Source organism: Tyto alba, unplaced genomic scaffold, assembly GCF_018691265.1.
Source record: "Tyto alba isolate M040663 unplaced genomic scaffold, T.alba_DEE_v4.0 Super-Scaffold_39, whole genome shotgun sequence".
NCBI classification, from domain to species: domain Eukaryota; kingdom Metazoa; phylum Chordata; class Aves; order Strigiformes; family Tytonidae; genus Tyto; species Tyto alba.
In genome coordinates this window covers 5,387,573-5,459,323 of record NW_024881314.1, presented here as the reverse complement: position 1 = coordinate 5,459,323, position 71,751 = coordinate 5,387,573, and the positions used below count along the sequence as shown (strand labels likewise).

At 41.7% G+C, this 71,751-nt stretch overlaps 2 protein-coding genes across 8 annotated transcripts; one reads left to right on the top strand and one right to left on the bottom strand.

Moving 5' to 3' along the window:
- Positions 1 to 37,339: 37,339 nt before the first annotated feature.
- On the bottom strand, positions 37,340 to 45,004 carry TMEM100 (transmembrane protein 100). Of its 6 annotated transcripts, XM_033002462.2 has the most exons (5): positions 44,848 to 45,004; positions 44,677 to 44,757; positions 44,058 to 44,222; positions 41,749 to 41,934; positions 37,340 to 38,485 (listed from the first exon to the last, which is right to left on the bottom strand). In XM_033002462.2, the coding sequence occupies exon 5, from the start codon at positions 38,421 to 38,423 to the stop codon at positions 38,019 to 38,021; it is 405 nt and encodes a 134-aa protein (XP_032858353.1). In that variant the 5' UTR covers positions 38,424 to 38,485; positions 41,749 to 41,934; positions 44,058 to 44,222; positions 44,677 to 44,757; positions 44,848 to 45,004; the 3' UTR covers positions 37,340 to 38,018. The 6 variants fall into 6 exon arrangements, with proteins under 6 accessions (XP_032858353.1, XP_032858352.1, XP_032858357.1 ...); XM_033002461.2 differs by lacking the exon at positions 44,848 to 45,004 and having other exon boundaries at positions 44,677 to 44,824; XM_033002466.2 differs by lacking the exons at positions 44,058 to 44,222; positions 44,677 to 44,757.
- An 8,421-nt stretch (positions 45,005 to 53,425) lies between these two features.
- LOC104360120 (phosphatidylcholine transfer protein) lies at positions 53,426 to 63,548 on the top strand. Of its 2 annotated transcripts, none has more exons than XM_042802695.1 (6): positions 53,426 to 53,648; positions 56,444 to 56,561; positions 60,456 to 60,535; positions 60,857 to 61,028; positions 61,730 to 61,797; positions 62,287 to 63,548. In XM_042802695.1, the coding sequence occupies exons 1-6, from the start codon at positions 53,502 to 53,504 to the stop codon at positions 62,350 to 62,352; spliced, it is 651 nt and encodes a 216-aa protein (XP_042658629.1). In that variant the 5' UTR covers positions 53,426 to 53,501; the 3' UTR covers positions 62,353 to 63,548. The 2 variants fall into 2 exon arrangements, with proteins under 2 accessions (XP_042658629.1, XP_032858464.1); XM_033002573.2 differs by lacking the exon at positions 53,426 to 53,648 and adding an exon at positions 54,575 to 54,596.
- The last annotated feature ends 8,203 nt before the right edge of the window (positions 63,549 to 71,751 follow it).

Sequence of the window (71,751 nt, the reverse complement as noted above, 5' to 3'; positions counted from 1 at the left end):
AAAGCTGAGCTTGGCTGCTTGTTTCTGGTCATCTCCAAGCTAGATTGATGCAATTTCTGTAATCAGCTTCATTGTGTCCTTTGCAACACTCCGTGCCATTTGAAAACCGCTGGCTACATGAAGCAGAGCTCAGTGTGCCCTGCCAGAAATGGGTTTAAATGCTTATGTTTGGAGTTTGCTTTTCCTGCTAATTGAGGCTCTGAACTCTAGTGATGCTTTTCCTTTGATTTAACTAAGGGAAGCCTTTTCCAAGGAATCATACATACAGCTCACATCAAAGACTTCAAGAGCAGTGATGCACCCCGAGATGCAGTGGATGTGATTCATGGTGACTCACGGTTTGTGTCCAGCTGCCAAATGATTCAGCATTTGTAACAACCTCATCATAATCTACCCGCGAAAATTAAGGGCCTGTGGTACCGTGTCCATGCTGGGTGGAAGGAGATGAGCCCCAAACGTCCCATCGCTCCTCAGACCACAGCAATCAGCAGTGGCCCATCCCTGGGATGGTGTCCCATGGGACCTGCAGCTCTGCACCATCATGGACAAACTCCCCAATGGGTAATTTAAAATCTTGCCTTGCTCATGTCTCTAGTTTGCTCTTGGAAGTATATTGCAAAAAAGAGAATTTCTGGTGAATATCAAGACTGGGTGCAGAAGACCTCAAGTCTTCTCAGCACATTAAAAGCCAGACTCAATCCAATTCCAAAGGAACTTGTAGCCAAATGAAGTGATGAAACAAGTTATTTCTTTTAAAACTTCTGTGGAAGCAATATCCTTGCTGGTGCAGCCCAAGGGGAGGATCACAGCGCTGGCTCACATGCCCCTTCCCCTCTCACATTTGCCAAATAGCAGCAAATAACGGATTTACAATTACTCAGGAATTACAATTCCACAGGAAGTGTAATCCGAATTCTTGCCGATTCTTGTAAAATCTGAAAGCTGAGCAAGCCTGACTTTTTCACACACACACCCGAACACACACCCCATGTAATTTGTGATGCATTTCTGCAGATGCAGGGGAGGACGGTGACCATCTGTTTTTCTGGATGAGAGAGTGAAAGAGCCGCAAGGAAAGTTCTGGTGACGCAGTTCAGCTTGGGAATGTGATTTATAACTGTTAATACAACAAATCCTCTCCAATTGCCCTGGTGTTGCTCAGGAACCATCATCCAGCTAACAGAGCAAGCTAAGGTCAAGCAAGTTTAATGATGACCGACTTGACTGGGAAAGCAAGGGGAAGGCCAGATAAATTGCTGCCCTCAGGGCCAAGCGAAATCTTTGTGTGTTGTGGCTCTGTGGCTGCCAGCCAGCATGGGGTGATGGTGCTGCCATGTCTCAGTGGCCTCACTCGCAAAATGGGGCTTAAACTGCAAATGCAAGGTCTTATCCCTCACCTCTGCCCTCCTGGAGGCATTGCTGAACACCAGTGGTAAGTCAGCTCTGTCCTGGCACATGTCAGTGCAGACCGTGGTGCCTGCACTTGCAAGGAGGCAGCAAGAATGAAATTTTATTTTGGATTGACTGAAAAAATAGCTCAACAAATCCGAGCTTTTTATTTCAAATTTTTGGGGTCTAAATTTTTTTCTTTTTTTCCTTTTTTTTTTTTTTTTTTTTTTAATTACTCAATTGGAGGAAATGCTGAAGCTATTTCCATCACCCTGTCCCAAAATGGGGCACCACCTTAGTTTTGAGAATCTTAGAAGAGGACATTGAAGGTATTTTTAGACAAAAACTTAAAAATCTAAACAAAAGCTTCAGCAAACACAACATAGGCTCAGAAAACATCCTGATGTCACCAAATCTGTACTTTTCACTGGAAAAAGATGCATGAGAACTGTTTGCCTGTGTTTACAGAGAGTTGATGGGAACAGAGCGGCTGCTGCCACCCTGCTGGGGCCTGTTCCCATCCCAACCTCCCAACCATGTCCTCAGCTGGGAACACCCCGCAACCCCGCATGCACAGCTCTGCTGGTGCAACTGGCAGCACTGGCATGAAAGGGGCAAGTTACAGGATGGGCAAGAAGCCCAAACTGCCTGGAGCCTCACCAGCCACTCTCTCTGAAGGCAGATTTTCATGGATCTGTTCCTCTGCAGACCATACTGGCTCATGGCAGAGCACATCCTTTAAACCACTGCTGGAAGAACTCAGCAGGAGCAAAACCGTCCTGTCTTTGGTGAGTTCCACATACAAAATAACTTGATGTGTTATTTAATTTAAATGATACATTTTCTTTCTCATATCCAGCAGGGCAGACTAAATAAATCAGAGCTGGGATATTACATGAGTCCCCAAGCAGGGCAGTTTTGTTGGAATAAATGCCTTTTCCTAGAGCATTTGCCAAATGGCACCAAAACACACAAAGATCTGCAGCTGGGGCTTGCTGACGCTGCTGCAGTTGGGTGCTTCCCTTTGTGGCTGTGTTCCCCCCAGGAGACAGTGCAAATAAACACTGATATTGAAACATCCTTGCACACATACATGGGCACCCTGAGTGCCCAGCAGCATGTAGGGATGTCCTGAGAAGCAGGACTGAAGGCACACTGCTAAAAACCCAACAAGAAGGACAAAAATCTCAGGCTTTCATTGCCTGGTTCGCCCCTGCAGATAAACCACTGCTTTTACAAGGCATTATTTAATTCTTTCCACACTGACCATGCAGCCCCTCCACAGCCATGGAGCAGACTGGCACAGGGGTCGTCTCAGACAGGATATCCTCCAGGGAACTGCCTCTGCACAACATACAAACAATAGAGCCCTGCCTTTCAAACCATAGGCATTTTAAAAGATATACAACATGCCCAACCTCTCCTCCCCACAAACCTCGGATATCTGCTATCTGCACGTCAGCACCATGATATCAGATCTGCAGTGTAATTTATTTCCTGCTGGTTTTGAGCGATTCCCACCAACACTAAAGGGAATGAAGCAGGCTCGCCCTGCACCTCTGCCCACACCTTCAGAAGCTGCAGGTTTTGAGAGCTCAGGTGTTCGTACATTTGCACGCTGAGCTGAGACAGGTCACTCTGCTCCCAGCCCATCAGCCAGTTTTACCTGTAGCAATGGCTACAGAGGCCTTGCCACAACTCCACTTCCATAGGTACCCATCAGTGTTTTGGGATCAAGCCATTTGCAGATGTACATAACATCATACTGAAGCCTTTCACAAGGGCTTTAAAGAATCTGCTGGAGTGAAGCAGCTTCTAATCACCTTATGTACCAAGTGGAGAAGCAATATTTACAGCAGTCCAGGTTGGACATAAGACCACAAAGAGCTGGTTGTTCACAGTCTCTCTGATTCAGTCACATTAAGTTTCACTGACTCAACTGCTGTCAGCCGACCTGCTGGGCCCTATTCTGCTCTCAATTATGTCAATGAAAATTTGGAACAACTCCACTGACTTTCACAGCATAACCTAATTTAATGGAGAGCAGGATCTGTTGTGCTTTCTAGATTCATATTGTTTAATTGGGAACAGACTTGAACCTCTGACTCATTAGCAAGGCAACTTACATTGAAATTAAGTTCCCTGTAGATAAACATCTCTCGAGCCCTTTTCTTTTTTTCCTTGGTTGGGGAAACAGTGTGACTTGGTACTGAACTGTAGCTTGATACCCACCGCCTACAATGGGCAACTTCTGCAGCATTGAAAATGTTTCCATCTGCTTGACAGAGTGAAACAGAGAAAGTCTCTTTAAAAAAGTCCTTTCAGACTTAAAGCCCGGAAATCTTGCTTATGGGAGTACGTGCATCCTGAGCGGCCTTGAGTGAGCAGATGAGTTGGAGACGATGGCACAGCACTAGCAGCACGCAGTGATGGATCTCAAGAGTTCCAGGGATATTTCTTGTATGTGTGTCATGTCTAGTTCCTCCCTAGTGAGTCCACTGAAGCTGGGTTTGATTTATTAATGTATTCATCAGAGTGGAGACTGTTTATACTGGGCTTTGGGAAAAAAACCCTTAATGGAGGAGTGTGCTACTGTGGGTTGGCTATACATGGGGCCAGGTGGCTCCTTTCTGGCTGGTGGTGGCCTCCAGCGTGCCCTTCCCAGTGACATTCACATCTTTCACAAGCACGTGAAGACAAATGGCACAGAAATTTGCTCCTTTTCTCCCACAGGCAAAGCTGCCAGCAGGAGCAGGAGGTGCTGCCGGGCCCAGTGGTGCAGGCAGAGCCCTGGGGACAGGCTGCCTGGCTGCTGCTCCCAGCACCACACTGTGGGCAGGCTGATGGTGCAGGCAATGCCCTGGGAAGAGGGTTTAACAGTAGAGCCCTAACTGGTTGAATATCACTTATACCCAAAGGTCTGGCCATTGCTGAGGATTCTGATCATTTGAGATCTTTGTTATCTTTGAGGAGGGCTCAATGATGAGCTGTGCCTCAGTTTACCAGACTCTGTGAGCAGACAATGTACTGCATTACATCAGTGTGCTTGTTATTAGAGCTCCTCATGGGGGCACAGATCAGGAGTGAAAGCCCCATGACCTAGGGCCATCTCTCTCAAAAGACTTAAAAGAGGTTCAAGCGATTTTTGTTAGCACTCGTTCTCATTTGAACCCCAGCAGTTACTGTGCCTCAGGCATCCGCGGGGTTGAGCTCCCTGCCTGCTCCTTCACTCCCTTGTCACCCCGATGCAGAGCAGCTGGGCCCCCTGTCCCCAACAGCTTTTGCTGTCTGAAACCCAGTTTCTGCCAATATTCATGCAGTCTTTCAGAAAATAGCCAGTTTTTGTAAATGGATCTTCTCCCACAGATAGATTTCTTTGTACTTGCTAAGAACCCAGGACACCACCTACACTGTGAATTACAGATAAGGAGCAGGTCACAAGAGACCTAAAAAAACTCCATCACAAATGGAGTCCTAACCTGCAGCACTGGGCGTATTTCACAGCAAAAGGAGGGTTTTGCTTCATCCCAAGCAGGAAACGGCAGTTCCAACATGAGGTTTCTCTGCTGGGTGCTTGTCTTTCATTTGCATCCCTGAACCAGTGCAGGATTTGCAAACATTTAATAATTCCAAGAACAAGAACATTAAAGCCTCAGAGCAAGGGGAAAGCCCTTTTCCTGCCAACGAGGCACATTATTGTCAATACCCCATTGTTGTACTCTCACCACCCCTTAAAGCAATTAATGGATAAATCAGGGCTTTTTCTGTGGCATTTCTGTGGGTGGAGTTTATTCCCATCCTTATCTGAGCAGCGGATCTTTCCCACCAGTAACCTGGTGCCAGGGTGTCCCACAGCCCATGACGCCGGAGTGCACTGCAGAACAAACAAACTCAATTACTGGAGGATATTTACAATTGCTGACCAAACTCTCGATTTCCTTGGTAGGCTCCTCAAGACAATACACTCCAGGCGCTGGCCTCCAATTGTACTGTCAGAAATTGATACAGGCCCAAGAATGAGAAAATATTGTGTTTAGATTTGCGATAGGCAAGAAAAACAAGTGAGTGATGTTTTTAGAGGGTTTTCCCCCCTCCATGTATTTGTTTATTTTTAGAGTCACAGGATGGAGCAGGGTGAGTGCTCCCCTTGCCCACCCTGCTCCCGCCGGCAGCCAGCCATGCAGTGCTGGAGGGCACCAGTACAGTTTCTCTGGGAGGACAAGGAAGAGGGACAGCGCTGCACCTTGTTGGGTTGTTGTGGCCCAAAACTCATATAGTGCCTTTACTGATGTAACCAACCAAGACAACTGAGCTCATTAAAACAGTCTTTCCCAGGTCTGCCAAGATGCAAGCAGGAAACTGTGGTGCCAACATGTGGGGGTTTCCAAGGGAGGATGAAAGAAGCCTTCATCTCCCATCCAAGGTGTAACCCCTGCTCATCCAAGGGGTGCCCTGCACACCGTAGCTCCCGGCCCCATCCTGCATGGGTGTCTCCAGCACCCCTTCCCCACACAGCACTGATACGCCGAGTTAGGATACCTCCCAAGCAGGGAAGCCGGGCTTTGCTCCCTTTTGGCACTGGTTTCATTGTATTTTCAGCCCAATCCCTTCACAAGTCTGGCTCAGAGCTGGGCACGTGCCCAAACTGCAGGCTGAGACTAAGCATGCTGCAGCATCCAAACCCACCCTCACCAGAAGCTGCTCTTAAGCATCAAACTCCTAAATTGCTTGAAGTGAGAAGTCACTCCTGAATTTGAGCTGTCCCAGAGCACCCTAGGACAAGCACAGTATCCTTTTTGGAGAAGGTCTGACAGCCATCCCCAGGGAGAGTGGTACCATTTCACAGAGCCTGGCCTTAAGCTACTAACAGAAAACAAGTCCTGTGGCCAACGGTTTATTCCTGGGCTGGAGCAACATGGCCAGCACTACGCTTTCCCATGGGGTGCTTAAAGGTGCCATATTATGGAGCAAGATCTTTAGGGCTTTTGACACAGAGCAGATCAGGTTCAGACCTCATTTTTGCCCCAAGCAAAAATCAGGCTTATACATGCACATACGCAGATTAACAGCAGATCTTACCTCTGTGTGGCTTGATGTTTTAACATTTGGATCCGTTCTCTGTTTCTTATTACACTAAGAGCAAATCTTGAGTGACGGCACTGCAAGCAGTGTTTTCCAGATTTGCACCAGTTTAATGAAAACCAGAATTTGGCTCTACATCTTAAGAGATAACACTCTCTGTACTCACGGCCAATATGTTAATGTCTTCCAGAATTGTGTATCTTTCTCCAAAAACTTTGTAAGCCTTCCCTAATAGGTTATCCAGAGATCAAGGTCTGAAAATCTGTAAAATAGACTGGCTGTGCAAGATCTGCATTTAACAAAGTGTGGCTTTTCTTATCACTAGGTGCTCTTGTTTGACTGAAAACCTCCATTTGTTATTTAGGGGATTAAGGACATTCAACGAGAGGAAAAAGGTCAGGTTCCGACAGCAGTGGTACTTTAAATCAGTAAAACATATAAGTAGATTCATTTCTCCAGATTTACACCAGACTAATATCAAACTCTGGTCCAGAGAAGGAATATAAATTAGTCGTCGGCTAATGAGAACTGGTTTCCAACCAGCTGGATCAGGATCCTCTAATACCCATGTATTCTACTTTTCTCCTCTTGCCCTGTTAATTGACTGCAGGCCACCCAGGGTAACAACGACATATGACAGAAATACAATGTATATTTATGTTGGCTCATCTTGCTGTAATCTCCTTCAGGTTATGACCCGACTTTAATAACTCAGACTTACCCTATCACTTTCTGGCTCATTTCCTTGTGGTCTTATAATATATATACAGTGCTTTTCAGTTTATTCCTTCAGTACATTTGGGGAAAAAAAATTAAAAGACGAGAGACGGGGAGGAAAACTGACAAAAATTCATTAAAATCCATCTCAGAGGCTCTGCTTACATGTCCCACTGTTTAGGGGATCCTACAAATATTTATTAGCATGGATCACCTCCTGACAATGCTTCCCCATGGCCAGAAACAGCATCTTCAGAGAACAGCTGGAAGATCTGAGTGCTGGCATCTGTTCCACCCTCAGTGAACTGAGAATTATAAACATCTCCAAGGCTGGGTAATTTATCATTGCAAGAAATTATACAAAGAGGCAGGAGTTGAAGTAAAATCAGGTTATCGTGGGAGGAAATCTGATTGTAAAGGCATACCAAAACATCTTCTAATGTATCAGCATTCCTAATGGCTTGCACATTCAGTTCTCTTTAGCAGAGGCTGTTTAAATTAATTTAAACCTGCTTGTTTACAATTGTTTGCATGCTTCGGGTATTATTTGTATAGAATGTCAGGTGACATCAATATAGTTATGCTGCTACAGTAAGATCAGAGAAACTACCCAATATTAATAGCAATTTCAGATACGTTACTGGGATAAGAAGGAGGAAAAGAATCTTCTGAAACTCAGTTGTTCAGGACAGAGCAGACAAGTTTTTGAGGTGGAAATCTAATCAATGATTTTGCCTTAAGGCCCAGAAGCAGGGAGCAGGGGCAGACCGTTAGTTTCTACAAGCCTCTGTTACACACCATTCGTTTATCCTGTCTTAAAGCAGGTAGTTCCTAAAACTGAGATTAGAAGTAGTGATGAGTATGAAGATAATTTAGGACTAAGGAAAGCTGACCCCAACTAGAAGAATGAGAACTTCCAGCCAAAGAAGAAGAAAAAGTGTCTGTGACCTGTGAGCAGGTTGAAGGGATGATCCACAGGCAAACCGTTGTGTGTTTAGGATGCAAAGGAGCCAAACATCTTGAGGAAAAAAAACAAAAGAATTGGTTTCACATGAACTTTATTTTTGTCCACAAATTCCAGTCCATATCAAAGAACTTCAGTGAAAGTTTAGTTGGAAACCATATTTTCCTGCACAGGAGTTCAGCTTTAAGCAAGAGGTAAAACTTTCGCCCTCCCCATGAAAAGCTAGTTTTATCAAATTCCTGGCCTGTTCTAGAGTAAGTTCAGTCCAAAGCTTTTTTTTTTGAGAAAAATCAAGTGCAATACATGTTGGGACTGTTATCTAGGCTGACAGGGTAAGGCACACAGGGACCATTGGGGGACCCCTTTATCAACTAGTCCACCAAAAGCATGGAAGAAATTTGTGGGGTATAAAAGGCCAGGAAAGAAGGTGGCTGGTTCACAGAGAGATAGAGATCTGCCCTGGGTCTGAACTAGGAGGTTTGTTTGAGACCTGAGCTAGAGACACCGAGTCATGAACTTCAGGGATACTTCTAATGACTTTGGTCCTTTTCCTAGGGAGAAAAGTTGCTCCTAGATGATGCTGAGGGAAGAAACTACTGCAAACACCAAGGATGTAGAGGAGAAGATGGGAAAGAGCGAGCAGACAGCTGTTTCTTATGTGTCCCCCATTGAGTCTTCCCAGTGCAAGAGAGCTGATGGGAGGACACGGACACGCCTGTGAGTTGCATCCCATCACATGATGAAATTCTACATTTCAGAAACGGAAGAGGCATACCAGCTCTGAGTAAAAACCACACTTGCAGCCCTCTGAATAAAGTTGAGGATTTAATAATTTGGTTTATAGAGATGAGACATGATAGGTTTATTACCTTCTCCCTGCAGTTTATTATCTATTGACATAGTTTTCTTTGCAAATTCCAGTTTCCAATGACTTGCTGTATTTAGAACTGGAAAAGTGAAGTGCAGAATGATGCCAGTTAGCTCTGCTAGCTGTTCTTCACTCTTCAGCTGGTGCTCTCAGTTGTTCTGAATAGACTCAAAAAGTCATTGGAAAACTGAAGTCTTCTCCAAAGCTGGAATCACAATTGCTTGTGTTTTCAAGGAACTGCACAGGAAGTTCTTTACAAAAATTAACTAAAGTAGAGTGACAAAAATCTGCCTTTATCCTTTGGAATAGGAGCACAGATCAGAAAGGGATCTGTAGACAGCAGTTGTGACATGTAATTGCTCACATATAATTAGTAATCTTCATTTTAGTGGGGAAAAAATATCAGTTTCTTTTCCCACACTTCTTTAACAGAATGAAATTCCCTCTGATGGCCAGAAACCTTCTTCCAAATTCTACCCCAAGTGTATTTATGGCCAGCCTACACTCATTTGTTCTTGTGCCAGCATTGTCCTGTTTAAGTAGCTCTTCTTCCTCCCTGGTGCTTACTTCTCTGATGTATTTATTACCATCACGATATACTTAAATGAGGATAGGTTGTATTCAGAAAGCTTTTATACCTTTCCCATTAGTTACTTTCTTATTGACAGAAACTTCAAGTGCTTGTCCCAGGGCTCTCAAAAAAATAAATGGGGATGAATGCAACACTCACTGCACCTGGTGTCTCATCCCAAGTCAACAACTTGGTAACAACTGGCTATTCAGGATCAACTCACAGTTTACAGAGTTATTAAACACCTTCTAATAGCATCCTGTTTCTTCACCATTAACTTCTCTGAAAATGGATACAGAAAGAGGAGTCTGACTTTTAATCATTCAGTTAGTGAAACCCCAATGGCTGTTGGAAGTCAAGGCAGTAAGGCATCAGCACTTCCTTAACAACTGTGCCATCCTAGAAAGCAGTCCATGGGGATGTGCACTATCAATGCACATCTTCATCCAAACATCACCACATCACCAGAAGTCAATCTTATACCTTCATATCATCAACCACTACCAGAGGCAGGACCAGGAGATCAGCATCACAGCCCACAATACCCCTTCCTAACGTGCTGTTGGTATTCAGTGCTCACACAGTAGCAGGGCTCCAACACATACATGTAATAGCATTTCAGAAGAGCAGAAAAATGATGTGTCATCCTTGCAAAAATTATGGTATAAACATAAAAAAAGGCCATAAAAAGCCATATTACACATATCTGAATATTGATTCTGTCCACCTCAAGATCTGAGGATGTTCGTTCCTGAATGTTTTTGCTCAAGCTGAAGTTGGAAAGGAATCAGCTTGGCACGTTCGCACTTGGTGTCTTTCTTTTGCAGTGATCCTATTGTTCTGAAACATAATGGGGCAAAGTCTTCTATAGTCCCACTGGGACTGTATCAAAATTGACATGAGTAATGAAAAGCATGCTGTGTAATGCTGTTGCCTGCTCTTAACACCATGATTTCAGCCAAGAAACACTAAGTTATTTGCATTTACTCCCAGTGATCTGGAAGGCCTTTTATTCAGGCTCCACGTTAAATTTCAGCTGCCCAAAATGGTCTCATTCTTATTCCGGTCAGTGCTTTTGACTTCTTAGGCTTGTACAGTTCCCAGGGCAGCTCAGGCCTGCAGCAGCTCTGAGTCGTTCTGTTTGCTGTGGTGTTGTTACTTGATAGCATGTTGATTTAAGGCAGTTTTTCTTCAGACTCCTTCAATCAATATCCAGTAAAGGAAAGTGGAAAACTAGTTAGTCAAAGACATTGTATTTTCCCCCAAATTCTGCATTATTTTAGACATCTTCACCTTTAACATTTTCTGCTTAGATCTGTACTTGAAGCTAGAGCTGATTAAATAGTAGTTCACATCTTTGGCCTTACACCAGTAACACTTACATACAGTTGAGGTAAACATTGCAGGAAGCCAGACTGATAAGTAGATATACTTCAATACCACATGCTGTCAAGTGTAAGTGTTATAATAGTGTTCTAATAGTGTCTAATTGTACAGATTACACTTCTTTAGAAAAGACACTGAATTATTTTTCTTGCCATTTACACTGGTAACATCACCATGCTGAGTTCAGAGACTGAATTCATATTACATGCTGGGAGACAGAGCATCAGGAGCCTAAGGAGGATGCTGGCTCCTGTGGGTGAGATGCCATTCAAGGCTGTTACCCTGATGAGAAAGGGCTAACAAATCTGTGAAGGCTGCAGGTGCTGTGGCTCTACAGGGACTTAAAAAAAAAAAAGTCCCTGAGGATCATGATAAAGGCTATAAAGGCTGATAAATTATCAGACTTCTTGAGAACTTAGTAAACTTTCAAAGATAACTCAGTATGTATGTTGTTATTCTCCATAAACTGGGTGCCAGTTTGCATTCAGGTCTCCAGGACAGTCCCACCACATTGCAGTCCTCCAGGATGCTGCTCTGAGCTGACAGTCAGCTGCTTTTGTTTTGGCTGTGCCTCTCCCTGCAGCAAGAACTCTGTGGGTGCTTGCCGCTGAGGAGATGATGCTTATTCTCACTCAGTGTTTTGAGGTGTAGTTCAGGGATATTCAAGAGGCCTGATTGCCTCTTCCCTCAAGCAGGTTGGGAAAAAAAGCACTGGCCCGGAGGTAGTGAGGAAAAAGAAAACAAGTTTAATTGCAGCCATTCAGTAAATGCTGCCTAATCACTACCAGAATCAACTGCCTCTCTGCACCTTGAGCTGTGTGAGAAGCATTGGACAGCATTGTGGTTTGCGCTAGAGCTCTCTGAAATGGAGTTCTGTTTGTTTTTCATTTTCCCTTTCCATAGAAGTTGTGCCAGCACAAAGCCGGGAAAACTGAGTATTTTCTTTGGAAATGTCTCAGAGATAAACATGCTCTCAGAAACTGCTGCAGATATGGCATATTCCACATGCACCTCAGCAGCAGGCTGCAGGGGAGGCTTGAGCAAGCAGCTGAACATCCCTCAGCAGTGCTCTGCTCCTGCTCCACCTTGGGGCAAAGCCTCAGTACCCCTGAGCAGAGCTGAAGGAGTCCTCATCTGACAGGGCATCCCAACCCTGGATGAGTGCTGGCTGTCTCGCTCCAGGCAACAAACACTTGATGGGGAGCAATGGACTCTTGTGAGTCTGTACTAGAAGATTCCCTACCCCTGGATATGCCTTATCATGATAAAAGCCATTTCACCTCAACTAGCTTCCCGCTGGCTTGATACAGCGATGCACAGGTTGCACTCATGGTCATTTCTCTGTCATTGCAAGCTCTGCTGTGAGATGTGACCAACACAATTCCCTGCTGGGTCAAGCTCCAGGGTATATTGGGCACCTTTGCATAAAGCACCAGGTCAGAACAGAGCAAATCCAACAGTTTACAGCAATGACATGGGCAGAAGATAACAGCTGGGAGGAAGGTGCTTAGTTTCCTTCCAGGCCATCTACCAAGGCAGATTTAAAACCAAGCCTGATGACACGACACATACACCGCAAAGGATAGAACACTAACACACCTGAGCTCACTGCTCTCTGCTCCATGGGTTTGGGTGTTAGAAACCCCAGAGACACACACTGAGGAATTTTGGGACCTGTGGACATGTCAGCACCTGTTTGCAAATGCAGCTAATCCAAAATTAGCCAGGAGAAGTGGAAGAATCATTTGTCAGCTCCTGGTCTCCTCAGCCATCTTTAAAAAAAATGTCACAGATACATTGACACTTCTGCTGTTGATTTAAATAGCAGCCACCATCCAGGATCGGCTGCTGGGCAAGGGGGCAACGTGTAGCTCCTGTCTCAGACTCCTCCTGTATCAGATGACTCACCAACATGCCTGAGAAACTCCCTTATACCACAGACTCCAGTAGCAACCCCACAACAAACAGTTGTCCAGGGCTTGCAGTCATCCTTCAGGGTTTAGGATGTAATCCTGCCAGCGCTTGGGGAGCGGGGCGTGAGATGGCAACGCTTTGCCGCTCCTTTCTCTTGCTGCCTCATGGCCACGTTGCTGACTGGGATGTAGGTGACATGAAAACCCCCACTTTGCTATAATATCTTTTGCCTCCCAAGTAAAATGTTCAGTCTTGTGGTCCTGGTTTTTCACTAGTGACAGAAAAATCTCCTCCCCAACTTTTCCAGCTGACCCCTGAACTCCTTGAACAAGAGGATGTTCACACCCACATTTGCCTGGGTATTGCACACTGTAGCAGCTGGGCCACTGCGTGCTGCTCTGTCTCAGAACTGCTTTTGTGGAGCTCCACTGAAGTGTTTTGATGCACAACTGGAGTCTCAGAACACTCTGAATTTGTAAAGCAGAAAAAGTCATACCCTGAAGAAGCTGGTGCAGCTGTCCGGTACCTCCTGTCTGCAAAACAGGCTAGGAGGAGTTTCTATTCCAGCCCAAACTTTGGCAGCATGATCTGTTAAGCCTGCCTTTTTAACATGAAAATACAGAGCTCCTAGGAGTGACTTGGAAAATCATTTCCCCTCCACCTCTCCTATCATGTTGATGGCTGAAGCCTTGATTGCAACACTCCCACCCTTACCCTGGGAGAATTGTAGCTCTACCTCCAAAATGTAAGTTAAGTGTTATGACTCTGCCGCTACCCAGCTCTGGGGAGGACACTCCTAAACAAACACTTCTCTCATCTGGAGAATGAGAAGCTACAGAGCTTCCTATTACCTCATTGTGATCCTCACCATGACCCTCTGCAGCTGCATCAGACACACCTTTATCCTTCTCTACAAGCAACACTTGTGCATGAGTCTGCACAGCTTTACTCACAGGAGTAATTTCTGTTCATACTGTTTCACCAGGATTGGTGGAGCTGCACATACAGCGTATGATAGTTCTTTGATACTAGTTCACAGGAGCAGCCACTTAATTATTTAAGCTGTCCTAGCATGATCTTAGCACAACAAATATTTTCATCTGTCAGGAGAACTTGACCAGTATCCAGGGATTTCTCATCAACACTGGGAAAAAAACCTGAGCTACAGATGATGTATAATTTTCAATATGACACAAACTATTACATAAATTACTTCAGAGCCAATACAAATCAACATCCTATGAGGTTCTCCTGTATCTTCCAAATGAGATTCTGCTCTGGCTATACCAGTTCCAGTTTTTGGATTTTTGGTGTCTTTTTATTATGTTTGTTTTGATGTTGGTGTTTTGGTTTTTTTTGTTTTTTTTTTTGTGGGTGGTTTTTTGGTCGGTTGTTTGGTGTTTTTTTTGTGTTTTTTTTTGTTTGTTTGGTTGGTTGGTTGGTTTTTTTTGTTTTCCTCTTTTAAGATAACAGTTACAGCAAGAGATTACCTCCATTTTAATGAGAAACATAATTTTGGTAGAAAGCCAATTTCTGGAATAAACATTTGCATGTCCTAGAATATAACCACTAGGCTAAGTACTGTGATCCTTCTTAACAAGACAAAAAAAGGGTAATCCTTTGTAGGTGACATTCATTTTATACTTAATTTTAATATTGAACTTCTCCTGTTATAACTTCACTTGAACCATCTTCTCTCCACTGATTTTTAAGTTTCTAAACACACACTAACTTAAGCTAATAGAGTTTACTTTGTGGGATGTTTTTAATGCTTTGAAGAAAGAGAATGTGTGTTTGTAACTAAAATCATGTCTTTATTTGGAACCCATTTCTTCAAGCACGTAATTATGTAAAGAGTTCTTGGCCAGGCAAAAAAAAGAAAATTGTCTTCAGGATTTGTAAGCTGCAAGCCAAGATTCCCAATCTATTGGAGCTCTGTGAGGAGAGAGCCTGCTACAGGCAACAGAGCAGCAAATGCATGCATAATGCCCAACTCAGACTGGACCTTGATGTTTGTCTGTATTTATTCCCTATTTAAAGCTCACCCCTTTTTTACACTGTTAAGGAGCAATTGTGTCTGTTGGAGAGCCGGACACAGCAATTAGCATCACTAGCTGTATCACCTAACGAGCAGGAACTCATGTCCTTGCTGCCTCAGGTCAGAAGCAGGTCCTGTCAAACCAGTACCCTGTCCCCAACAGCCACCAGTGCCAGTGGCTTTGGGAGATGGTAGCCCACAGCCCAGGAGCCAGCCTTGCAGTACATGATCTATAATTCATTGTTCTTGTGTACCCATGAGAGACCCGGGTCTGTGTATACATTCAGATGGAACCGCAACCCTTTCCTACCGCTATCTACCACACAATGTTTATCAGGGCTTACAGACCACTTCCTTTTTAAAACCCTTATTGAAATTTGCACAATAAACAATTTACCCAATTGGCTTTAGGAAGCCCTCAGGCCTTTTCCTTTTAAGGCAAAAGAAAACAGGACTCTGGAGGGGCCAGGGGAGGCAAGTGAAAAGGCTGAAGGCTCTGGATGTGAGCATGGACACTAGAAGGGGATGTACCTGCCCCATGAGACTGTCAAACCTCAAGAGACAAGGGTATATAGCACCTACCCTCCAATCTAGAGATAATGAGTCATCCAGATCACAGGTTAAAGCCCCTTTGCTGAAGTGTGGCAGCAGCATAGGCTTTCTGCAGGTACCAGGATTAGCAGTCACTCAGGCAGCATAGCCTTGGCTGTTCCCCTCAGACAGCACTGCCTGCCCACCAGTAATCACAGATGGGGCTAGGCTTAGTATCACTGACGTTTCTCCCACTGAATATATAGCCTACATACAGCTCTGGTTTGGATGATGAGAGGACCACAAAACTGTTGCTTCACCATCCACCTACAAAGCCTCCAAGCTCCCGGAGCCCATTGGACTCAGGTTTGCTGCAGCCAGAAACAGCTCTGCCCCCTGTTGTGGTTTTGGTCCCTGGATTTTTGTTTTGTTTCCAGGAATGTTGTGAAATACATCCTCAGGGACACAGGAGCTCCCAACAAATCACCCTGTACTAGATACGAGTGGCACAGCTGGAAGCACACACGCTTTCCCTTTATTGGGTTTGACTTTCAATTATATTCTGACTTTTCCAGGTGCAAAACACTGCATGAATGTTGCATCCCATAGGAATTTGACTGCACAGTGCATTAAGGATTTGAAGACCAGGTGCTGCAAGCCAAGAATGCAGTTGTTCTGAATTCAGGGTATCACATGGAAGGCTGAGAGAGCAAGAAGGAAAATCATCTTTCTGAACAGAGAAGGTACACCATTCCTACAAAAAGAGGAGAAAAAAGAAGCAGGGTAGTACTTGATCCTTGGGAGAAGATGCCCATTCAAACTAAGCTTTCAGAAAGCCATGCAGCTGTAAGGAGGACTGAGAGCTCCAGCTGAGAGCTACTGAAATGAAACCCATACCCTAGGTGATTCGGGCAAGGGTCAGTAATGCAAGTGCAATAGCAAGGGGAAGCTTTGAGCCTGGAGCAATTCACAGGTACAGATGACTCCCAGAGGAGGCCAACAGCTTCTCCTATTCTTTTGATAAACCAAGGACTTCTATCAGCCTGAAGCCTAAACAGTTTATTCTTCTTTTTCTACTATGGAATACCCTCTGCTGGGTTTTTGGTTTTCCCTTCTGAAGCTGCTCGTATTACAGGGTACAGAGGGAAGAAAACACAGTTGTCACCCAGGAGCAGTAGCATTAATGCAAGATATAAATTATTTACTTCGTTTTTCTGTCTGAACTGTTGTCATATGCAAGGGGCAGAAGAGCCAGGATCCCCTTCCCACCCTGAGGAGGGCAGGCAGTTGGTTTGGGCAGTAGCTCCCAGACTGCCTGGAGATTTTGACACTTTGCCCAGCTACTTTCAGACCCCTGAGCCGTGGGAATACATTTGCTAGGGATGTGCTGACCTTTCTTCACAGCAGGAATTCATGTCAATGCTTTGAATATGAGAAGTGCAGCAGCACTTGGTAAGAGATACTACATTAATGATATACCTAACACTGACAGAAGGACTTTCATATGAAAGAGTTCCACATTTTTTTTTTTTAAATTAACTTTACACCACTTGCATATCTTGCACAGAATGTGGCCACATCTGGAGGTGAAGGAGTTAACCAGCCAGTACTGGACATGCTACAGACAGAAGGGGAGAAGTCAGGGGTGGATACAGTGGCAACAGGCATCTATCAAGTGCAAAATCATTAGGGCTTTCATAACATGCCTTCAAAAAGAAAAAAAAAAAAAGGTAGAGCACAGTTTTTTTGCTGGAGTGCTTGGGGTAGGAAGCATCACAGCTGGAGCTGGGATAGTTCAGTCTTGCAAAATTCTGTTTGTATTCTCTCAAGGCAATGAATACTTGCTGGGCAAGCCAAATGCAATTAATTCATGGTAAGAGCTGGCAAGTACAATTCTATCCCCAGATTTCCACCCTTCCCCTCCATCCTGACACACACATTCTGCCTCCAAAAAATATATACTCATCCGGAAAGAAAGCAAGGAGGAGTGCTGTGTCCCAGGCTCCAGCTCTGCCTCCAACACTGAGTTCCAACATTCAGCATTCCCAGGGCCAGTCACTTATTCTCTCTGCTTTGGCTGTGGTTAACTCCTTTTGAGGAGGGGGTGGCAATTAAAATCACAATTAATCACAGTTTTAAAGCACTTCACTACTTTTCAGAACAGAGATGTTACAGATGGGGAAGTGTTAGAAGTGAGCAGTAAAATGCTGCGATTAAGCACCTGAAGGTCATGAACGTCCTCTACATGAAGGAGGGAAAACTTCCTCCTTCCTACCCCCATCCCTTCTTGATAGTACAAATTAAAAACAAAGCCAGCTGTTCAGTTGGGAGTGACTTTAGTTTAAATCTTGCTGTTTCTTGCTCAATAACCCTTTCATTATAAGCTTCCTGCTGGGAAAATTTGTGAGCCAAGGCATGCTACTGAACACGCAGCACACTGTCTGCAGAGGACAAATGCTCAGTGAGCCCACATCCACATCTTTGTTGAATCGTTACAATTTCTAGATCTGGTGAGGCAAATCAGAGGGTGTTGGTTTAAAAATAATTAAAAAAAAAAAAAAAAAGGTACAAGCTGTTCTCCATGAGAAACTAATCACATGGTGGAAAATTCTCTAGCAGTTTGAAGAGGAGGCAAGAAACAGAAGGAAGCAGCTCAGGGATTTGTGTGCCGCAGCACTTTCTTGCCCTGCACAGATTACATTTGTAACAAATCATTTCTAGGTGAATAAACTGTTTCAATTATGAGCTAGTTACAACGTCCTTTGGGGTTTGTAGTAAATTCCCAAGATCCTGGATAGGCCTTTGCTCAAGTTCTCCTTTGCTTGCATGAAGGAGAAAGTCTGAATATTAATATAAGCCCGGCAATTTGGAGGCCTTGCTAGTAAACGCTGGACCTGAACAAGGGAGGATGAAGATAAATAAAACATGATCAGAAAACTAGCATAGTCCACTGAAAGTGTGTTTACAACTACTATCCATGGCTCTGGTCTAAGCCTGGAACATTTAAGTCACTTATATTTGGTACATGAATTGCAAAATTGAAGAGCATTCCACATTGCCTCAGAAATGCCTTCTCTGAAGCACTGTCCTCGGAAGTAATGTTATCAAAGTCACTCATTCAGTGGCTGGATGACATGACTTTGTAAATTTACAGAAAATAACACTATTCAGTGCTCACTGCTTACATGTATAACTCCCAGGGAAGTTATCATGGTGCAGAGCTCAAATGAACCAGTTGTGGGCTGTGATCCGGTGGAAACTGCACGCAGGGAAAGCCTGCTTAGTAACACCCACAAAATCCAAATATTCACCCAGGCTGGGAGCACCAAGCTTTCCACCTTTCAAGTACCTCTAGCTCAATTTTTACTTCTGCTGAACCATAATTAAAGTCAATGACCTCTTGTAAGCTTCAGATCAGTCCATGCAAGCTTTGTTTATACAGACTTGTCAGCAATTTAAGAAATCATGCTTAATTGGGCTGACTACATCCCCAGAACACAGTGATCATTCTTTTCTCTTCAAACACTTCTCAACCCAACACATGACTGAAACCAGAAAGCCCACACCAGTCCTCCTCCCCCAGCTGCTTGAGTTTACATTACATTCAAACAGGTTCACCACCTTCATTCCCAAAGCTGTCACTTTCTCTCACGAGGTTACTCATTTTTGGTATATTTATTTGCCCAGTGCTGGAATATCCTGTGTCTGCTGACATAAGTGATTGCACGGCAGCCGAGGCTCCTCTCCCACACGCAGAGTGTGTTTAGGCTCTTTTGGGGTTTGCACAGCCCAGACCTCACAGGCAGCTGGACTTGGTTCTGTTAGTCATCGATCAATCTTTCCGAGCAGTGGCTGACAAATTTGTTTTAACACAAATGTCTAAACAAAAAAAAAAAAAAAAAAAGAAAAAAGAAAAAATATTCTACTGCTCTTTTACTGAAAGAATGAAAAAAGGTGAGTTTTTTTCCCTCCCTCTTTTCCTACAATGAAACCTGAATACCAGGTCTGTTTCAAATGACAGAACACGTGTTATGATTACAGAATTTAGCATGCGAGTAGAAGAGAATACTGCCTTCTACCTCAGCGAGATTCTACTGTGCAGCTACAAAAACACACTGACGAAGGTAAAGTCAATGCCAAGTCCTAATGACTTTCAGTAGCACCAAAGTACGCTCAGAATTTTGCTCCTACAGACATGGTCTCTTGGGAGAGTATCACACCCCTTCACTTAAGGCCCTCTAAAACTAGCCTGAGCAAAACACCATTCCCAGGATTTCATCCAGTAATCTCTTTAACTTGCTAACAGCCTAAGCTAGGGTATACCTTTTAAGATAAATCAAATCCATACAGGTTTTAGAGCAATAGAACAGTCTGCTTAATCTTGTGTCTTAAAGGGAGAACATTCATTAAACAAGCTTGTCATCTGCTAATTCAGGGGAATACTTTTTTTTCCCAAAAGGATAGCATTACAAAATAGTGTCACTAAATATTACCAGAAAAACAATCTAGTTGCTCTAAAGTTCAGCAGTGTTAATGGTGACATTCCTGTCCTGAGACTGCCACCAAGATGTTCTCATACAACCCAGTCATATGGAAATCATAGCTCTCGCAGAGCAGCTGTGTTTTTTGGAAGTGACTTCATATTTTTGGATGTTGTCTACCACATGGAATCTAACATCTTCAACAGCAAATAAAGCTCTTCCTTTCATCCCATGCCACATTTCCTCCATGTAAAGGTGGTAGATGATTTTTAACTCTACAATGACTTTTTTACTCCTTTCCCTTAAAACACAGGAACTATATCTCTGTAAATGCCTTTGCAAGCTTCTGGTATTTCTAACATAAGTTGAGCTGAGATTTTACACAAGACTGGAAGAATTCTTCCCACTTGTCTCACATCTGTGCTGATGTGGATCTACTGACTCACTCCAAAATAGTCACTCTTGCAAGTGAGTTCCGTTCCCAAAACTACATGTTTCATAATGACAGTTCCACCACATGGCCCTCTGGCAAGCCGCAAGGATTGTTGGCTACCATCTTCGGGAGAGGTCCAGGTCAAAACACACCCCCGGACCCTGCCCCACAGGCCATGTGAACCAGCAGCTCAGAGAGCTCAGGGCTTGCCAGCGGCCAACACCTCCACAGCCTCCTGTTGTTAAAGTGAGGGTTGACCACTCTTGCAAGAGGGTAATGAGGGAGGACATGGCAGGCTGCCGTGACAAGGTGAGATGAAGGGCTGGGGTTCACCTTGTTCCCTGGGGGAAGCTAGAAGGAACTTTGCTTTTCATTAGCACCTTGCCTTCCCCAGCCATTCCCTGTGGGCACAGTCCATGCAGGGGAAGCAACGTTTCTCCCCACACACCCAGGCAGATGAGCTTAGGTACAACGCCAGCCTGTTGAGTCACAGCACAGTTCCCACAAACATCAGCCAAGGCAAAAGCAAACTCTCCAGTCACCCCTCCTTCCCTGCTTTTCACGGTAACCAAGTAATTTCTCAGTCTTCTCTTCCTCAGTAAACAGTGCTGAAGACTCACTATGAACAACGCAGACAGAGAGCTGTCCTTTTATCTGCTCAGGAACATACTCAACTAAAACCCAAACATTTCCATTTCAAATAACAACCATCTGCACATACTGCTATAGTGTATCTGCCATTCTGTCTCACCAGTCAGCTGGAAAGCAGCTGGATCTCCACCAGTGCCAAATGGACATGTATCAAGCATAGCTAATGAAGCACAGGGAACACTGCTCTGAGACTCTTTTTTGATTTGAGATCTTGTGCAAGTGGCTCCCAGATCCATTGGCATACAGCTCTTATAAGTTCAGTTCCTGCAGGTTCCAGGTGACCATATTTACTCCCTGGTGTGCCAGGAATTGATAAAAGAGCATTTGACTTCAGTATTTTGGAGCAAACTCCAGACACATTCAGGTGTTGCAGATTCATCTAATTTTCTACCTCACCCAGATCCCTCAGACTAACAGCAAGTTTCAGATTTCACAGAAGTACCTGAGGGTCCAGATGCTCAAAATGACACCAGGTTCCTAAGGGGATTTAAGAAAAAGCTTTTTTGCTTTTTTAAAATCCCTAAAGGCCTTATATGTATTTTAAGGTACCTTTGAAAGCGGGAGTTATCTAGGTGTAAGTAATTAAGGTACTCAACACCTTCACTTCAAATGAACAGACCTAGAATATCAGAGTTTTCCCCTCAAGATCTCCATTAAGTGCATTTGCTTTCCAGTTTGCTTACACTAAAAACACTGCTCAAGACCAAAGTAAATCTGCTCTTAACCAAGTTATGAAGTTCTGCATATAATGGTGGAAAGATGCAAAACTGATAACATATATGTTTTTATAAAAGTAAATATTACATTAAATCCATTTACTAGCTAGCTAGCTTAAAATTAAAGGCAACAAAAGAGTAAGATTCTTACCAGAAGTTAAGAACTCAGCAACATAAGTAGAAGTATCTAAGCAAGCCTAGGTGATGAGTCTCAGATATATTCTTTTCATATAACTGCTTGAAGGTCAAGTGCCTGACCTCAGAAGCCTTAGCAGGGGTTCCCATTGCAACACCAGGTAGAAACCTGATTTTGGAACAGTGCTGGCCCACACTAACTTCCCAGGCTGCTTCTTACCTGGGAAGGTGCTTGATGCAGTTGGACAGAAGCTCACTAGTGTGGGCTTGCACCTCCCCCATCATTCTCCTCCACCTCATCAACCACTAATTATTTTATATAAAGCAGAACCAGAACATTTTTCTTTAGCCTACACATTAGGAAACTATATTAAATACGATTGGACTATCAAGACAGGTGAGGAAAAGCAGAGCCACTGCCCCTGGGTCAGCTCAAGGCACTTGGACTGCTAATGCTCTTGGGGAGCTGTGACAAGGACACCCACCCGATGGGTGCTGGAACACTCAGCTTTCCAAAGGGAAACAGCATCTGAGCCAGCTGGGATGCTCATATATGGGAAGTCCCAAACATATATAGTCCATCAATCACCCACCTCAGACAGCAGCTCAGGGAACGTTATGGGGTTGGCATAAGATGGTTCAGTCCTTCCACAGACCTAACCCTGCAGCGTTTTTGGAAGAGCTACCCAGAGTGTTTTGTTTTCTTGAGTAAGACATGTCTGGAATTGAAAATTTGCATACATATATAAATATATATGCAAGCTGCTGCTAGTCAGGAGGGAAGCAAGCAAGGAAGTAGTCAGGAATTGGGAATAGTAGGGTGTCTTTTAGTTATTTAAGGTATTAGCTAGGCCAATGGGCATGTTTTTCCTGTTTTAAATAGACACAATAAGATAAAGGTCAGCAGGGGAACTGGTTACATTTCTCTTTCCCACGTATAGGTATATACTGCTGTTGGAGGATGTAATCCTGCCAGAACACTTTTAAGATACAGAATAATTTGAAGATTTTAGAAGTATCGTATTGGGTTCATCAGCTCAGAGCACAGTGTATTACAGGTACCAATTCCCTGTGAAAGCCAGAAGAATATGGGTATTCTGATACTCAGACAGGAAAACTAAACCCTGCTATGCAACTGAGGGATCTCATAGGAAATCTTATTTAGCATCAAAGCTAACTACCCTCTATGCTTATTTTCATTATAATTATATAATGTATAATTATTATGTAGCAAAATTATACTTTTCCAATTAGCTTTCTCATTCTTCAGCAGATAATTGAGCTAGAAACCAAAATGCACAAGAGGCTCAATAAGTACCACCAAAAATTATAATTGCCTAGGCCAGGTAATAAGATATTCAGTGGCACTCTTCCAGACCTATTAACATACAAACTTGATACAGACACTAGGCCATGCATGGAACTCACCTTTATTCTAGTGGATAACCACCTTAATTTTTAATTAAACCCCTATTTTTTCAGTATATTAAACAACAAGAAAAAAAATCATTATCTTACAAACCTGCATATCCTACAGAGATTAGTAAGAGCCTTCAGTTTGCTGGGAGCTCAGGCTTGCAGTTGCAATTACATTTATAATGTTTTCAGGTTCATTAGAAACCAATTAAGATTACTGGCAGCTGTAAATAATTCAGTTAATCAATCGCTAGCTTTAAAGTGCAAAGGAAGTGGTGCTTCTGATTATAAAAGTACTTTTAAAGATTATATAATTTCTCACACACACATGTACGTACGTACGTACGTACATATGTATGTATGTATGTATGTACATACATAAAATGAAGAAATGTAGAAGGACCTTACAATGGGCACAATGGGCATTCTGAGTGTTACTTCCGTAGTCTTAAACATGAAGTCTGAGACTGACCATGCAAAATATACAATAGTCTGAGATCTCAAGCATGTTCTATCTTGTATCCAGATTCCATTTTATAGGTTCCTTATTGTGTCCAGAATCATTACTCTGGAGAACATGCTGTTAACTCAGAAAAAGTCAGAACCATCTTGTCAGGAGCTTAGGGAAAAGCTATTACAGAAGCTAAAGTGTAAGATGTGATGTTATTGGAATATTCCTGAATAAGGAACTTAAAGCAATCAATTTGTTCTACTTTTGTTTTGGAAAGAGAGTAATGAAATCACTCTTAGGATCCAAAATGAATAAGAGATCCATTCCCTTCCTTTATTGTAAAAAAAGCCCATCTTGCAAAATCTGTTTTAATGGCTTATTTCTGGTCCAGGAATTTCAAAATATATATGGCTATCCTCCAAACCTTCCTTGAAAGACATGAAATAAGACTGTGTTTTTTTGTTTTAACTTAGAAAAAATGTTCTCATTGTATACAAAGTCCTTCCCTGGCCTATGAGAAAAATACATCATCATGACCATGAGTTGTGAAACCTTCATTGTACAAACCATGATGTGTGGTTTGAAATACATCTCATTTCACTTTGCTTGACAAGTTGAGCTACCACGGAAGGGCAGAGGTACAAGAAGTCCACCAGTGTTTGGTTCAGGAGTTACATGCTTACAAGCTATATATGTTACAAGCTTTGGCTTACTTCAGCAGAGCATTTCCTAGTTTCACCTTAAACACTTCTGTATTCTTTGCTGAATTTGCAACAATAGCTGAAAGTCATCCCAAAGTGCAGTCCTCACAGTGACTTTTATCTGAACAAATGTATTCAATGGTTTCCAAATAAAATACGTAGACCAGGGAATAAGGGGATTTGATATTGAGTTTAATTGCTATTCTTTGGATGCATTCAAATAATACTCGTTTCTGGAAAGACGGTTTTCCCAGGTCATTGTGATACTACTAAGAACCTCTGGCATCTGAACAAACAAATGAGTATTGAAGAGGAGTGAGCTGGCTTTGTGATATGGTGATTTAAAGAATAATGGACTTCTAGTGACAAAGTCTTCACGTTGTGCTATTATGTTAGCAATTATTGCAGAGGAAGTTTGTTTAGGATTTAGGCCCAAGGTTCCCTAAGCAAGACTTGTAAACAGTGTGGAAGTTGACTTTCCTGTTAGTGATAGAAAGATTGACAGCTAACAGCAACCTTTTGTGTAGCAATGACAACTGTGATTATTTTGCAGTTTCACTGCAATGTGATTTGATTGTAATTAGACTATGGCTCTGCTGGATTTTAATATTGCTTAATTGATGGCCCCAAACCAAATGACTTTCACTATGAGAAAAAAACCCTGAGACTTGAATTCCCTGACACTGAATTGGTTTAACGCATTCTAGAGCAGTTTCATGCTCGTAGCAAATGAACCTTCTTTCTTTATGCACTTTGGATAAAATCCACAGAAAGTCTGGAAAGATTCACAAACAGATTCTGGACTTAGATCCAGGTGACTCTGCCAGAGGCATCTGTAACTAAAAAGTTCCTCGCATTTGATTGAGAGAAATGGTTTTCTATTTTGATTTAGAGAATGGTATAAATTTCTTTTCCCAGTTCCATAAAGCTGTCACGAAGATGAAACTCCTTTTATAATGAAAAGGCAGTTGTCAACTATTGGGTACAGTCTTGGTTTTATGGAAATCTGAAAGTTGTGTTATTATCACCAGTGAGACAAACATATAATCTGGTGGATTCAGAATAAAGGAAGTGCTGTAGTTTCTTTATATCATATATTTTATAGGTGTGTTGCTCAGGGCACATTTCTAAACTGGGAGAATTAATATTTTCAGATCATCTACTTTAGTGAAGAAAAGAGTAAAGCATAACAGGATGACTGTTTATATGCACAGGGATAGTATGTTGTTTAACTGAACAGATGTTAAAACCAAACAAACAACAAAACAAATAATATCTGAAAAAATAACTTTGAGAAAACAAATCAGAATTAATTTCATCAGTTAGGAACAAGTGTCTAATGGGAAATGTAGCTAATGAGCCCATCTTGAAAATTTTAAATATATCCAGAAACTTGCTACAAGCTTATATTTGGCAAACAGTATCAAAATGTTCCAACATCATATGATAACACTGAGTTATATAAACCCAGCCCATGCATGAGAAAGTTGCCTATTTATGCTTCATATATCAAATAAGTTGATAGAAACATGCCAGTATTAAAAAAGATCCTATTAAAAAGTGAAGATTTTTCTTTCTATTCTCCACAAGAAAGAGTCAATTTAGAGAAGACGGAGACAGGAGCTGAGTTCTCTTCTTGGACTCACTATCAATGTCTCCATTCAAAAACCAACATAGCTTTTTATTTTCTCCCTTTCTAGCAACAAGGTATGCTCATTGATCACACAGAAGGCCACTTTGCAGATATACATGTTCATTTATAAACAGACTTAAAAATCTAAAATGAGTTAATGTTTTAGAATACGTTCTTCCTCTGTTAGAAGCCTGTGGCATTTCTTTGCAGTTCAAGGCCATTCATCAGCAGCTGTCAGCTATGCTGCAGGCCCCTCTCTAATTAGTCATTCCATCATCACTTTAGGACACTTGTAATGCTTGACAAGACTTTAATATAAAACTTCCCAAGGCAGTTGTCAGATGGCCATGAGTTCTGACCATGATATAATTCACATGTTCAGGAATGTAATTGCATGCTATGTGTGTTGTTGAACTGCAAGCTTTTAGTTCTTACTTCATGTTACTTAATCTATTCCATGCCAAAAATTGCTTCAATAGCATCTTTTAAGTTTAGCTGAACTGCTGCACTAGCCCAAGGGAAAACTTTGTTTCAAGGTGGATTTAAATTTTGCTGGAAAAAAAAAACAAAAAACAATCAGACCATTTAATACAATTTACACTGTTGGTCCTTCTGCTTTTGATGTGCAGGGGATGCAGAATGGCTCTGCCCACCTCATTCCTATCAACAACCAGCACACAGAATCTCTCTCTGCTGGAAATAAGGATTTCTTCTCCCTAGCTTGCAATATTTGTTCTCCAGAGGCTTTTGAGCAACTGGCCTCCTGAACACCTTGCTGGTCTGCTGGAGCTGCACAGGAGCTGGACCACCAGAGATGGCTGCTCACTGCTGCACTGTGCCCTACGCACCTACGTGGGCAGACACAGCCCCACTCCAGGGAACTTGCAGTCTCACCAGCAAGGCAGATCAGGAAGCACCATCCGTGGTGTGTTCCATAGACACCACAAAGACTGGAAGGGCTTCACTCCAGAGCAGATCTAGAAATGAAATATAAAACCGCAAGCAGTCATACCCACAGAACCACCCTCCTACCACCATTTTTAAGCTGGAAAGAAACTGAAGAGTGACTTTGCAGGGTGTCTGTCACATGGATCCTTCTCAGACTTGTCCCTGTGACTAAAAGATCCCTCTGCATAGCTAGTCCGTCCCACAGCAGCTAAAATGAGTGGCTGAATGAGATGGAAATAGTAGCTGACCCCCACAGATAGTGTGTCAACATCAGGAGCTAACAGCACTTGAGTCTGAACAACAGCCCTCTAACTCCTAGTAAAAACTGGCCATTTTTTGCAACGGTTATTTGGAGAGCAAGCTATGACCACTACTGCTCTCCCAAACATTTGTCTCATTTGTTCTGAACTGTTCTTCAGCCCAATTTGATATCTGCTGTCCTGTGTTCAGACTATAGCTTTCTGCAACTGGGGCTGGCTTCCCAAATACCTGCTGTTCAGGACATGATGCTAGGGAGACCTGAGGAGAAGATTTTACTTCTTTTAAATGCCAGATTGTGCAAATGAGAACTCTCTCGAAGTACTCTGCAGAGCTGATGCCAGTCACATTTGCACAGTTCCAGCGTTTAACAAAGACTTCACTCTGGGGACATGGAGCATTGTCCAGCAAAGGAGGCGACAGAGACGTCAAATCTATATGCCAGATGTCAGTGTTGTAACTAGTACTGAGACTCCTTTCTTTTTGTACGCTTGGCCTTGCTGACTGCGACATGTATTTCCCAGCTGGAAAGACCTCGCACACTTCTAACACTAGGAAAAAGAAAATTGCCCAAAGGGAAAAAGTACAAAAGGTTTGCCTCTGCTACAGGAAACTGAAACTGCCAACAGTCTGCTCTGCTGAACTGAGTACGTCGGCAGAATTAGGGTTTAGCAAGGTATCAGCAGCGTGTGCGTGGACAGAAATGGAGAGAAGGAATGTCACAAGTCACGTTATTTTCTCTCAAACCAACATAGAACAGAGAAATAAAAATTCAGGAATTGGAGCTCTTCACAATCTGGAATTTCAGTCAATAAAAAAATGCAGGATTGTTCTCATTTTGTTACCTTCCCAAATCAGGACGCAAATCTCAGTCTTGAGCTTATTTGTGCACAGATTTAGGTATAGAGCTCTCATACATGTGTGCAATCTTTCATTTCAGCAAGATGAAAATTATTTTTGTTATCTTATTTTTATTTTTTAAAAACAATGCAGCTGAAAATTAAGTGTGTTAATAAAATGATTGCAGTTTCCTGTAAAAATGAATAAGCATCAAAATTGCTACATTTCTATGAAATAGTATGAGTTAATCAGATCATCATTTTCCAAGTGGAAGACTGTTCACTTGGGAGTTTCTGACCAGCTGTAACTCTAGCATTTGGAAACCTTTCACCCTTGGAAATTAAAGAATATCAGAACCATGAAAACATGGGAGCATGGTGAAGTGCTGACACTATAGGGATGCCTATCAGTTGTGGGAGCACCACGGTGTTGAAGTCTTACTTTCTCATTCTTCTTCTCAATTTGGACTCCTTCATACCTCTTAACACAGAGAATTAGGTATGTATGAATATAGAAGCAGTACACTTAGTGTGCAAATCATTAGAAACCAGATAAAACTCCAGTAGATGGCGCTCAAAAATATCCAAAATTTGTGTCCCTGTGTGGCTCTAAGAGGACATTGGTACTGTGTGAAGGGCTTCGCACAGGCAGCTCTGCCAGCAGCTCCCTGCAGCGCTGCGGTTTGGGGGGGATTTGGTACAAGGCGCTGGTCTGGCACAGTGATGTCACCGTGACTCTGTGCTGAGCCCTTAGTGGAGACAGGAGATGATCGGAACTGCAGGACCTGTACACAGAGGTTGGCTCAGCAGTGGCAGGCAGCTGTGGCACACCCATGCAATGCGAAATGGGGCCATGCATGTCCCAGTTCCCCCCAGTTTCCCCTTAGCACCCTGCTCTGTCATGCACAGCCATCGGTTGTACTTCCTGATCACTCTCTAGCTCAGTGTGAGGCTAACAGAAAATACACATAAAGTTAATGTATTAAGACATCTGAGTCCGGCAAAAACAGAGCTAAGTTTTGGAAAAGTGCTGAGATCCAGCACAGTTGTAGAACATGACTTGCTGGGTAGAGAATGTCTGTTGTCAACTCCTGTGCAGTTGTGTTGTTTAGTAATGGCCAGTTCTGGTGCCAGTTTTAAATTTTGTAGCTCTGACTGGAAAGAGCTTGCTGTATTTATTACAAAAACGATTGAGTAGTAATTCTGCAACAGAAGCACAAATGGTTTTACCACCACCAGGGGAATGTTTTTTATTGACCATTTTGACCAAAGACCACAGTGGCTGTTGATCCTATCTGATCAAGTCCCCAGTTGGTGGCCTATAGGAAATGATCTAATGACCTGTCCCCCTGAAATCCCACAGAGCCACCGCCAGAAGTGCATTAGCAACACACTGCGATTCATCAGATGCTCCAGGGTGTCCAACAACACTCTGTGGAGCCCAGATCTCCTGTCATCTGCTTTATACAAAGCAAAACAAAGCCCTTTATCTAGCCAGCGAACAGATACATCATGTGCAGCAATGGTGAAAGCCTCTCCAAGCTGGTTGGCAATGTGCTTCAGTCCTTCTCTGGAGTATGTACCTCTGCTTTAACGTTAGTATGAGCAAAACACACATGTGCACATGGATTCTTCCTGATTTTTTTTTGTCCTATTCTGAGCTTCAGGCTTGATGCTTTCACTTCTGGCCATTCTACAGTCCAAATACACTTTTCTATGGAGATAAGATCCACTGGTCCTGCCTGGCATGATCAAGCAGCCGGGGTTATTGTGAGGAAGAGATGGCTGCTCAGAAAAGCCATCTTAGCCCCACTGATGTCAGCACACAGTGGAGCAGAACTTGAGCAAGTCATTGAATGTGATGTAAATGCTGTGCCCAACATTGATGATTTACATCTTTCACAATATTTGGAGCTGGTGGCAACTGAGGCTACGATGCCTGTAATGTCCCAGCTGCTGTGATGGAGGAACTGAAATATTTTGCCAAGGGAAGATAAGCTTGTTTTCTAGGTTTTTTTTTTTTTTTTTTTTTTTTTTTAACTTTAAAAGGCAAATGAAGGTGTTTGTCCTCTTACTTATCTTGCAAGAACTGAAACTAGCAGTAACTTGGCTGTCTTTATCATCTTTGCACAGGAATGACATTATCCACTTCAGCAGTTTTGCCTTTGGGCCAAAAGAGTAAGGTGTGACAGGATGGTTTGCTTCAAGTCTGGATTTCATTAAACTTAAGCTGTACCAATTTTGTTCCAGATCAGGCAACAATTGATCCAGTCATCGGACTTCCTTATGAAAACTATTTAAAGGGAAATGGCTAAGAGATCAGGATGTTTCTTCATTAATTTATTTTACAAGCCAGAGTGATGGCTGAAAAGCCCTTTGCTTGTGTGATAGCAGAGGTCATTCTTTGTAGCACCATCAGCAAAGAATTAAATTTTCTTTGTCTCTATCTAGCTAAAACAAAACAGAAGTGGCAACACAGATGGTCATACATAACATACCCCATCAATTCCAGGGGACTAAGCCTATTCACACGGACTGTGTATCTGACCCCAGCACTCTTGAGTAGCTCTTGAGTTACATGATGTGAAGTACAGTGGGATTTCAGCTTTTCCATTGCATGGAAGATGAGGAAAAATTATCATGGTTTGATTTAGAGGAGCAGTCATCTCACCACAAGAAGCCAGAGCTAGCTTGTGAGATCAAACATTTCTTAACCATCAGACTGCAAAGGGAGTGGGGAGGTGGTGAGTACTGGCTTACAAACAGTTTCATTTCAGCTTCAGCCCCAACATTCCCGGCCCTTCCAGCAATTATTCTGGCTCTCAGCCATCAGTCCTGGGAAGAAGCTTCCTTTGGGGGAGTGCATTTTTATGCTGCAAGCATTAGAAGTATACATATCTCAGACTATTTATCCCTATGTGTAGTCAAAGAAGCATATGTGTGTGGATGTATACGATCTTTTATATATAAATATATATATATTATTTTTTACACAAATACACAACAGCTCAAGATATTAAAAACTGGACTAGTGACTTTGGGTTTAAAAATGGCATGTCCTTCAGGACAGTACTGCCTACAGCTTTGAGATGAGGAACAAAAGGACTAACATTCCAGATTAACACTTTAAGTACCTCAGAGGAGAATTGCCATATGAGAATTGCCACACAGATTTTATCACATGTGGTCTAGCAGAGGGGAAAGTGGGAATAAGATGTCTTCCTATCCTCCTCTCTGCATTCTTCCCAACGTCTACAAAGGATTTGGGGATGCCAACTACCCAGATTGACAAGGGGCTGCTGGGGTAGTCTTGGAGAACACACACTTCAGTTTGTACCATGTCACAAACTGAACCCAAGTCACATTTAAGGGATTATTTGGGCTCCCCTAGCTCATCATTTAATCTCCCAAGAGTTTGTCCTGCTAAATACTGAGTTGAACTACCTTTTCTAGGGACAATGGTGCAGTATCAGGAGAAAGATAGCTGCAAATCATTTCAAATTGATAGCTTATGTTCCCTCACCAGTGCATTTCCCTTGAGAAGTGGTGAAAGTTATTCAATGAGGCTTTTGTGTTCTTTTGGGGAATCTCAGCTAATTCACATACAGGCATACTTTGTACTTTTTTTTCTTTGTTAAGCAGCCATTGTACTATCCCAAAGAGCACAGGCACAAGAACAAAGAGCAGCAGGCAGCGAGAATGTGACACCATGTCTTCCCATGCAGCTCTGTTGCTGCGGCTCAGCCGGCTGAATGTTATTTTAGTGGCTGTGCATCCCACCCATGCGTTTCTGTGGGCCCAGAAGCTGTGCTGCTGTGACGCCTTGTGAGCTTGAAGCTTATTCATGTTCAGGAATGGGAGGGTCAGGGCCATCGACACACACCAGCATCCTGCTGCCTATTATTTCCTGCCAGTGCTGGCGTCGCACCAAGCCCTAACATGACAGGTGGATGGAGTTCACAAGGAAATAATGTCATGGGCCAGTTTTCCAGGAAAGCTGTTAACTCTATTCACAAACTCGGGCCTTCAGATTGAAAGGGAACGTGGCTGAGAAGAGGTGGTGAAGGGCTGCTCTGGTGTTCTTTACTTTTTTTAAAATAGATTATTCACTGACATGTCTTGCTGCAGTACAGAAATATTTACCTCTATATAGTGCCTACCTCTTCAAGAGTAGACTGTGGCTGAATGCCTTATAACTTACAAAACCACGGGGGCACTGCCTCTGCAAATTCCAAATGGCCATTTTAATTTCAGTGAGATTGCAAAAGATGGTAAGAAATTAAACTTCTGCCTTTTGTGGAGCTAACTGGTTCCTGGGAAACAGAAAAGGAGAAATATGAGGTGAGATCTAAGACTGATGTCAACCTGGAGACTCCAGGTATTTCATAAGCATGAAACTGAGGATACAACCATGGATGTATCAGAAACAAGACTTACATATTTTTAAAAGTCTCTTTCAACAAGGCACTTGTGTCAAGCTCCACTATCCCTCCATGACTTTATGCAGTGTCCAGCATTTGCTGTTGTGTGTTCTTCTCTTTCTTTCACCTTTTCCTCTCTGTTTTTAAATCTTAATGCTTTCTTTCTGTTACTCTAGAAAGCAAAAGTAAGTGGTTTTCAAAAATGCCATGTTTGTCACAAATGCAAATTTTTGGATGCACAAGTTAGGACAATAGGACTCCAACTGGCTGCTTGAAAGAGGAAGGATTAGGTCCTCTGTCATGTTAATAGTGACATCAACAACCTGAATAAAAGCCAAAAATTCAAGTTGATTCTGCAGTTTAAGACCATTGTCCTCCCATATGGTTTAGCCTGTAAGATTTAGTCTATACATAGAGTTTTGCCAGGATTTACGTAATTTTTCACATCATACAGTGCAATTCTTGGTATCTTAATGTACTTTTATGTATAAAAGCCCTTTGTAATTGACAAAGATTTATACTGATATAGCAAAAATATTCTACAATCTAAAGGTATCAGAGCTGTTAGAAATACATATGCAAAATGATGGCTGCTAATATTGTTCTGCTCTTCTTATTTTGGAGCCCATTATAAAAAAAAAAAAAAAGTGAAACCTGCTAATAATATGCTAATAATAATATTAAAGGAGCAGTAGCCCTGGACTTTGTCTCTGGATAAGCAAAACTGAGGCAAGAATATGGGATATTCCAGACGGTTTGTTCCTGGCCTGACCCTTCCTGGTCCTGATGAGACTCCCGGGCCTTTCTTCATTCCATACTCTGAGCCTGGTTCCTATTTCATATAGCTGCAGTAATATGGTACATTTGTTGTTTGGTAACAGGAGTTCTCCCAAGTGTCCAAGGCAGAGAAACTTAATTCTTGACACAGGTCCACAAAACTAACATTTCTCTCTAGCTTTTTATTTTTTTTTTTTTTTAACCTGGCAAATTATGGTATTAGAACCACAGTCACGTACCAAACATGACAGTTAAGTGACTGGGGAATCGTAAATTGGGCGTTTTGACTTGAACAAATACTAAGCATTGTCATACCAAACTGATTATTATTTTAAAATACTGTCCCAGGCTATAACTGGCTTTGTGTACAATAGCAATACAGGGTGTAGTTACAGACACAATTTCCTGTGCTTAGGTTTTGAAATTATTATTTAAGATCCCTGTAACATTTGCCTGGTGCACCAGCGCAATTCCCCTATTAGATAATTTTCTATCCTTGTGAGGGCAATTTTGCTTGCGCAATGCTGCCAGAGCTTTCAGGAAGGGAGAGACAAGCAATTGCGACAATAAAATTTGCATCAGCTCCCACCCAACCTCTCCCAGAACCGAAATACCATTTGTCGCATTCAAAGCCTTTTCACACCAGAAGGGAAGGTGTTTCTGTACTGGAAAGTCATTGTGATCTCCACAGGGTTGCATCCTCCAGGCTTTTGCCTCTCAGGTTCCCATGAGAAACACCAAACAGCAACTGTGGAGTTCCAAATGGCTTTGTATCAAAGCCTTGGTGGATTGCATGACCCAGCATCCAGACGTGAAACCCCAAATCAACACAGATTAGGTCATGGGGTTCAAAAGCTGAAGCAGAAATTTTGCTGTTTGTAGCTGGTGAGTTTGAGGGGGTTGACCCTTGTGAAAGCATTGTAAATGTGCCCTTGTAAAAACCATTTCAGATCTAACAATATCACCAGATTCTAGAAAGTGCTAAGCCTGCCCCAATATACTCATGTAGCAGCACCTCTCCCAGAATGATTGTTTTTCAAGGGCTGAAAAGAATGTATTCTTCCTGTGTTCGAACAGGACAAAGGGTGCAGGGGAAGAGATGATAGTAATGAAAATGTCTGTAATATGTAGATCTGCAGAAAGGAAAAACATAGACTGTGAGACTTGTGTTGGATGTCATCACTGGTGATTCAGAAGAGACGTTACTACTACTTCAGATTGTCTCAAAATCAGTGCACACAAATCAATGTGGAGAAGTCGGTGCCAGTTTCTAAGGCCATGTGGCAATTTGGTGCTGAAACATGTGAAAGCATCTTCAACAGTGTGAGGTCTCTGACTAAACCGCTCACAACCTCTGCCTTGTTCCTGCAGGGCACCAGGACCAGGCGATGGGATTCTTCCCCATAAGGTTATTATTTTGCTTCTCTGAATAAAGGACAAACAAGAGCAAATTCCTATGCAGACTTTCACTCAGTGCTTGATATGAAGATTCTTGTGCATGTATCTTGTCTCACTAGGATACAGCTGATACTACTGAGCTCAGCAGTGTGTGCTATGGCAGCCCCATATTACCTAGAGGCCTCTCAACCTGTCAGTTAGCTGGTATTATGGACACCATGTTGTATCTGAAGCTTTTCTATGCTAGGAGATCATGCCTAGGGTCATTGCAATGCTGTCTGTCACTGCTTACATGCTACTTAAGGCCTAGATGCCCCACAGTTAGCAAGGCAGAGGGTGGTACAGGCACTCTGCTCTGTCCTTGTATGTGCAGTGCAAATATAAAAGAGAGCAAAGATAATGGAAAGGAAATCTCCTCTAGTAGTATCAGAGAGACTCTTACTCCCTCTTATTTACCCTTCCTGAAAAAACTGCTTCCAAAACCCCACTGCCTGTTCCAGAGTTTGGCCTTTTCTTTTGACTTGGAGCAGAGCCTCACCTTGTACCTCTACTTTCCTTCCACGTGCAAGCTCGCCTGTGTCCCAGCAATGGCAAAGGGAGGACCCATGTATGGGAAAGACTTCTGAAGAGGGCAACAGGCTGTTTCTGCTCTGGGTTCAGCCTGGGAATCATGGCGCTGAGCTGCTACACGTGTAGAAGAAATCACTGCATCTCTACAGCCCCTGCAATTCTCTCCTTGGCAGCCTGCAAAATTCCACTGAATAAAAAGAAATGGGGAGGGGGAAGAAGGAGTCAGAAAAACTATTGTGTTCCCAGGGGAAAAAAAATAAACAGCCCTATTTAGCTTATCCAGCTTTGCTAATGTCAATCACTTTTCTCATTTTAAACAGGAAAGACACCACTTTAGTCCACCTGTTCCATTATTTATCATGCTATGCATTTCCCGTGAATTGTCACTCATGCAAAACCTGTACATCGTAAGGGGACACCCTAATATTTTTAATGACCTTAAGCAAAGTGATTGACACTAGACACCAGTGTCAGATGTTCTGGTGACGCAACATGTTCTCCTAGCAGCAGGAAAGCTTCCTGCTGTGATTAAGTTAGGGCTATGGAAGTGCTAAAATGTGTTGTCAGCTTTCCTCTGATGCAAGTGATTTTATTATAGCGTCTGGTAACCACGGAGTGTGGCAACGCAAATACTGACTCCAAACATCCCCTCCTGTACATATAGCTTGCTCTATTTAAAACATGAAGTACACTTTGTAAATCCAGGGATAAGTTATGGATGTAACAAGCTTAAACCATGGAAGGCAGAGGAAAAGGTGGCACCTAAACCAGAATGCCCGGGTGATTTCAGCAGGAGTAGCGCAGGGCTCCGGGATGGCCTGCAGAAGGGAATCCCCTGCGGCCCCTGTTCGGCAGGCGTGCTCTGCAGCTGCATCGCCACAGCCGTCCTGGGTGCCAGACACTCCGGAGGGCAAAGAGGAGACATTCTAGCAAAGGCCTCGCTCACTGCAGCAGTGGAAAGCAAAAATCACATCCAGCTGGTTTGAGTCTGGAGAAAGTAAGGGAAGGGGGCGAAAAAGAAAAAGAAAAAAGAAAAAAGAAAAAAGAAAAAGAAAAAGAAAAAGAAAAAGAAAAAGAAAAAGAAAAAGAAAAAGAAAAAGAAAAAGAAAAAGAAAAAGAAAAAGAAAAAGAAAAAGAAAAAAGAAAAAAAAGAAAAAAGAAAAAAGAAAAGAAAAAGAAAAAGAAAAAGAAAAAGAAAAAGAAAAAGAAAAAGAAAAAGAAAAAGAAAAAGAAAAAGAAAAAGAAAAAGAAAAAGAAAAAGAAAAAGAAAAAGAAAAAGAAAAAGAAAAAGAAAAAGAAAAAGAAAAAGAAAAAGAAAAAGAAAAAGAAAAAGAAAAAGAAAAAGAAAAAGAAAAAGAAAAAGAAAAAGAAAAAGAAAAAGAAAAAGAGGTCTCCATGCAGCCCCTCTGCCTTTTGACACCCTCATACACTCTGGGTTGCAAGTCTGTGACTTGGCTCAGCACCACTTGTCCTTAAAGATATAGATGAAGAAATAATGTTCTGGTTTGCTTCAATTTAGGACCAGCCTCTCAATTATTCATTACCTGAGAAAAGGTAGAAGACATCTAGAACACAAGAGTTACAGAAGTAAACATCTCAGACACACAAGGGACATCTGGTATCTGCTTCTCGTAAAGTTTCGTTATTCCCAAAGCTCATTCAGCAAACTCTTTCTACACAGATGACTTTGCTTCTACAAGCAATTATTAATAGTTGTGTCTTAAATTGACTATGCCAGTGAGTTTCTGCAGAACTGGCCATTATGATTTTTCAATAGCTGAGTTGTTAATCAAGCTGCAAGAAGGATGGGCTATCAAACCAAAATCCATAGTCTACAGAGATTTTTGGAAGAGATCAGCAGTACATATGTTCACAGTTATCACAGGTGGTGTTCTACAAAAATAGAATCGTAAAACAGTCAAAGTTGAAGACACAAGCTATCTTGAGAGCAATAAAAAAAGATTTTTTTTCTAAAGGTCTAGCAGCACGGAATATTATTTTAATGAAATTTACTTTTTAATTTTATAGCAAAATAATCAAAAGTGCTAAACTTGACCACTTTAATTTACAAAAAAATCTCATGTTTTAAGCTATAATCATACCTCATTATTTAGGTTAGACAATATAATTACATATTTCTACCTATTCCTATTCAATAGTAAAACAAAATTAATATTAGTTGGTTTAAAAAAGGGGGAAAGTACCACAGATATTGGGAGGGGAAAGTTACATAAAATATAGTAATCAGCTTATTGAGCAATCTGCAAGGTGTTTGGTTGCTTTTTGGTTTGTTTTTTTTTGAGCTACAATTTAAGTCACAGACCACCTGGCCTTATGCTTGTAGTCACTTCAAATGCTAGGAGATCTCTGGCATTTCAAGTCAGTTCCAATTATTTTCTTAGTTCTCACAAGTTCCCTTTCCAACATGATCAGCATGTTGGAGAATGCAGTTATGATGATTGCAGTTACGATGATTACACTTATGACGACACTGTTTTCCGTGAAGGAAAAGTGGTTTTTCCTCCTTCCTGGGAAGAATCACTATCAAGTCTGTAGTAAGGAAAACATTAAGAGCACTTGTAGAGTTTTTAAGAGTATTTCTTAATCCATTCCATTTTCATTTCAGTTTATTTCCAAAGTTAAATTAAAACTTGCAATCTCTCCTACTGATAAATAGTCAAGTTGACTTACAAAGGTTCTGTCTTCTGTCCAGCCTTCTCTTGGTTGTCTTTAACCAAACAAGGTTCGCTGATTTGCCACTAGCGCTGTCTGGCTCTCCCGCCTCTTTGCTTTCTTGTTTTGCTGCCTGATTTTCCAGCACACTGCACTAGAAGCCAGCAAAAGGAGTCCTGATGACAAGAGGACTAATCCAAACACCGAGATGATCGATCCATGGGAATTGAAGATGTATGCCACAGCAGTAACCACGATGCCAGCAATGAGGATAACCACACCAAAGGGTATGGTACAGCGGTAACAGGAGAGTTCCGCTCCCCCTGTTGCCGCAGTCAGCTGGCATTCACTTACAAGAGGGATGGTGGTTATCACACAGTCATTGTTGTTACTCTTCTCCGTGGTTACAGAATCAGGATGCTTTGGGGCGCCCAGGATCTCTTTAATAGGTTCGTTTGTCATCTTGATTGTCTTGACTTCGTCAATTCTTAGGCTAGAGCAGGCTCTGCTGAACACACATTGCACTGTGGAGAGAAGAGCATGAGTTCAATTAAGAAGCGTTACAGTTATATGACAAGTGGATGACACAGAAGTATCCCATTCGGGATCACAAACATGCAGACACTCTGACTCCCCAGGGATTTATGCACAAGGTTAATTGTAACACTACTGATTGTGGAGGATCTGAATCAATTCTTATGGTAGTCACCAGCATCTGCATAAGTGCTAGAAAGAACAGAGTCACAGACCAACACAGACACCAACCTTAAAGTGTTGGGGGCCAAATCCCACTTTAGGTTACATCCTAAAGTCAGCATTTCTGGATGTAATTTAGATTTCAATGGCATTACATCCTCCGAGAAGAAAGTGCAGTTCACAGGCTGTTTTGGTTAAAAATTCCACTCCTGCTTATACACATTTTCACACTTTTGTCTTAATATATACACCTATATGCACACATTACACAGATTTGCTTCAATGCACATCACAATAACATGGGCAAGAACTGACCCAGCAAAAAACAGGACTAAACAGTGAGCCCTTTCTCAATGCAAGTGCTACCCAGTGAAAAAATTAAAGTGGTCATGACTCGGTACGGATGTGGGGGGAATGAGGATGAAGACAGTTCCCTGCACTCGGCAAACACCAGCTGAAAGCTGGTGAACCTACTGTTACAGCAATATCAGTGCCAGACTGTCGGCTTGTCATTTAAATTGGCTTAATGCAAAAGTAACGGGTGCCTTATAAGTACATGAAACCACATCCATGTTGCTGTGTAGGAGGGAGATTTACAGTCATATTCACTCATCTTAGTTACAGTAGGTTGCTTTTCTCCTGTCTCCATACTGTATATACACCCTCAGTCCTACAGACAGCATGCACAGTTTGATTGCATCTGCATTATGAGGCAAAATAGCTCTTGCCTCCATGAGCCCAATGCATAACTGGAGTCCACCTGAGTGGAGCAAGACAAGCCCATGGCTCTCCACTGCTACAGGCTGCCGTGACAGACCTTGGCCGTCTCACTGCGACTCTGGTGGTGGGGGACCATCCTGGGGTCTGCACTGAGCCTCTGACAATGCTGAGGCTACCACGGCTGTGCTGCCTTGGACCAGGCTGTGTGCTCAGGGCACCCCACCACATACAACAGAGACTGGGACACTGGGGAGCCACTGGGTTTTCCTCCTGTGAGTAGCTCACAGGACTCCACCACTTTCCGGCATGGGCTGTGTAGCTTTTGCTCTTATGAGCAGCATAATATGCAGCTCAGAGAACAAGGAAGAGCGTTGGCAATGCAGTAATGCTTTTATCACTTTTATCACCTTCACATCTGTGACTAGGAAGTTAATTGCCAGATACTTGCATTCTCCTTTTCCTTTCCCACCACTCCCACCCTTGTTGCTAAGATATATTCGTCCATTGTGGAGAGCCCTTGGTTTTGTATCTCAGTACCTCATATAAATGACTGCGCTTTGAGAGAAAGAGGATTTCACTATTTTTAAACACACACACACATAAAGAGGCTATACCCTCTATCTAGTCAGACAGTTTCTATCTGAGTTTCCTTGAACCCTAATGAGAGAAGGAAAGTTCAGATCTGGTTTGACAAAAATTTTGTTAAGAAAGAGTGCTCAGCTCAGTATTGTATCTTGCTGTACAGAGCTATCTTCAGGGCTCAATCCTGCAAGGGGCTCAGCAGCTACCAGACAGAGTAGCCTTTCCCTCCCTAATGACAATGCTGAGCACAACACAACTGGGCGCACACTGAGCACACACACTGACAACGCAAGTGGCAATGGGCACAAACTGAAATACACAATGTTCTCTCTGAACATCAGAAAACAGTTTTTTACTGTGAGGGTGCCTGAGCACTGGAACAGGTTGCCCAAGGAGGTTTTGGAGTCTCCATCCTTGGAGATATTCAAAAGCCATCTGGACATAGTGCTGGGCAGCCTTCTTTAGGGGACCCTGCTTGAGAGGGACAGGGGGTGGCCCAGATGACCCCCAGAGGTCCCTTCCAACCACAACCATTCTGTGATTCTGTGAATTTCTGCAAAGGTACTTGGTATCTCCAAGGGCAGGAAAGGAATCTGACTGGGGCGTATCAGATACAGCAAATATATCTGTGCTGACACCTTAGATATCCTAGTTCTGTCGCTTTGTCCTTTGAATCATAAAACATGATTAAGCACCTTTTATACCAGTTGAAAGAGCCCAAGAAAGTCATCAGGTTTCTCTAGAGTGCCATCAATCTGTCCCCATATGGATCTGAGCCCAAGTTGTGCATTTTCAATAATAACTGAATTGGCAGTGAGACTCACACTGGTGCCGTTATGTTGCTGTATTACTTATCCATAAAGCATTACAAAAGTTCAGCACAATGGGAAAACGTGGCCCCCACCTTTTTTTTGATCATCTTTTTTTGATCCTAACATTAGCCATATACAATTTGTTCAATATTTTATTACTAAATTTGAGGGAGGAAAAAAAATAATTTTCCATATAAAAGATCTCATAGTTCCAAATACATTGTAACAAATATTCAGAAGTCCAAATACTCTCGCTAACAGTCACATAAATAGGGAAACTTCCCAATAACTTGAAAAGGCTTTGGATTGGGCTCATAATAAACATGATTATTCTGAAAAACTTTAACATTCAAAGTATATTTACTCCTGTCTTCAGAGTCCTTGTCCCTCTGCTTCAGATACAACCCCAGTGAGCATTAAATCTCTTAGACATCTTTTACAGAGATTTATGAAGAAAGAAGATACGTTTATACAGTCAAAACTAACATGATTTTAAAAAAATCTCCTAAACTACCAAAATTAAGTCATTGGCAAAATACCTGTTGACTTCTGAGGAGCACAGTTCTTGCTTGTAATAAGATCTAAGCAGACAGGCATTCATATAAAACAAATAAACAAATCTCTATTGAAATACTGTAAGTTAAATAAACAACAGAACCTATTTGAAGTGTGAGTAAAAGTATTCAGCCCTAGAAAATAGGGCTCTAGATCCTCATTGCCAGCAAAGTCACTTCTGACTTACGCCAACAGGTGACTTGGCTCAAGTTTCAGGGTAAGAAATTTAGGCAAAGATACCCAGCAACGCCAGCATCCTCTCACTATTCATACTAGAAGTACTGTCTTAAGGAGCTACTTTGACTCGGAGGAAGAGCGTACCTGTGGCTAACACTGGATAAAGGGGAGAGGAATATTTTAGCCACTAAGTGTAAGTTGAGATTTACTGAAAAAACAAGAAATCCATCAGCATGCACACCTACCAGGTCCATGAGAAATCCATTGTAACAAACCCCTTGGCTCAGGAAGCAGAGAAAGACTCCTTAAGATGTCTCGTATGTCAATTCAAGGCAGAGTTATGCAGCAGTAAGAGACGCTCCAGGCTTTGAAGTGTCAAGATGTTGCTGAATGATGAACTGGAGGTGACAATATTCTAGCATGGAAGTTTCCTACAAGAAAAGTTGTTGGATATTTATCAGCTTCTTAAGAAAAAAACTCCTGCATGGAAAAGCTCCTGCTGTATGCTGACTTCTGCCCCTAACCTAGCCAGAGCAGGAGATGTTCTTCCTCTGGCTCTCCTAGTGGTTTCTGCCTCTTTCCTTGGCAGCAGCCACCCATTTCTGGCCCTATGTAACATTTTCCTTTGATGTGACATCTTGATGATCAGTGTCACAACACAGGCAAGTCCCCCAGAAAGAGCTAGGCAGCAAAAGGTAATGCATATGAATTTCTGTAGTTAAAAACCTCATTTAACTTAATTTCCATTGCTCACTTCACCTACATGAATCACGACTCAGAATACTTGGGTATTTGCCTCTTCTATGTCTCCAGTTTCTTTGAGCAAACCACTTTATCTCCCTGTGCCTTGGTTTTCCTAGCTGTAAACTGACAGTGACAGCATGCTTCCCACTAAAACCCCATTTAAAATCTACTCTACCATAATAAAACCTAAGTAATATAATCCTGAAAACTCCTCTCAGGAAAAAAAAAAAAAAAAAAAGGCAAACAAACCAAGTCCAAGAACTCACTGTAGTAAACATAAATCCATATATTTACTATTGTACATTTCTGTTATCAGATTTTTTTAAAACAAGAATCATAACTCAAATAGGGACAAGGCAGAATCTGCAGCAGAGCAGTGTGACAACTCTGCAGAAAGCAGAGCGATGGAAATTGTTATCAACTGCAGAAACAGCTGTGAAATCACCAAGCAGCTGGGTAAAACTTATGAAGATTTATGTTGCTAAACTTATTCAACATTCCCTTTCTATATGTGTGTGATTACGGAAGATCATTTTGACACTGACGCAGGAGTCCTAAGTAGGGATGAAAATGTTAATAAGTTCATATAACGATAAACTTAAAGGGCCTAAGTTATTTAGACCATGCTAACATTTCACAAACACAAACATTTACAGGCACAAACTGCTGCTGTTCTTCTTTAGATGATCCTTGGAATAAGCCTGTGACATGGCTAAAGTATATTTAGCCAATTATTGAAGTTAGCTAATAATAAAGAAGTCTACTTGCTTATCTCCTCGACTATATTCCTGTGCACACTACCTAGCAATTAGTTTAACTTCACCAAAAGTTTGATGGGAAATACAGAAAAAAAACACACCTTAGATAAATAATCTAGATGATTGCATTAAAACAAAAGCAGACCTCTGAAATTATCTTGCAGTCAACTTCCACTCATATTAAAAGAATGGTTACATTTGTTTGAAAGGCTCTTCCTAGTGCAATTGTGCCCCCTAAACCACTCTGCTAGCATCATTTTTTGAAAAGATTAACTGCTCTGTCAGTAATTTATTTGTATTTGTCCTTGACTACGTACAGTTTAGGTAATTTTTTAAAATTAATGTCTTTATCAAAAAACCTAGATGACAGAGCAACTTCTTATAGACAGGATTTCTTCCCTCCTCCTTCTCTCCCTTACCACAAAGCTGAGAAGAAGAAACACATTGAAATCTATACATTAAGCTTCTTATATTTTAACTCTCAATCATTTCAATGTGGTGTAATCTCAGGAGGCTTCCCACATACTGAATATCTCTGTGCAAGTGCAGAGAGCTGGTATATCTCAGTCACTACAATCCTTTCCCCTTTTTTGCATTTCACTCGTATCCAGTGGGACACATTTAAGTTTTCCGCCTCCGAGCTCTGGACCCAATTGTCTGCATCTTGCACAGTATACACCTTTTTTTTTGCTTATGCAAAATTCAATAAATCATAATGCTCATGCTTCACACTTGGTTTTGCATTAAAGTGACTATGGAAAAGAGCATAAGGAGTCCTTCTGTACTGAGAATAGAGACAGAGTTGATTTGAAATTCAACAGAATATAGTAATCCTGAACACAACCCCACAGCTCTTCCCCATGTGAACATTCCTGGAAATATAGAACTAGAATTTGTACTTACAAGACTCCAGGATCAGGCCCTGAACTACAGGGGTAGGAGAAGACATTTCAGATATTACACCCATGCCAACTGTCTGAGCCTCGGGATGCCGATAAATTTCCACCACCAAGTTTTTAGGTAGTACAATTACCAGATTCAAGCTCTCACACCTTTTTCGGTTTTGTCCAGATGTAGCTGGAGGATAGGACAGGAGCCAACCAAACACCTCCACAAACAAACGTTGTTATCTGCAAACTGCAAAACTTTCAAACTGTCTGTAAAACGCCACGCGCACTTAGGGTAAAGCACTGCGTGTCACGCCTGTCCCCGAACACCTACAGAAGAGAGAAGAGACGCGAACGGCAAGGCGAGCTTTATGCACGCTCGCTGCGATGCAGCTCGGCAGTACCGAGAAGGCACAACTCCGCGGGGGCACCCGCCGTCCCGCAAGGCAGGGAGCAGCTCCGGTTGCGGAGACCCCGCGGCTTTTAATTGTAATTCATCGCCTGGGAAAAGCCAGCCGGGGCGAGCGGTGCTGGGAACCGCCCGAGGACCCGCCGGCCGCAGCGGAGCGGAGCGGCTCCCTGCCCTGCCCGAGCAGCCGCAGCCCGGCCCGGCGGCGCGGGGAGCCGGGCCCCGGGCGCTGCGGCGGCTGCAGCGGCCCCGGAGCCCCGCGGGCACCGAAAGCCGGCGGGCGTGCGGGTCCTGCGGCTGCGAGCCGAACCGTGCCAGAGCATGCGATAGCACGGCGTGCCGTGCCGTGCCGTGCCGTGCCGTGCCGTGCCTTACCTCCCGACCGCCGGGCGGGACTGCGGCGGACACTAGCCCGGAGCAAGACTAAGAGGGGGATGCAGCTCGCTGCACAAGGGACTGTAAACAAAGTTCTTGGTGAGCGCGAAACAATTAAGGGACCGGAGCAAATTCAGCGGCGGGAGCTGCCGCGGGCGGGGCGGCACTCACCGGGGAAGGTCCCGCTGCGGTGGGGAGGGCGGCGGGGAGGAAGGCTGTCCTTCGGGGGCCCGGATGGGCCGGCCAGGGCAGGGCAGCCTCCTTGCTCGCCCAGCCCTCCGCGGTTTCGCTTGGCCGGGCCGGCGGTGCTGGCGCGGCACGGTTCACACGCCCGTTTGAGAGATGCGCACGGTCGAGACTCGTGTGTCTCCCGCTTCGCCAGGTCACGCGTCGTGGCAAGGCTCTGCATCACGCCCTGCCCGTGTCAGGTTAACCACGGGGCCTGGGAGAGTGTTTTCCAGCCCTCTCTGCCCCGCTGCACACCGCCATGCAGGGTGTCTGGCCCCATCGATGTTAACAGATCACGAGTCAGCCAGCGCAGACCGAGGGCTCTGCCTGTCCCGGGCCCTTCTGGGGTGTCAGAAGTGGCTGCGCTGGGGTGTGCTGCGAAAGCACAGTCCGTGCTGAAATCCAGATGAACTCCTAGCTGGTGTTTAACTGCTCAGGAATTAAATGAGGAGGAACACAGTTTTGGATGACGCCCTTAGAGGATAAAGGTTTATGTATCATCTAGAGATACTTTAACTGGCTTTTCTATGCTTTAATCATTTCAGCAGAACATCAAATACTACAGGGGTTTGGAGTGGATGTGTTATTTGTTACCATCATTTCTGTTCTTTTCAGACAAAAAGCAGACAAACTTTGCTTTTAAGGCTTGTAAAAGGACATGTTTGAATTTTGCGGTTAAGCTTACACAAAGTTTATATTTAAAAGGCACTATTTTATCAATGATTGATAAAAGAGCAGCACACCAGATGTACTTAATCAGCCACTCTGTCTCTGAAAGCATGCATGTACTTTTGACTCCCTTTCCAGGGTGAAATCCTGGCCCCACAGAAATTAATAGCAAAACTTCCATCAACTTCACAGGGGCCAGGGTTTCACCCTGTGCATCATTAAGAACTCCCCAGTGATGAAGATCCTGCCAAGGGTTCATCTCCTCCAGCTGAATCAGCCAGGGGGCTCTGGAAAAGCTCCACAGCTTTGTACAAGAAACTGGCATTTTTTTCCCCATTTTCTAGTGTTCTCTCCAAATGCATCAGCATTTTGGCAGAAATGACAAGCAAAGTGGATTTGAGTGGAACTGTGATTAGAGGGGATCTCTCGGGCCATTAAGTCCAGCCCTTCCTAACACAGGCAGCCCTGCCAGGTAATATCTGTATTAAACATGATGAGTTCCACCTCAAACCAACTGGGTTTCCTCCTCCTCCAGTTGGATGGCTATGAGTCTTACTCTGCTGATATCTAAGAACCTCAATCTTGTTTCTAGCTGCATGTATTCACAGGCAATTGTACATGGATAAAGAAGTCTTTGGCTGAATTAGATCTTATTTCTTTTGGCAATTAACCCTCTAATGTCCTAAGAGGTAGAAATCAGATTCTCTGAGTCTTATTTTCGATCATAATTTTTTCAGGTGTGGTTTTACCAGTATTCTGCATGGAAGTGCAAGTATTTTCCTGTCTGCCAGAAATACTAACATTTCATAATCACCCTCTGATTGTTCAGTAATTCTGGATTTTTCTCCAGTATCAGTTCCATTTATTAGTTCATATCAGAAATTCTTGCTGTTAGCACATATGTACATGACCTAAATTTCACCCCATTCCTATTACATCAATTCCTCTCTAGTCCTTCCAGTGTAGTATTTGGTCCTCCTATGTTGATAGAGAACCTCCCTTCCATGCTTACACCATCAACAGTTCCCCTAGTACATTCTTACTTTTCTATGCCAAGTTTATTACTGAAAGTATTACACAAAATACTGAAAATATTACATAAAATAACTCTTAATACTGATTTTTGAGGAACTAATCTGAAGTGCACATAAACAAGCATTGAAGCTGGGCTTAGAATTCACTTGTTTCTGTACAAATAAATGCCCTAACAATAGGCTAGAATGTCACGCTCTTTTCTAGACCCAGTGCAATTGTAACTCCTTTTTGTGAAGCAGAAAAGTTTCGATGAAAAGTGATGGGAATGACGTCTCCCTGGAGTGCTGAGAGATTAGTGGGTTCTCCCATAGAAGGGTGGGTTTGTAGCTCTCAGGCACATCAGAGTCAAATACAATTTGGACACCACCCCCCTGGCATTTTAAAAAAAACGGGATGACTGTCTACCTCTGCCTTTTAAGGTACTACTGTGATCTGAGCACGACTCTCCAAGGATATAAGGAAAGAAGTACCGAACATACCCGAAGCAGTGTGTTTGGCACCTGTAGAAATTCAGTGCAAACAGCTGCAGAAACTTCAGGACTGAGTAACAGCTGCAGTGAGGGGTTACAGGTTCACAATTTTGGACTGCCATGCTGAAATACATAGTTCCCCTTTAGGACCTGTTCTAAATGACAAAATCTCCTCCCTGTGGCCTTAACACAGCTGCTTTGGAGGAGGTGCAGCCCCATCAGCTGGGACAATAAGCAAAAAGCCTGTGTGATATTGGAATTCATGCAGCCTATTGAGAGAGCAGTTTTACTCCTAAATTGAGCAATGCTGTTGCTCTGCCTACTAAGACACACTTGCAATACTTCATGGCTTCCTTTGAGTTTCTAACAGTCTCCTGGGCCTTAGCAGCACAGCAAACAGTGACTCATTAATCTGGCAAAGTACAACCATTGTGGACTCTCTATTCAATTAGTTTTTCTTGCCTTTTCCCTAACCCTCCACTGAATTTTCATTTATTTTATCCCTAAGCCCACACACTGCCACAACATGACAGTTGATGGCATTTAGTGAAACTTTTAGAAAGCACTCATTCAAGATTCTTAATACATTGTAAATTGTCATTATTATGTCATACAGTGTATATGTTTTGTGATAGGGAATGGAGTCCTTAGCAAAGCCAGTTAAACCATAGAATTAAATAATTTCACATCAAATGCTGTAGCTTCCGTCTCATTAGAACAGTTTACAGCACAAGGGAGTTCAGCCCCGTTGGCTGATAGCTATGCAAACCCCCCACTCTGCATGTAATCTGGCTCATGAAATGGATGTGCTTATAACAATACTGAGAAACCTCTTTGGTGACTAGGAATATGAAAAGGAATTTTCTTTGAACTCCATTAGATCCTACCAGTACTTTGGTCAACATCAGTTATCCTGCTGTGCATTTGAACTTTGTTATTGCCCTACTCGACTTTCACTTAATCTTCCTGCAGTGCTGAAGAGGACAGGACATCTGGAACTGAAAACAATTATTCTTATCTCCTACTGTTTTCATAATTACATGAAGTTCAGATATGAAGAGCTGCATTCCTTATGTGTACATGTGCTTGTAATTAACAGAGGGATGCATCACACCACCAGAAGCCAAATCCTAAATCTTGCACAAGTCAGTTACAAAACCTCTGAATCTTTAGCCAAAATGGCAGCTTTCTGGTTGAATTAGGAGGGAGCCTGCTAACAAGGACAAGACAATGTAATTTTACCATAACAGTGCTTTCTGTTAGAGACTATCACAGTAGGATCCAGCAGATTCAGCTGAGATTTAAGTCAGGGTAGGAATGATCTCTTCCCATGGCTCTGCAGAGAGGGCTTTTCTTGTTTTTCTACCCAGACTGAGTGCCCCACAGACTTTATAGGACACAAAGACATGAAGGAAAATGCAAAGAGCTGAAAAAGTGACTTGTCCAAGCTCACCTAGTGGATGGTGTCAAGAGACATTCTTGCTTCCCTGCTCTGCCAGTAGATATGGCATAAAGAGCACACACTGTTCCCTCTTCAGATGGTTAGCCTAATGAGTATGGAGCATTTCAGCCAGTTGTAATTGACTCTTCAGCAGGAAAAAGAGAATTACGAGCTTTCAGCTAACCTACACAGGCTATCCATTGAATTACTTCCTTTAAAACAAGCTTCTTTGTAGACTCTAGACAGCTTGGGAAAATTGGTCAGAAGGGAAAGAAAGTTTTACAGGGAAATCACCACTTGCCCATGGTGTTCAGTGACTGGTGATGCACAGATATATAGGTTTATGGCCAGAAGCAGCCTTCAGATTATTTCAGTTGACATCCTGTGTAACACAAAGCATTCAATTTCACATTCAGTCCAAGACCTGTAGTATGAAACCAAAATTCTCTGCTCATCTAAAGTGCATTTTTCAGAAAATCATCAAATCAAGAGATGGAGAATTTGTCTTGCCAATTGATTCAAATATTACTATCTTCACTGTTAAAAAATATGGTTTATTTCTATTTTTTCTAATTTATTTATGCTAATTTTAAATCTTTTGGCTTTTAACCTGTCTGATGAGTTTTTCTTTGTCCTATTCCACTACAGTCCCTGGGTCTAATATGATCTAAAATACTGCATATAGCTAAAATAGCACATATAGCTAAAATACCCAGATTTTCTCCAACATAATAGAAGACTTCTGTGAAATTAACAGTAAATGAAGTGTCTGACCTAAAGGGTAGTGAAGAATGAAAAGAGATAATTATTGCGGTAAGACCAGTTCTCACTATTTTCACAAAAGAGAGTTTTTCATTTATATCATCTGCTTTAGCATCACATGCTAAAGGAAATGTTTAGAAATATTTCTACATCCATGCAAACAGGTTAGGAAAGTAGAGGGTGTGGTAGTGAGAACCATTTGCCAAATCAAGTCAAAATCTAAGTAGCCTTGCTTATCTTTCAACCGAGTTATTTCAGGTCATGCAGATAATAGTGCAATCCTTTCCTACAGCGAAGTTTTAAAATTGCTTCTCCTTCCTCAAGGCCAGGTAAACAGGTCGTACCTTGCAATTTCCAGTTTATTTGCACTGGGAGTGTATTACTTTCCAGAAAAGCTGTGGCTAAAAGGTGTAAATCAAAATTAAACATGGCCAAATGGAAAGATGAGTCCTGAGACCAGGATCCAGCATATTAAAATGCTTTACCAAAGATAAAAAATATTTAGTATTAGAAGGCAGGAAATCAGAAGAACTCCAGTTATTCTCTGAATCCTCTTCTATTTGGGCGGAGCTCTATTGAAATGAGATACTCAATACAATATAGCAATAGTTTGGGGTTAAATTCAACTCTATGAAGAAGACTGTTACAAGTCAGTGTTTAATGGCCACTTAAGACCTCTTCTGACAGCTCAAACTATGCATGTCTTGTGCTAGTTCTTTGCAAAAGAGATGATTGTCACTCTGGGTCCCCTTTCCTGCCTATAGACAGGAATATAAAAAATATAAAGTATATAAAATACATAAAATATATAAAGATCTCTGTAGCATACAGGCTAGTCTCTGCATATTCTAAAAGTGTTGAAAAAACAGATTTCCCTTTGACTCATAGAGAAGAGACTGCCTTACACATGCATGTCTGGTGGGAGATGCTATTGTTACTTTTCAGCTCTCTGGATGATGAATTTGCTTCTTGCAAGCTGCAAAAATCCTGAAACAATTTGTAAGAAATGCTTCCACATAACACAGTCAATAACATAACAGTAGCAGATTATAATTGGTTTGGCTGGGTATAATAGAAATATGAATGTGCATACGGTATAAGTGGTGTGTCAGGACTATTCAGCACTTTTGCAAAGTTTCTGGAATGCAGTGGGTAAAAGGGAATGACAGTACTATATAAATGTCTGCACAGCAGTTGAATCCATCAAAATCCCACATCTTTAGTTCATCTTCAAGAACTTCTCAAAGTGCACCAGTGCCACACAGAGACCGATGTAGGAAAACACAATATAGCTGGTAGCACTCTCTCACATATGGATACCCATACCCAGAAGAAACACCAAAAATCATCTTGGGCTTGAAAACATCAACGAACTATTCACTGCTGTTTCTATTTCTGGCCACATATGATTTTCTGACAGAGGGTCCAATTTACTGGTGTGATTCCACACCATAGAATTCAACAGGTTACTTGCCTTCGATTTCAGTAGCAGAAAGGTTAGGTGCTAGGGTGGAATTAATACTGATTATTTCCATTCTTAAAAACAGATGGGTAATTTAGGTGCATTAGTCCCATTGATAGCCCAGATCAGCAAGTTTCCTTGAGGTATCATTTCCCACTGAAAGCAGCAGCAGCTAAATACCTAGGAAATATTAAGTATGTGGGTCAAGTCATAGGCACTTTTGAAACTCCCCCTCATTGCCCTAGAATAGTAACCCTCTATTTTCATTCAGTTAATATTTAAGTCCGTGATCCATGTGTGGGACTGGATCGTGCTGTATCTAGGCTGCCTTTGGTAGCTGTTCTCAAGCTTGGGTTCACGTTCCCAGAACCAGCTGCCCCGAAGCAGTTGCTATCCCACTGTCTGTAGGGGCAGAGCTCTAGGAAGTTGGTCCCTGCTGTGTCTGAAATCACCCCAGACTACAGCCACCCCATCTAGCAGTGCAGATATCAATGGGTTTGGGTTCAAAGTTTAGCTTCTATCCCTAAGATAAGGGCAATACATGGATACACAGTGATAAATAGTAACACTTACATAAACATAAATTAAAATAGAAAACAAAGTCTCCTTTCAGAACTGTTTGTGCTTTCTTAGTAATCACCACTCCTTATTTACCAAGAAAAAAGGTCACATAGTAATGCCTTTTTTGAAAGCTTCAGTCCCTTGAGTAGCCTTGTGAGATAAATCTCTTTTTCCATAGGAGTGCTGGGGGGAGGAGGGAGTGTCCAACCAACTGTAGCCAACTTAGAGCTCTGATGCCATGTAGACAACCATATAATGCAAAATATTTACTGTAAAACAATGGGAAACATTGAGCTATGATCACTTTAGTCCTTTGCACAAACAAGGCTCCTCAAGAGGTCATGTAATTTCACAGGCATGTGTCCTTGCTGCATGTTAAACAGCAACTTGTGACGCACAAGTCCTCCTTTTTCAAACTGGGTGAAAGTCATCTCTCTATAAACATGAGCCACGAGCTCTTTCAGTCTCGAGTCCTATTTCAGAGCATGAAAGGGATTTAAAAGTGAGATAGAAATATAATGAAATCACTGCAAAAGTAAAACTACTGTTTAAAGAAGTATTTCTGCAAGATAAACTAAATCAGTCTCACCTCCAGACCATTGCCTCATATTCCATTTTAAAGATTAGATCCTCAGCTGGGTGAACAGCATAGTTCTACAGAAGTCACCTTAGCTCAGACAAGAATTTACTTGTAAGGGTTCAGCCCTAAGAAATGTATTGTTGTGATATTTTGGAGAACCAGCTGGGCTGACTGAAAGCACGAAATTGTAATTCACAAAGAACACCAGCCAAAATATATGTATTATATAAATATTAATAATAAAAGGTCATAATACATGTAAGCGTACTACAAAAATAAAAAACCTGGAATGTTTGCCTAGCAGTTTTACTTGGGAGGTGAGAGCAGGTAATGTATGAGCAGAGACTGATCACCATTAGTGACATTATTTTAAAAAGACGCTAGAGGTCAAATTCTGGCATCAAATTTACACGCTGGTGGGAGGGTCATGAGATACCATCTTGCCTTCTGCCAAAACTCTCTCTCCAGAAATTTTCTGGACTGTGCAAGAATGATGCTCAGCCTCTATGTCCAAACCAGAGTCAGCCAGAAATCCTCACACTCTGCCTGCAAACCAATTGACTGGAACTGGAAGGGACAGCTGACATAAGTGAACTCTTTGACAAAGAACTCAGCTGCTTGGCAGCGAAGCTAGAAAAAGCTGGACTTTGCCAGCCTTGCACAGAGGTTACCACCAAATACACTGGGCTAGTGTTGTCAGACAGGATCTTTGTCAGGCAGCAGGTTTGATGACATCCTATAGCTCAGAGCTACTTGCATTTTATTCTGAAGACACAGCATTCAGCAGGAAAATCTCATAGGAATTAGAAGAGTAAAGGTGTAATGAAAACAGATTTAAAACTCCAGGAAAAAAACCTGCCTTAGCCACTTACATTCTGATGACCTGAATGCTTTGGCTGTCTGTGCCAGCCTCACAGATTTGCATGGTGTTATAGGTGGTGTCATTTAGCAGGGACCTAAGTTAGGTGTGAGGTGGGTCCCCACCAGTGGGTTCCTCCTGCCCGGGAGCTCAACCCAGTGCCAGGTTTCTGTCCCCTTCCATCCTGTTCAGCCAAGCCCACTATGGGCCAGACCCTGCTGCCATCTCCTCTCTGCTTCCCCCTCCGCTGGGCTGGCTGGGCCTCGGTGCTGTGAGCCAGTGCCAGCCACACCTACCACCCAGCTGTACAGCATTCATGGGTTCTTTATGTATTCTCCTATTAAGTCCATAAGGAAAACTGCTTTTTAAAATGTGAAAATATAAAAATACATGTGCCCATAGAGACTCAACCTCCATCCTTGGGCAAAACCCAAAAGGAAAGGTCCTACCCAACCAACGGCACCCGGCCCTGCTCTGGCACTAGACAGACGCCCCGCACCTTTAAAGGCCGCGTCCCCCCCGCACCACCGAGAGACAGAGACCCGTGAACCCGGAGAAAGCTCGGCGAAAACGCGACACACCCCCCGCTGCCCCTCGGCCCGCCGCAACGCTCGGCGGGGCGGTCCCCGGCCCTGGCGTGGCGGCCGCGGAGCGCGGCGGAGGCCGGGAGGGGCGGGGCGGGGCGGGGCGGTGTGGGGACTGCCAGTGCCCCGCGCCCGGCCGCCGCCTCTCGCCGCCGCCTCTCGGCGCCGCGCAGAATGGGGGCACCGGCGCGGCGGGGCTTCTCCGAGGAGGAGTTTCGGGCCGTTTGCCGGGAGCTGGACCAGACGGTGTCGACCGCAGACGGGCCTTGGGAGCTCCTGGTGGAGAGCACGGGCGTGAAGATCTACCAGCTGTATAACGAGGTAGGTGGGCGGGCGGGCTGCCGTGCCTCGGGCCCTGCCCGCCCGGGGCTGCGCCCTGCGTGGGGGAGCGCCCGCGAGGCGGGGAGCCGGGGGTGCGGGGCTGAGGAGCGGGGTGCCTGGCTGCCGGGGGCAGGGCAGCGCCGGCGCGTTCCCGCCCGGGTCAGGCTGGGGCCCGTGGCCCGTCCAGGCGCTACCGGTCGGGGCTCAGTTTCTCCAGGCTCCCGGAAAGCAGCTTTCGGGGTAATGCTGTGAACTGCTGATGGAGAAAGCTGCTCGGCTGCGGTGAGCACCGGTCCTGCAAACTGCTGGGGGAACCCGCAAACTGTGTGGCTCTTAAAGCTTGTTAACAGCCGGTGGCTGGAGAAATTCCCGGTGGAAGGTGCTTTCGGCGACAGGAGCAGTCGTGGGTCTAACAGGGCATTTGCTCTGCCTGCCCCACTTCTCTCCGAGCCCCCTCTCAGGGGTGCGTGTGGCAAAGGAGAGACCGCACATCAGCTCCCGAGTGCTTCCCATGTTGGAGCATCCTCCTGATCTGCAGACTCCTGCTTCCCTTCCTTTTCCCTCTCTCCAAAACTCCCTTCAAAGTGATTTTCCGCATTTCTCCCTCCAAAATCAGGCGGTAGGTAGTTCAGAAAGGGTTGTGTCCTGGTTTTGGATGGGATAGAAGTATTTTTTTTCCTAATAGTTGGTACAGTGCTGTATTTTGGGTTTAGTGTGAGAATAACATTGATAACACACTGATGGTTTACTTGTTGCTCCTTAAGTTTTTTTTTTCCAGTTTCTGTGCTCTGCCAGCGAGCAGGTGGACAAGAAGCTGGGAGGGAGCTCAGCTCGCCAAAGGGCTATTCCTATACCACCGATCATCATGCTCAGTATATAATGTGGGGGGAGTTGGCTGGGAGGGGTAGATCGCTGCTGGGGGACTGGCAGGGCATTGGACAGAGGGTGGTAAGCAATTGTGTTGCATCACTTGTTTGTTTTTTTTTTTTTTTTTTTTTCCCTCCAGTTTTAATTATCTTTTTGTTATATCTCTTTTCCTTACAATTATTATTATTATTGCTATTTAGTTATTAAACTGTCCTTACCCACGGGTTTTATTTTTTTTCCCAATTCTCTTCCCCGTCCCACTGGGCAGGGAGGAGTGAGCGAGCGGCTGTGTGGTGCTTAGTTGCCGGCTGGGCCTAAATCATGACAGGTTGGAATGAAATTCCCCCTTTTGGGGGGGGACTTCCTTCTTAAAAGAAGTTCAAAACTTTAGACTTCCAAAACTGACTAGTAAGTGATTAATTTAGTAGGTATACCATAGTGATTTATGATTTAATAATGACTGTTGAATCCATATAAACGTCCTATTTCTTTATCTCTGATCATATTTACCTCTCAACTCCTTATAAAGCTGGACTTCATGCTGTGCTTTCATGAAAAATTTGTATTCTGAAAAATGGTTTCAGGCATGTTAGGAAAAAAATAGCAAATAAAACAAACATATAGGTCTGTGTGAAAGGCAAGACGGGGTAGGGAAAGTCTTGTTTTTAAAAAAGTCACTTGACACACCTTGGAACTTTTTGGTGGTAAATATTTACGGCCTGGACATGGTAGCTGGCGATAGCAAGATGAACTTATCAAGGGGCACGTGCAGCAAAAGTGAGCCTGTGGTGTCTGCCAGATAGCTGTGCAGGAATTAGATAAGCTGGGAGTGGGTGAAATTGAAACTTCAGATCTGGAGCTCATCACAGACCTGTGAATGCATCAGGGAAGGAAGGCAAAGTAACTTTGGGAAGTTGGAGGCTGGATTTAGGCAAATAAATGGGATCAGGTGTCCACAAGACTTGTATTGGGGCAGCCTGTGTTGCTGGGGCTTTGCTGCTATTGTATAAATTGAAGCTGGCTAGATGGAAAGTAGCTCAGGCTTCTCCTTCCCATGCTTTTATACAGAAGGACTATTGAGCTGACTAAAAAACACTGAGGTGTCTTTTTTTATTTTTTTTTTCTCCCAGTATATTGTACAATGACCCTAATTTAGGCTAGATGGGGGGACTAGGTAGGCTTCAAGGGACCTTTCTGAGTCCAGTCTTCTGATTCTGCCGGGAAACGAGTCTCTTGTTTGTTTTGTCTTTCAGTTGCTTCAAATTGCCACATGAGAAAAAGAACCAGGTCTAGGAGGAAGGTCTTTGCTTAAAACTGTTAGTGGAAAAATTGTTTTTTAACACTTATTGAGGTACAAGTCCACTATAGCAGTGGTAGATACAATAGTGCGTTGTATAGAAGCATGAACGTTGCAAAGCATTCTCATATAACAGCCTGAAGTATAAGCATACGTAACTTGCTGGAAAGCTTATTCCAGATCGTGCAGTACTTGATACCCTCCCAGAAATGGCTGAGATGTTGAAGCATGTTATGTAGCATCTGGAGACCTTGCCACAAGAATTTAATGCTTCTGGTAAGCTTCAGTATGGGCAGGATTTAGACCACACTGGCCACTGGAGATGAAAAGCGGTGCGTGAAGAAACATGTTGCCTTTGGAACTGCTTATGAAGTAGAAGGGTACTTGTGTAAGGGATGGAGCAACCATTGTGCAGGGCAGGGCAGCCTGTCTGGATTTAAACTTTCATGTATAGATCAAAAAGTCGAGAGGTTAAAGACTGAATCTTGCATTGTTTTTTGAACACTTGCTTTCAGAGCTGTTGAGCACATTTGTAGTATGTGCCCCACCTAACTTCCTTCAGCTCTTCTCCCTGCTGCAGAGTACTTCCCTTTCCTGTGTGACTTTTCCTCTTCCCATTCTGTTTCCACAGCAATCAGGACTATATGAGTATAAAATCTTTGGTGGTCTTGCTGACTGTCCCCCAAAACTCTGTTTGGATGTCTATATGGACTTAAATTACAGAAAACAATGGGATCAATATGTTAAAGGTAAGCTCATCTAGGCAATTTAAAAGCAAGCTTTATGTCCTCGTTGACTCTTCCCGTTAAAACTTTCTTCAAAGGTGTTTTAAAGTTGCTGCATCCAAAGACTTTGGGCTAGACTTAAGTTTCTTTTGGGATAAGGTTGCACTCTGCAAATATACAAATAAAGACTGACATGGAACAGCTAATATCTCATTCTCGTATAGCTTTCTTCTGGAATTAATTATTTTCATGTTGGTTACAGCATATAATTGGCTTCACTTGTTATGCTGGACCACCTTGTAGTTTCTAGTTGTTGTAATTCCTAGGTTAAATTTTAGTGGATGTTCTGGAAAGAAATGGAGATGGTACATTTTGTGTATCTTTGCATACTGCAGTTGAGCAGTGCTATCATAGAACACCAGGTTGGAAGGGATGTCAAGAATCATCTGGTCCAACCTTTCTTGGCAAAAGCACAGTCTAGACATGGTGGCCCTGCACCCTGTCCAGCTGAATCTTAAGTGTCCAATGTTGGGGAACACACCACTTCCCTGGGGAGATTATTCCAGTGGCTGATCTTTTGTGAAAATGTTTCCTCTGGCTTGCACCAGTTTGACGCGTGATGGAATGCCTCTTCCTGAAAGCATTGGTTGTTCTTGGCACCTTTTACAATCAGAAATGGGTGTATCAAGAGAATCGTTGATGACTTGGGGCTTTTGCAGAGAAAGGAATACCTAATTTAATTGTGTTTAGTTAATGTTGTCTTTGAAAAAGGGAGTTGAACCTGGACATACATATGATGTTAAAACACCTTAAGTCAACACTGACAAGGCAAGGATTTAGCAGATGTAGCATCCAGTAATCCATTTATTTTAAAGATGGGGAGCCTCTCCTTTTTAAGCCTGTGCTTAGATCAGTTCAGGCCAAAAAAACTGAAACATGGTCAGAGTGTTTTGCTGAACAAAGAACGGCGTTAAAGACCAAAGGAGTGTTGAATGTTGTTTGTTAAGTCTAGGACAGCTCTATGGTGAACAATTACTGGTAATGCCTTTGGCTGTAGTGATACAGAAGACCACATATTTGACTCTTGTCAGTACTTGGTCAAGCTTAAGAAGCTATGTCTTCATTAGTAAGTGTTATTTGTCAAAACGGGCAATAACTTTCTTGCAGCAAAGGCTACTTTGCCACTAATGAAACAAAAAGAGCTGGAGTGGGATTCAACATTATCATATTGGATGTAAAATACCATGTCATCTTGAGTTATTTCAGTGATCTAAGTGCATTTAGGAGAACCGAATCCTTCTTAAACAAACACTTTTTTTTTTTTTTTTTTTTTAATGCCTTCTTGGAGAGAAGAAAGGAAGCAGTTGGGGGAAGCTACACCCTTAAACTAAAAAAACTAGATAATTGCCCAGAGCTAGCATTTATATCCTTGCTGCTGATGATATGTTTATCTGTGAATTTCTACTTGTGCTGGTACTTAAAGTCCAGCATTTCACAGAAGTTAACTCCTGAAGGACATAGACATAATGTTAATGCTTTCCTTTTAGCTTAAAAATTGACACAAGCCCACCCATTCTTTAGAACTAAACATGTGATGAAATAGTGCTAGCCAGCATGTTCAAGTGTAAACAATACAAGCTTGTTTTTTCTCCATTCTCATTTAGGCAGAAAACCTAGAAAACTTACATTCAGGGCCTTCTTGCTCTTTGTTTTACAGTTTGTTTTCCTTGTTGCTCTTACAGCTATGCAATAATGGCAGTCCAAAGAAGAGTTCTCTGCTGAACTGCTGGCTGACATTGCAATAAAAACTTGACCAGAGTAGAAGTAGCTGCCTTTTTAGTTGAAAAGGTAACTGCTCCTGTGCTAAGCATAAAAGGAGCTAATCTCTATCCCCTAGTTCTGTTCAGCAAAACTCTTTATGAAGGCCAGACTGGAGGCAGATATGGACATGATTCCTCTGAGTACTTCAGAGGGTTGTGCTTTGATCTGTTCTTGCCAAGCATTGCCAGAGGCCTGGGAAGTTTTGGCATCAGTCTGCTACTATTGTTGCATTGCTGTTAGTACCCAGGCTATTTCTGGGGCAGGCTTCTGGAGATCCACAAGATGTGGACATCCTGAGGCCTGCTCTGTGCTGAAGCTGCCAATTCAGCAGGGAAGCTGTGACTAGACTGTAGAGTAGTGACTGAGGTACCATCTGCTTCTGTGGCATGATACAAAATGGTTTGGCCTGAACAATACTGAAACTTGCTACTCCTGATTGCAACACTGACCTGGCTGAAATCATACTTACCAAGAATTTAACAGTCATGTTTGACTGCTAAAGCAACAAATGCAGCTGTACCTATTGTGAATAAAATTAACTTGTGATCTATTGTAGTAATGCTAATTGAAATCCGGTTATTGATTAAAACGTACTGTATTCTGCTTTGGTCAGAAGCTGCTCACTAGTATCGACAAAGTAATTACAGGTGGGACGTGACCTATTGTGTGTTTTTTCTGTGTTTGCAAAAATACAAAGGTAGACGAGTTAGTAGCCAACAATTGCATCGAGGTCTTTAAAACAGTGTCTTAAGCCCTTTGAAAAAGGAAAGCTTTTCAGTTAGCAATGGACGTAAAGCTAATAAACCAATGCTCCAGTGACCTCTGGTGGGTAGTGTAATTCTGGAGCTTATTACAGTGCTGGGAGTATTGTGCATCCAGTACTGCTTCAGCCTGGAGAAGAGGAGAAGCTGTTTTTGTGGGTGACAGCCGACTTGCAGGACATACTAACAAAAGCCTAATTTGGAACATGTTATGTAGGGAAGGAATCTCCCATCTGTGGTAGTCTTCTTGCCTTAGCAATGAGATTATCAGTCTGTTCTAGCCTGATTTTCAAAACCACTGAATGTGATGTGGCAGACTCTGCGTTAGCACTGCAGGATACACAGCACCTTTAGGCAGAAGTCTTCTTACAGGAGGAGAAGAATATTCTGACTGTTAATACAAACCACCTTTCCAGATCTCACCCTTTTTATCTGCACCCACGTAATAACCAGTCCCTGGACAAACAGACATTTACCCTGGCTTAGCCCCATGGCTTGTCAGGTCCATTACCCTCATAATAGCAGTTACTGCCTCAGGGAAGAAGCTGTGCAACAGGCAGTTTTTCAAACTCAATTATGTAGTTTAATTTGAATTAGTTTTTCTCCTTTATGCCACATTACTACACTGCTGTGTTTTAGTAACTATTCTTGGATATTTTTTTCCTATTCAGCTGCATTCTGATTGAGTTTCCAGGCAGACTGAAGATGGGGTAATGAAGGCTCATAAACTGCTCAAGCTTCTTGTTCACTGTTGCCTGCATATACTGCTGTGGAATTCCTAATAGCTTTTCCAAACTTCATTAATCCCTCATGTAAGACCACTTCGGGTATAGAAAGCAGTAGCTGTCCTAGTTCTGTGTTAGTTCGGAAACATTTACAGGGATAATGACATGCTTGTGAAAAAGCATACTTGACTTGTGGCTCAGAATTATACAGAATGTGCATAGACAAGGAAGAAGCTTTGAGATGGAAAGTCCTTGAATAAGCTAACTGTTTGAAAAGGAATACAATTCTGCCTCTCCCAATAATTGTTCTGATTTTGTTAGGTGGTTTTGTGGGTTGTTGGGTTTTTTGGTTTTGTTTTTTTTCTTAATCGATTAATTCAATAGCAGCAGAAAAACAGGCCACCTATTTTTGTGTATTTGGTTCCTGAACAACCCCACTACAGAACTTCTTATAATGTGTCTTCTGCAACTTTACGTACGTATCAATTTTGACATAAGGTTTGCATGTAAAATGTGTTCATGTCAGAAATCTGAGCAGTTCTTGATGCTGTATGTGATTCTGTTGCAGTAGAAGATAAAAATATCTAACAATCTTCCTTTTTCAACTATAGAACTGTATGAGAAAACATGTGATGGTAAAAAAATAATCTACTGGGAAGTGAAGTACCCTTTTCCTCTCTCAAACAGAGATGTATCCTTTCAAGTTTTTTGTTCCTCTTGCAGTTTTTGTCACCTGGTCATCCAGGGATGCTAACAATGTATGGATTCTACTGCTCTGCAGCATTTGATCCAAGATCTTGCAGCCCTCATGTTACATGAACATGTATAACGTGAAAAAGAATGTGGGTGCCTCTTCCTACACACAAGCTGAGTTATTACTCTGCAGTATTGAATCCTGTAGAAGCATAAGAAATATCTTGAAAGGGCTGGTATTTGTAATGGAATTCACTTGTCAATTCTTCATAAGTCAAACTGACACTGTTTTGACATGCCTCCTCAACTTGGAATACAGTATGTCTATGTTCGTGAATGCCGAGAGATGGATGTTGATGGGCGGAAGATCTGGGTTGTGTTAGCTCAAAGTGTGTCAGTTCCTCAGTGCCCTGAAAAGCCTAGTATTATCAGAGTTAAAAGCTATAAACAAAGTCTGGCAATTGAAAGTGATGGCAAGACTGGCTCGAAAGGTAAGAGGTCAAGAAAGTGTGATCACTAGTTGTGTAGCCAAAGAATGTATGTATTAGCAAAATGCACAACAGGGAGCCTGGAAATTTTAAGCTGAAAACCGTTACTATAAAGTGGATCTACTGAGCAGTAGGAATACTTAAAAATGAATGGAGCTTTTGGAAGCATCCACTGCAGGGTGCTACTGTTAGGAATCTTTTATTGAACAGGTGGGCTGGGTGGTTAAGAATAGACTACTGAGCACTTTGTTCTGCCCCCACTGCGCCCAGCTCACGCTTCTTTTCCTGCCAGGCAGTTCAGTTGGGTAGAGTCTGATACTAGCTGCAATCTGGTTAACTCAGCAATGAAAAAGTATCATGTTTGACAGGTTTACAGGTTAAAGGGTTTGCCTAGAGATTGACTCCCATCTGAGATTAGTCCTTGAAAGGCAACCTTACTTTAGTCAGCCCGTCTTTTAAAATGGTTTGCAACAGTCTAAATTAATATTATTTCACTTAAAGCTTTCCAGAAGTCAACTAGGAATGGCTATACTTACTTCACATTCCACTTAAGTACAAGTTGACTTTTCTGTGAAGAATTTAGAGCAGAACTATTGTACTTGGTGCTTTGATCATGCACACCAACAGCTTTTGTTGTATGGTATTAGAGCTAATACTTGGACTATGGCTGGATAACTTCCTGGTAACTTCTCTCTCCTCTCTAGTCTACATGTACTACTTTGATAATCCTGGTGGCATGATTCCATCATGGCTGGTCAACTGGGTTGCCAAGGTAAGTAAAGGTTGACAGCACGATTGTCTTTGGCTGATCTGTTTCAAACAATGCATTTACTACATCCATACATGTCTTTTGCATGTTAGGTAGAATAGTTTTTTTTCTGAAATGGATGTATTGACCTTTCTAACTCTTCTGTAGTCCCGTTTTTAGATTCTCACTATTGTCTGCTCTCATGGCAGCTGTCTTAAATTTTTTTGTTTATTCCTATCAAATTCCTTTGGTTAGTCAACCAGGCAGGTAAATTTGCAACCAAAATAACAAATCCATGTTCCAGAGCATATGTGAATGGCATTAACACAAGCAAACTTCAGTAATGTAGTCTGTTCATGAAGGATTAAAGGAATGCTCTGCTGCTTTCTACAAGATCTTAGAATTGTCCTGTATTTCTTTAAGGCCTTGATCTATAGTGGGAATTCTCATCTTGCTTATAGTTTTTCTTGTTTGCATTATACAAGAATGACTTTTCCAATTTTCTCTTCACAGAGTGGTGTGCCTGCCTTCTTGAAGGATATGCAAAGAGCTTGCCATAATTATTCTATGAGTACATAGGTCAAAGTTGATCTGAATTGTTTAATTCCTAGAGTTCTGCACTTACAGGGATGGCTATTCTATATTACACTGGATAAAATCTACCTCTAATATTGGAAAGAATTTTATTTTAGTTGGTTTTATGCCTTTGAATTTTATTAGGTCTTTGTTTCCATCTCCAACTGAAGAGCTAGCTACTGGCAAGGTTTCACCAACATCAGCTGCATCCTTTTGGAAGTACTTAAGTTTAGCTTTGTCCCCCGTGTTTTGCTTATGCTGATTGTCATGTGTCAGCTAGAGGAGTTCTGTTGATTGAAACATTACATCCTTGGACAAGAGACAACGATCTTGCTAGGAAAAATGTCTGAACTTGGACCCAAAATTCTCTGCACGTGTTATGCCTAGATCTGCTTTTGTGGCCTTGCAGGGTGGCTTCCTACTGAAATTGAATAATGGAATTTGCATTGCTTAGGAGGAAACGCTTTTGCTACCCACGTTTGTCATTCAACTGACTGCCTGCTATAAACTTAAAAAGTGCTGAGGGCATATATGTAAATTACTAGAAGTCTGCAGTAGGATCTGGAACTCTGTTACTAAGCTTCCTTGTGATAGCTTTAAGTCCATATATATAAAAGGACTTGTGCCTAAAGCCTTGCATTCACATCTCAATACCCCTGTACGAAAAGTAAAAACCATTAGGGATGTCCAACTGGAAAGAAAGGAGGATTTGGCTTCCGTGTCTGATTTAAGGGGAACAAGTTACATCTTCAGAGTCAGTAGCCTTATCAATAAAGCAGCTTGGATACCAGCGTTAAAATGGAAGTAATTTTAAACTGGATGCCCTCAACCGAATATGAGTGAACTTGATGTGAAACTTGAGCTTGCTTTCATTTTTAAATTTCATGCTGATGCAAATAATTAAACTAATTTTGGATGCTAATCAACTAAAAGCACAACTCAGCAGCAAATTAAATTTCTAGCACCTTTGTAGGGGGTGGGGCAGGGTGAGGGAGGATGGAGTGCATATAAAGTGAGAGGGCCTCAATCTCAGGGATTTAAAGTATTCTGCACTGTTACTAAATCTAATCCTGTTACTGAACAAATCTTGTAATGGGGTAGCTTTGTCTTATTTAAAAAAAAAAAAAAAAGGTTGAAGTAATTGCCTTTATACTTTGTGTAAATGCTTGTTTCCAATAAACCATTATTCTATCCATGTAGTGCTCTTGTTCTGTCTCTCACATTTAAGAGTGGCCATGCTGGGTAGATCACAAATGACAGGCTGATATCATGGGCTGTTTTAATTTAAAGGCTTTTGAAAGAATAACTTGGATTCATGATAACTATGTAGGATTCCGTGTGTTCTGAAGAACTTGCTGCCAGCAGTTTAGGCATTTTTCGAATGTCTTTGACTTGGAGACCATTACTGAATTGAATATTACAGTGCTAGTCAACTTTCAATCCATTTTAAATTTAGCTGTCACTTTTTTTTTCAGGAGATGAACAGACATCAAGACCAAATAGTTCTGAAGCCTAGTTCTCTAACTTTCCATAATTTTTATACACCTGTGCTTGCTGGAACTGGAGCCAAATTTTTATTTATGTGTACTGAAAATTAATTATCTCCATCTATCTACATCATACCAAGAATATGATGGTGTTTTATCTGAGTGTATCAATTCTCAATTTTTTTTTTTTTTTGGCAGTACTTAAAAAAACTACCTTGAGAATTCAGAAAGCATTTTAGCAGTGTTCTTTGTTAGGAATTGAAATGTCATAAGCAATGACAAGAATACCTGGGTTGCTTTTGAACGACAGTATGTGGGCACAAGTTATGTCCTGAAGCAAAGCAGCAGAGGTGGGACTAGGTAGATTGTTCAAAGAGAAGATGGAAAAGCAAAACAAACTATCCTAAATTTGATTACAACAGAAACTAAAAAGTGGATTAGATGAGGATGAATGTTCCTGGAACAATGATGCAAACCAACTGATTTCCAATTCCTTCTGAACAAAACTGATCTCTACCACAGTAGTACAAAACCTATCTGTAATTGTAAATGTACCTTAAAACAGAGTTTCAATGTTTACAAGAAATGTGTACCTAGTGAGCTGAGTATATGCACACAGATGAGGTACATGTACAGATGAGGTAATTTTTTTTCATCCTTTTCCTCCAACCAATCTGTAATTCTGTTTAGTCTTTAATGAAATGAAGGCAGGAAAAAGAGGGAAAGCATTTTATATATTCATAAACATGATTATATCTTTGTCATTTTACTTATTTGTCGTCAAGACATGCTATACATTTGCAGCGGGCTGAAACAGTAAGACTGAGCGTTCAGGAGGCTGAATGGCTCCCTTGTCAATCTTGCTGAAAACTTATTTCCTACAGTCCCCACGCTGAGAGTATAGAATAGGTGGCCTTTGATAACATACTAAAACCATCACACAGGCAGTTTCTTGTGCTGCACACAACTTCCCGAATTAAAACGCATTTGATTAAACATTAGCTACTGAAAACAGCATTTCCTCTGTTTGCAAGCAACTAACCAATGATGTGAGATGAATGCAACGTCAGATCTTCTCTTAAATATAGGTCCCCGTGGGCTTTCATAGTGACATAAATATACAATGACTCTTCAGTTTATTTCACTATGTGTTACTACACCTATCTTGTATTACTAGGGAAGAAAAAGCAGTTCTAGCTTTGTGTGATATGGCTTCTTGTCTAAATGGGAGATTATGACCCAAAAGAAAGTGTTGGTATTTTTCAGTCTTTCTAAGACTGAAATAAATGTCTAAGACCTTCATAGAGCATTTTAGAGCTTTATTCATGACTGATTAAATATTGATCTTGTATAACTTACACATGTACCCTGTGAACTTTTATGGATAGCTTGAACAGGAATTTACCTGCTGTGTAAGTTGTAAGTCATTATGCATTACGAATTCTGGTGCACAAGGTTTAAGAAAATGGACACACACCCCCTTCCTGTGCTCTGTGATGTAGCACCTGAAAATTAGCTTTTTGTTCCTACCAGCTTGCCTAAAAATGGAGCTCAAAGTTTGTTCTTTTAGAGAAACCTGTTGTAAACACAGGGTTGTTTGAATAAAAAGAACGAAGCATTTCCATTAGGTGATGACTGAGCCACTTTTCTATATCCCACCCCCATTAACAGATTGGTAGGTATCACACTCCACAGATTAATAGGGACTAAGGAAGTTTTGCTAGTATCCAAATAGAACTCGAAAAATCCTGTAGTTTCTGGCAATAAACAGGTGTCTGATCCAAACACAATAATCAGACTTTCCATAAATCATAATGAGATTTGGATCTATTCTCACATAGAACTTTTTAAAATTACTAGCTCTTACAAAAACATGTTTTTGCATGTTGTTCACATAAAGAAGTGGTTCCTTTTAGGGATGACTGGTCACCCGTCCCCTGTTTCCATAAAGAGTGATGTTGTAACAAAGTGAATATAAACCATTCTTCCACATTGTGTTCTAGTCATTCAACTCCATTCTTTTCCATGTGATCTCTCTGTAAAACTAATGTATTTGAGTTGGAAGGTAAAGTAAAGGAAAGATTCTGAGTAACCCAAAGTCAACATAGTGGATGATGCCAGATACACAATCACTGTAGTGCTGCCTCTCAGAAGATGATGTGTAAAGGGAAACACAAGTTGTCTTTGTTCAGGAAACACCTGGTTCATACTTCATTTCTCAAGCAGGTCATTGGCCGTTTTTATAATTTAGTGGAACAAAAATGTGGGAAGATAGGGGGATAGACCTCTGATATTAATGCACACTAGTAGACAATGTATCTTCCCACCAATACTTTTGCTTTCCATTATGTCAGTTTTCTATGTAAAATGAATGTTTTCAAATGAGATCCAATGGTATATAAAATTCACTTATCTGAGACTAATCTCTCCCTGAGCATGGATTTTCCTTCCTCTAGACAGGAGGACAGTTCATAACCAAATTTACTGTCCCACTGTAGACTTCTGATCAGAAGAGACTACTAGACTTTCAGACAGAAAACTTTGTTTTTCACTCATCTCTTCAAGGTTAGAATACACTGTAAACTTCTGTACAAAACCAGAAAGAAGGCTTACGACATGAGGCAAGTTGTTATAAATCTAGATGGACTATATGGAAGATAAATGCTTTCTGAGGAGCAATAACAAGAACAGATCTCTATAGCAAAATGAGTTTGGCTGAATATTTTTCATACCACTCTGGCTTACAGCTGCAGACTTAGGCAGAATCCTGACCAATAAGGTAAATAAAGCCGGTGTTTAAGCATCCTACTAATTATTCTCTGTGGCTGCCAATTAGCATATTAATTAGCATTACATATGAACACATATGCACACATAAAGAGAATGTCTCTTTCTCTGTTAGTTCAGTATTCCCTGTTACTTGAGAAGTCGGCCATAAGTGATTATTCTCATCTGGAATCTGAATTTAAAAAGTATCCTGGAGTCTTGCTGAGAGACAGGAACATTGTAAATGGGAACAACTCTCCACTGGAAACCTTCATTTCCAAAGTAAGAAGAACTGCATTCTGTGAATAAGTGTTTCAGTGGAACATGCTATAATGAGCAATTACGTTGAAGGGCCTTGAATGTAGGTATTAATTTTAGCATTGTGAAAAATATCCTACATCCCAGCTGTGCAACTGGTTAAACTGAAAGCTGTTTCTACAGTTTAAGCATGAGTACCTTTAACCTTAAGATTTAAGTGAGTTTGCCTTGTGTTTGTGCTCACTAGATTTCATGCAGATTTTAGATTTTTCTAAGGCCTATTTCATCACTGGTGGCAGAAGAGGTTCTATTATGAGCTTTGTGATGCTAGAAGAGTCAATTTTTGTCCCAAGCTTAATTCTTTTATTATTCTTTATCTACAGAAGATACTCCTGAGAATGAATATTTTTAATAAATTGTGTTGTTCCTAGAATTACAAGTTTTGGATTGTAGCAGTTATTCTATAATATGTAAGGCCAAGGATTACCTATGTGCTGTATATTCTTTCAATATATGCTTGCTGTTAAGTTACAAGGCTCACTGCATTTCTGCCTAAGCATATCTAGAAATGTTTTGAGTCTTTCCCTATTTTACCTAGAGTTGTGGGGTTTTTGGCTTTTAATATTCATAGTGCATACACATATCTTCCAAAGCAGGATAGAAATTTTGTGTAATTGGCTGTAAATGGATGTTTCATATTCAGCTGCAACTTGGAGTTATGGTTTAAGAGTGGTTTTAAACATTTTTATTAAGACCAGGCTGCTGCTGTTCATTTTAAAAGTTAATGTGTTTTCTCAGCATGGAAGTCATATAATTGATTTGTACATTTGAGTGGAGAGCATGATCCCACAAGAAGCCAAAATTGCCTGGCCAACACATTTACCCTGTGGAATGCTCATATGATGCTGTTCACTTTTTCAAATAAAAATAAACAGTAGGAACATTTCTTCAGCAAGAAATTACTTTGACACTAAAAGGATCTATTGTCTCAGAATGTGAGGTGGGTATGTGAAAGAGTGCATTACCGTCCACTGTTTTTTTTCTTGTAACATGGGAATAAACTGACCCTTGATAACACCTAGGGTGTGGTTCTAGGAACCATTAAGGTTGAGAGCATTATCACTGAATAATAAGCGTGATTAATTCACTACAGTGACAGGCAGGCATGTCAGTAATTTAGAAAAAGGACTTCAAAATCCATTTGGAACAAGTTAGAGAATAAGAATAAACAAGTAATCTGAGGACCCTTTCAGGTCTTTCAGCAAACATAGGTCTATAAAAATATCTGCGAGATCACCAAATGCAATTGCAGGCATCACATAATACAAATCATTCCCTTTCAAAAAATATGTTTCACAAGTATGTGTCTAACCCATCTTCTTTTTCAGACTAGTAATTCTGTATGCATAATATCTTTGCTAGTAAGTTTATTGTGAAAATATAACTTGAGTAGAGAACTAATATTTTGCTCTTCATTTTTATGAAGATATTTTTATAGGTATTGGAATATTTTATGACAATATATGGGAAGGTTTTTTTCAGAGTGAAGATAATCAGCAATGAAATTAATTGCTCTGAGAGACTGTGAAATCTCCATTTTTGGTGATACTCAAAGCTCAGATTGACAATGCCCTAGGCAATTTATCTGACATTGAAATTAGAGCCAACTTCAAATTTGGTGCTGCATTGAGCTGCAGGTTGGACCAGATGATGAGATGATCCCTTAAGTCCCTTCCAAGCTGAGTTATTAAGTTATTTTTAATAATAATAATAAATTCAGGAGATTGTAGTGTGAATCCTTCTAAAATGGCAGCATTATTTTCTTTCCAAATGCTGTTATTTAACAGACCAACTTGAATGAGCTAAATTCCTATGATATACTAAGTTATACAGTGATTGCACAAGTATATGAAAATCCTATAATCAAGATCTGTATTAGAAACAGGTGCATACATATTTTGATAAGATGTTTGTTGTAGGCTTGCATTATTGCTTTAGTTTATTATTTTAACTAAGATTATTGGTAAGAGTTTGGTGAAAAATCTGGGAAATTTAAACTAAATTGAATGAAAGCAGACTTGCTGAATCTTTGTTAATGAAGCTTAATATCATAATAAATACTCTATTGAGTGAAAACATGATGACTACTTTTGGAAAAGGTTAGCAATAGCAGACAAACTGAGGCTGTGCTGCACATTCAGAAAACAGTTATTGATGCCAGTTGTTACTGTTCATTTCCTGTTGCATTCAGCAGCTGTAGATCATATTTGAAAGCTGGGAAAGGCTCAACTGGGCAAGGTTGAGATGTAATAAAAAGAGAAGATGAAATGCAGATTTAGAATATCTAAGAATTCCACAATGATCCTCTAGTTTTACCTTAACTATGATGGCAGAGTATTTTTAAAGACAGCATGCTGAGCCAAAAAGCACTCACAAAATTTTATCCTTATACATGGTGAGACTCTCTTTTTGTCAGATGGGAATATATACTCAATCGTATTTTATTAAAATTAAATTAATATTAAAGAATATCTAGTGTTAGTAAGTAGAGTCTTTTTCACCAGACCTGGTGCTCATTACCAGCTTAATTCAATATTTAAGAACAGAAAATTAAGAAATCTTTGTGTTGGTTCTATAGTGGACTTTCCTCTACCTGGTCCAATGATGGATATTTCCAATCAATGTTTACTGGTGAATACAATGTCCTTTACGGTCATATGCCTTTCCCTTTCCTTTCCCCCTTTAATATTGTGTCAACATTTGGGATGAGCCCAAATCCTAATGTGTGATCTGACCTTCTGACATCTTAGCCCAATGAGCTACCAACTTAGCCATGCTTCCTGCTCTGGAGAGTAAAGCACAAACATCATTCTCAAGGATCTTCTTCTACCCACTTTTTATTTTAATGCCCGCCAGAGATTGTGCATTTTACTGCATTATAAAAACCTTGGATGCATTTGCATTCCCGAAATATGTCTATATATCTGAATTTATGTGGGAATAAGAATTATGCCTTTTAGAATTGGTAACTGTTGAAACTAAGAAAAATGAGGGGGAAAAGTATGAACCGGGCTGAAAAGACAGTACTGAATATGAAATTATGTTGGTCAGCGTTAAGCAGCATTCTGAAAACAACAGAATATGGTTTTGTTTAAAATTATGTGATAAAGTATATGCACTATATTTTATAATAAAGCCTTTAATCACATTTCCATTAAAAAAACAGGGAAAATTTTCAGGCACATTTGTTCCTTTTTTCATTAAGCAAAGACATATTTTGAAATTGCAAAATTTTTGGGTTGCTGTGCCACCTAATCAAAGAACAAAAATGTTTGCTAGAGTCCTAGTAAATACTGTCTTCTGACTTTTAAAACTTCAAACCTGTATTGGTTTAGCACTGTTGCTCTAATTGAAATACCAGGCTCTTAGAGCATTATTCCCTAGATAAAATAGCTTCAACTTTTGCAGTTTCCTGTTTTTTCCTAGTATTTTGAAAGGTAAAAAAAAAAAATCTACATTGCTCCACCCTTGCCTTGCACAGAGGCTCCAATTCAAACACTATATTTTGCAGAATAAGAAGGTCATTGACTACAGTAGCAAATGAGGAGGAAAACAAAGAAAGTGGCTTCTTCAGAATGGCAGTATCAGTAATATGCCTTCAGTAGTTTCCACAGCAGAGAAATCAAATGAATGAAACATCAGGAAGCTAGGATAGTGCAGTCTATTTCTGGTAGTGAAGCAAGCATCCACAAAGCTCATCTGGTTCACTGGGGATATTAGAGGAAATTGAAAATACTGTAGAGGGCTATTCTGATGTCACATGCTTTTAGGTGGGTTAAAAGGACAAATACCGAGCCTTTCACTTTGGATTTCTCTCTAATGGTTGCTGTTTATCAAGCAAGGCTGTACTTTTGTCTACATCACCTACATTGTCCCCCAAACAACAATTTTTTTCAAGTACTAATGAAATCTGTAATGTGGTAAAATACATAAATAAGCAGTGAAATAAGTTCAAAATTTTCACTCAGTTTTAAAACATACTAAAAAGAATATTAACTGGATTAGTTTCAAATGTAAATGCAAAATATTTAAGCTTTTCCCACTCATTTTCCTCTCACTTTTCAATTTTTAATTATTAAAAATAAAATGTAGCTAGAATAAGATGCAAAGTGAGAGATAGCAGAGAGGAATATAAATCTTCAAGTTTGGGGGGAAAACTGAGACAATGCTCCAGTTGTCATGGAAAAATAAGGAAAATAGTATATTTACTTTTCTTTTGTGAAAAAAAAATAGATTTTTCAACTATTAACAGCCTCTTCCACTGTGGAAAAGCAGCTAATACTCTGGACAAAACAGAGACAAAGAATTAAATCTGCAGAAACAACTCCCTCCTCCTCTCACAGCTGTATGGCACAAAGAGCAGTGAAAAGTCACCCCCACACACACACTGTTTAAGAATTTTAACATTGGCTTCTCTCCATAGCATTACTTCCCTCTCAGCAGAGCCTTTAGAATAATCCTGCTTCTTTTCCCCATTGATCTGGATCAATCCTGCCTGTGTTGAAGAGTTGATGTACAGGCCAGCACAATCCAGGTACAAAACTGTTAATCTTTTCGAACGGTTTATGATAATGTCTCATAAGAGACTAACCGCCCATCTTGAAGCCAGCAATCTCAAAGTAAGGCAACACAGTCTGCCATATTACTTCAAATACTATTTTGTTTCATTTGTATTGGAAGGCCACAGTTTGGGAGACCAAAGGGGCCTCGCAGGATGGAACTAAATACATTTATTAGTATCCTAACTTTGGCTTTAGTAGAGTTATCTAGAGAGCTAACTGCATCTGCACAGGAAATAAGATCTTTAGGTAACAGACAAGACAGCAGATAC

What these genes read in the sequence shown, in the direction of transcription:
- TMEM100 (XM_033002462.2), bottom strand. Translation starts at nt 38,423, where the DNA reads ATGACAAACGAACCTATTAAAGAGATCCTGGGCGCCCCAAAGCATCCT.
- LOC104360120 (XM_042802695.1), top strand. Translation starts at nt 53,502, where the DNA reads ATGGGGGCACCGGCGCGGCGGGGCTTCTCCGAGGAGGAGTTTCGGGCC. An exon ending in TCTACCAGCTGTATAACGAG is followed by an intron (nt 53,649 to 56,443) that starts GTAGGTGGGCGG and finishes CTGTTTCCACAG; the next exon opens with CAATCAGGACTATATGAGTA. An exon ending in TGGCAAGACTGGCTCGAAAG is followed by an intron (nt 61,029 to 61,729) that starts GTAAGAGGTCAA and finishes TCTCCTCTCTAG; the next exon opens with TCTACATGTACTACTTTGAT.